Source organism: Cannabis sativa, chromosome 5 (assembly GCF_029168945.1).
Source record: "Cannabis sativa cultivar Pink pepper isolate KNU-18-1 chromosome 5, ASM2916894v1, whole genome shotgun sequence".
Classification (NCBI taxonomy): Eukaryota; Viridiplantae; Streptophyta; class Magnoliopsida; order Rosales; family Cannabaceae; genus Cannabis; species Cannabis sativa.
This window is the reverse complement of record NC_083605.1, coordinates 18,377,135-18,449,223: the sequence shown is the minus strand read 5'-3', so window position 1 is coordinate 18,449,223 and position 72,089 is coordinate 18,377,135. Positions and strand designations below refer to the sequence as shown.

The following is a 72,089-nucleotide window of genomic DNA, read 5'->3' as shown; positions in this document are numbered from 1 at the left end:
ATCTGTGAGCATTTCCTCTAATACAATTTCACTTTTCGGTTTGTTGTCTTTCATATAGTTATCTTCAAGGAAAGTAGCATTTGTAGAAACAAACACTTTGTTATCCTTGTGACTATAGAACAATCCACCCCTAGTGTCTTTAGAATTTCCGACAAACATGCAAACTTCAGTTCGCGATTCCAGTTTTCCTTCTTTCTTTCTTAAGACGTGAGCAGGGCACCCCCAAATCCTATAATGTCGCAAACTAGGTGTGCGACCTTTCCATAGTTCAACGGGTGTCTTAGGGACTGCTTTAGATGGAAAAACATTTAAAATGTCGTTTGCCATTTGAATCGCATATCCCCAGAAGGACGTAGACAGAGTTGAATAACTCAGCATAGACCTAACCATTTCTAAGAGAGTGCGATTTCTTCTTTCTGCAACTCCATTCTGCTGTGGAGTGCTTGGGGCAGTATATTGGGATTCAATTCCAAGTTCAATTAAATGATCTTTGAACTGCATATCCATATATTCTCCACCCCCATCAGTTCGCAAGATCTTTAATGTTTTACCTAATTGGTTTTGAGCCAAAGCATGAAATTCCTGAAACTTTTCAAATGTTTCAGATTTCTTTTGCATTAGGTAAAGAAAACTATATCTAGAGAAATCGTCAATGAAAGTGGAGAAATACTCATAACCTCCTCTGGCTTTTACATTCAGCGGTCCGCAAACATCTGAATGTACTAACCCTAGGGGTTCTTTGGCACGCTCTCCCTTCGCAGAGAAAGAACGTTTGGTCATTTTTCCTTCTAGGCAAGACTTGCAGACTGGCAGTTCTCCTAAGACGACATTTTTCAATGGACCGTCTTTGGTTAGCCTATTGATTATATCAAAACCTATATGACCTAAACGTAAATGCCATAGATAAGTTTGATCATCATTATCAATCTCTTTTCACTGAAGGCTTCTAGGTTTAGCTATATTGAAAAGTTCAGTATTTAGTGAGATTTGAGTATCAGGTCTTAAAACATAAAGCCCTCGTTCCATGTTTGCAACACATATATAAATTCCATTACGAGAAATTGAACAATTTGAACTCGAAAAATTCAATATATAAAATTGTGTCTGTAAACATGAAACGCTAATCAAGTTTCTACTAAAATTGGGAATATATAAAACATTCTCTAAAAGTAAAAACTTCTTAGAATTAAACTTGATTCGGGCTGTTCCTCTTGCTTTAACTGATACCAACTCGCCATTTCCAACTTTAAGCTTTAACTCATCTGGGTGAAGATTCTCCCAAGTTTCAAGCAGCTGCAATGAAGAACATACATGGTTAGTAGATCCAGAATCAACAATCCAGGAGAATTTGTCGTTCTCTAAAACACATGATTCAAATACAAAAGCATCACCTTCTTTTGAATTGTCTAGAAGCCTGGGACATTATTCTTCTTTATGTCCCTTTCCATTACAAGTCGCACATAGAAAATGATGTCTGATAATTGTACTTGAAGAAGCAGCTTTGTTAGAGCCCTCATGCTTAATCTTCTTCCTCTGATTAAAGCTTGCAATACCAGGAGGTCTCATTGCAATCAGATTCCGCTCATGGGCCCTTAACTCAGTCTCGAGTTTGTCCATGTTGAAAGAGTTAGGATTGTTCAATAAGTAATATAGAACAAAACTGTTATACTCCTGAGGAAGACTATAAAGTATGAGTTTTACCCATTGTTCCTTTGATAAATCAATTCCTAGTAGATTTGCCTTTTGGAATTTCAGATTCATCAACAATAGGTGCGAGTTAATGCAACTACTAGGATGCATTTTCACACTATTGAGTTCTTTTGCAAAGATACTAACTAGGAGTGGATCGGGATGAGGGTTATTCATATTGGCACTACAACATATCAATAAACAGAAGTAAGGTTTTTGGTTCTATAAATTCATACACAGGTTCAGAAAACAAACAATCACATATGTTATAAAAATACTAAATCTAACATAGTTTATTTTCCAAGGTTTCCAACGAACTGATACAGTGTCCCGTTTAGGCGAGAGTCAAAGCATCATCCATTGAATAGAGTTGTCAATTCATCTAAAATGTCAAACATTCTAGCAACCTTTTATTCGATCAAGATTGGAATTCAGCGTTGTCCCGTTTAGGCGAGAGTCAAGGCAATTCTATCTTATGAGCTTCTACCATTGTTTCGCATTCTTGTAAGTCTTATATAGTCGCCACCATTAGGGTGGTCATGAACCATATAAAAAAAACTTATGAGAATACTTATCTTTCGAGATTAAACGGCGCTAACTTGCTAATGAACGTTCCTCCATTAGGGAGGATTACTCACTAAAACAATAGCTATGTAAAACCAACAATGGAGATCGAATTTCTCTTGATTAAAGCTCATTATTTAACAATGTATTTTGTTTAATCATTTATATTCCATATCTCAATAATGAAATATTACAAATTAAAGTAAAAACTTTAATTAAATTTCAAAAATGGAATAATTTTAAAAAATTTCTTATTTAAGTTGTTTAGAAAAATCTAAATACCCAACTTAAAATATTCTTCAACCAATGACTTAATTAAATATTACCAATTAAGTAGTAACCACTTAATTTAGAAGATATTCCATTTTACGTTCCCATATTTATAAAATATCAACTTAAAAAAAATATCTAAAGAATCTTAATAACCAATTCCCAAAATTCCTCAACTTAATTTATAATAGGAAATTCAAAAATATTCAAATCTAAGTTGATTTGATAGATTTAACTAAATCTCAACTTAAATAGGAATATTTAATGAAATTATAAAATTAAGATTCAGAAAGAATTTATATGGTTATAATTCCATATTTAATTAAAAACAAGAAAAATACATATAGCTTTCCAGAATATAACTATTCAAACTATGTTTTTCTTAAATTAATTTCAAGGAAGAATGAAATTAATTATGTTGCTAATCAATTTTTTATTAGGTCAAACTAATATAATTAACCTAGCACAGTTATCCAAATCAGGCAAATGGGCCTTCACAATTGGGGTTGTTCATGTGAGGGGGGGCTGGGTCCAGTATGTCGTACCCACTTCTAAGGCTCCCAACTCTCACACAAGGCCCAAAAGAGAGGAATTTAACCTTAAAATGAATAACTGTTATAAATTTAATAGGCTCACTACTAAATGAGCCTAAATAAAATCTATTAGTTATGATATTTTATTTAGCAACAACAACCTATATGTATCTATAATAGAAATTAAACATATAGGCTCACACAGGCATACACATTTGGATGGATCCTATCATGTTGCTCGGTCATACACAGATGAAAGAAGTTTGCAAAAATTACCTGTTACAAATTATTTACATGATCTATCATCAATTGAACCTTTGGTTAAAAATTAGATCATGGGATCTATCATCAAGTTAACCAAGGCAATTTAGATCAAGCAATAATAGGTTTTAGAAAACTTACAAACAATCTAAAACACATACTCCTGCAACAAGGTTAGATTTGGATAGTTGGATGTAGGATTTATTTAATTTTAAACATTTATTTCGAAAATAAAATTAAAATTAAACCTACCATTTTGAAAAATTAGGTTTTGGGTAACCTAAATGTCATTTCAAAATTAAATTGCTAACTTTCCTTTTAAATTTCATGTTATTTAATAAATTAAATAATAAAATAGAAAATGGTAAATACATACCCTTTTCTTGTTTTACAATTTAATTTAATTAAAAAATGACAAAATTTAAAAGTTAACAAAAATACCTTATTTCCTCTTTTAAAATTATCATGATTATTTTGATCTTATTTTAATTAAGGTCAAGTTACCAAAAAAAAATTAATATCTGACCTTAAAAAAAATAAAATAATCAAATTTTAAAGGAAATAAGAAAAAAGGTAAGCAAAACTTGATTTTTCCTATTTTTAAAATCAAATTACACTAATATCTAAAATTAATTTAAAAAAATAAAATTAATTTATTTCTGATAATTAGATTTGAAATTTGAAAAACAAAAATCAACATACAAAACTATACAAAAAATCGGAATTTAATTCCATGAAATAGCATGAAAAATCAAAAAAATTGAAAAAATGGATGAACTGTACGGATGGCATGCCATGCATGCCCATCCGCGCGCGTTTCTGGGGTGAGTGGCCGAGAAAACACGGCGCAGGAAGGCTGCAGGCAGCCATTCCGCGCGCGTGATGAGGTTGCTCGTCACCCCGATTTTTCCAATTTTCAAAAATTCATAACTAATTCAAATTAAATCGAAATCGAGTTCTGTAAAAAAGTAAATTGCTTAGAATTTTCCAAACTATCCAACAAAAATAATTACAGAATCAGAACAGTAACCGTTTTTCCCAGAATTCACAAACAACAATCCAACATCAATATGACACTCAAAGCAACATGATACCATCCAAAAAAACAAGCAAATTATTTTAAGTCCAAATTTCTTGTAAGCAAATCAATTACCATGGCTCTGGTGCCAGTTGTTGGAAGTTATTTTACCAGGATCTTAGATCTACTCACAAGTATGTTGATTTAACAACCTAAATATGAACTTCTAAAACGATAGGAAATTAAACACATAAGAGTATCAGAAATCTTACAGTGATTGCAGCGGAATATATGTCTCCTCCCACTTAGATCTCTAACCCTTGATTCCTTTCTGTAGCAGAGTATAATCAAGATCTGAGCCCGATAGTCCTTCTTTGTTGTTTCTGAATTCTACACAGCCTTCCTCACTATGATTGAGGTATTACTTGATGTGTGTGGGCACTACTCTAGCACTTATACTTTTCGAAACAGTGAAGGAAGAGAGAGAGAGGGTGGCGGCTCAGAGAGAATTTTCTGAGAGAAAATTCTTTCAGAATAATGTTGTGAAAAGGTTGTACAGTTGTGTTCAACTCTGAAGCCTTTGCCTTCTATTTATAGAAGACCACCCAGGACTATGATTGACATTTGGAATTGAAAAAATCAAAGAGAAAAGGAAGCTAAGTGGCCGGTCTAGGCATTGTGGAAACAAGGCTTGCCACTTTTCTAACTTTCCTTTTCCTACACTGATAGTTTCCTGTTTTGTCAAAAACTGCCAATTCCTTTGTTCAACCACATAAATGTCAAATCTAATTATTTAATAATTAAAATTAATTATCAAATAATATATTGTCATTTATTTTATTAATAATGAAACTAATTAAAGTTTCCTAATTAATAAATATGCCCTTGAAAATCTCTATTTACTATTTTGCCCTTAATAAGTGATAAATTCTCAAATAGACAAGTCTATCTTGAGATTTTTTTAATTGATTAATTAAAATCAATTAAATGAGTCTTACAAGTAATATCATCTCAACTAGTGAGGGGACCATGGGTCTATATATCCGAGCTTCCAATAAGCAGATCTAGAATTTACCACTTAAATTCACCGACTTATTAATTCTTCGTTGAATCTACACATAGAACTCAGAATTGCACTCTCAGTATATAGAATGCTCTATATGTTCCACCATATAGACACATTATTAGTTATCCATTGTTATAATCCTAATGTGATCAATGATCCTCTATATGGATGATTTACACTGTAAAGGGACTAAATTACCGTAACACCCTACAATGTATTTTATCCTTAAAACACTTAACCCTGTATAAATGATATTTCAACTAAGTGAAATGAGTACTCAATCATTAATCTCGTTTGGTTAAGCTCGAAGGAAATCACCCTTTGCTTACTATTCGCCAGATAGAAGCTATAGATTCCATATTTATGTTAGCGCTCCCACTCAATCGCACTACTGTGTTCCCAAAATGTATGTATTGCCCAGACTAAAGATTAGGCTTAACTAACAAATCCAAGAACACGAATAATACTCTTGAAATTAAGCCTAACCATATCAGGATTTCGATCATGTGATCTAGGATCAACTTATGATATTGAATTGAATAGATGTTTACGGTAAGTTTCAAAATCTAATTCAAAGTTCAATATCGGTCCATTCCAATGCATACTCCATGCATCCAACCTGAGCTTTACTTTAACCTATGTTCTGGAAAGAACATAACATTTCTCCAAATGTAAGTAAACTCTGTTGTAGATTATCATATCAGTAAAACCCAGTGTTCTGATAAATCTAGGAATACTTTATTCACATGGTCATGTTCATTTTCCACTGTGTTGACAACACAATAAACATGATCAAGTATGTGAAAAGGGGTTTGGATGAATTTATAAATCAAATAGACAAGCAATTGATTAAGTGAACCAAAACATACACAAGTGAATGAAAAATTACTTCAGTTACTTTATTGATATTGAATAATCTGGATTACATTGAAATAGAGTTTTATTTAGGGCATAAAACCCAACACTATATCCAATGAAAGTAGTTCATCTCATTCGCAGATGGATGTACATTCAGGGGTGGATATGAGTTTTTAGTTGTATTCTTAAAACGATCACTCTAGATATTACCTTATGCAAAGAAATTTGAAATGTTTGAAAAATTTCATAAATTTCTAGCAATGGTTAAAACCATTAAGGTAAGTGGTTAAAGATCTTGTGAACTGATAGGGGTGGAGAAATAGTTAATAGATATGCAGCTCAAAGATCATTAAATTGATTTTTGAATTATATCCAAACTTACCTCCCCAGAAATTTCGATTTGCATATTGATGATTAGTTACTAGTCGTTGCCTAAATCCTTCTATGGTAATACAATTTCAGAATGATGTAATGGTTGTATACTTAATGTAAATCATTACTAGATTCATGGATGACCTAATCAAAATCTTAAGAAAAGCTAGAACTGTTAACCATGGTTTGTTAGCTATTCTAAGTGATTAGGGGTGGACCATCCCATAGTCAATAGATAAGAAAGTGTTTGTTCAAACAAATACTACTTTTCTAAGATAATGACTAAGTCTGAAAATAAAGTAGCAAATAAAGGGGATATTTATTTCTTGATTCCAAAAGTGTTCTATCATCTTATTTGACATATGATGATCCCACTGCCTCTGTTGTCTTGTCACAACCAAAGAGATCAATACCATTTAGTTTTTTTGTTTTTTTTTTGTTTTTTAGACATAATTCACGGTACCTTGTCGTAGTGGGAGAGTTTCTAAAAAACTCACCTTCTTATAACTTGGGAGACACTAGTGATTAAAATCCATTGTGAGTTTAAACAAGTAATGGATTGTCAAAATAAGAAACTAAGAAGAAAAGCCAATAGAACTATGGCTTAATCCATTTACATGGAATAACCTAAAGTTTTCTATTACAAGGACATAAAAGGAAGTTCGTGTATAAGTCTATCCAATGGACTTAACAAAACTTCCTGTTCCTAGTATTATAGGTTTGAGTTTATCTAAACCTATGGCTTGTGGTATACCTGGTAATTACTTACTCTAATGCAAGCAACTTACTTTAGTTAGATGCTGAAGCATTTTATTTCTAATGGCAATCTATAGAAGCTTCACAACTTCTTAGACATAAATTTTATTTATCTAAGGAAAAGTCTCAACTATTCCAGAAAAGATAAAGCCATGAAAGAATTTCTTAAATCAACAGTGAGAGGTCTTAGATATGCTTTTGTATGCCTTAGACCAGACACCTTCTGTTGAGTGGGAGTAATGAGTAGGTATCAGATTAATCCAGGAGAAGAACATTGGAAGACAATCAAGTAAATCTTAAGATTAAGAAGAGGAACTATATGTTAGTCTATAAGGGTGTGTTTAAAACTCCTAGACTACACCACATCAGATTTCGAAATTTGCCTTTGTGCTAGAAAATCTTTCTGATAAGATGGTGATTACTCTGGGGGTGGAATAGTGATTTTGGAGAAGTGTAAAAACCTATCTGAAGTCTCTGGGTCTACCAGAAAGGGATTGAATGTTAAAATTGCAGGAAAGATACTTATTCAGTCTAAGGAAAGTTCTATACACCTTTGGCACCATTCCAAAATGCCTTAACTACTAGTGTTAATTTCCTGATTAACCAAAAGTAGTTGCCAAAGGTATAGAATCCAGTATCCCAAGAAGAGTAGACATATAGAGATGAATTTCACATTATTAATGATTATGTGATTAAGGAAGAGTAATGGTGGAGAAAAGGTTGTGTTTAATTCAACCTTTCAGATCCTAGTACGAGGAGTTTACTACTACTACACTTGATTAGTATATCAAGGTGTTGAGATTATTTGAAATGCACTTTTTTGTTTTATATTAGTGCAAGTGGGAGTTTGTTGGGTTTTATGCCCTAAATAAAACTCATTTCAATATAATCAGATTTACTTATTAATATAGATCAGAAATAACATTTAATGTTGCATGGTTCACATGATTTTTTTCATGATTATATGTACATAATGTATGAATTCATCTGAAACCCTTTTCACATACTTGATCCTGTTTATTGTGCTGTCAACACATTGAAAAGTAAACATGACTATGTGAATAAAGTTTCCTAGATTTATCAGACATAGGGTTTTACTGATATGATAATCTACAACAGAGTTTACTTGCATTTGGAGAAATGCTATGTTCATTCCAGAGCATTGGTTAAAGTAAAGCTCAGGTTGGATGCATGGAGTATGCATCAGAAGGGACCGATATTGAACTTTGACTTAGATTTATTAAACTTACCGTAATATCTATTCAAGTCAATATTGCCTAGTTGATCCTAGATCATATGATCTTAATCCTGATATGATTAGGCTCAATCTCAGGAGGCTATTCGTGTTCTTTGATTTGTTAGTTAAGCCTACTTTTAGGTCAGGGTGATACGTACATTTTGGGAACACGGTAGTGCAATTGAGTGGGAGCGCTAACATAAACATGAAATCTATAGCTTCTATCTGACGAATAGTAAGTAAAGGATGATCTCCTTCGAGCTTGACAAAACGAAAATAAATGGTGGAGATCTCATTTCACATAAGCTGAAATATCATTTATACGGGGTTAAGTATTTTAAGGATAAAATACATTGTAGGGTGTAACGGTAATCTAATCCCTTTACAATGTAGATTATTCATATAGAGGATCATTGATCAAATTAGGATTATAACAATGGATAACTAATGATGTGTCTATATGGTGGAACATATAGAGCATTCTATATACTGAGAGTGAAATTCTAAGTTCTATGGGTGGATTCAACGAAGAATTAATAAGTCAGCGAATTTAGGTTATAAATTCTTGATCTGCTTATTGCTAGCTCGATTATATAGACCCATGGTCCCCCCACTAGTTGAGACAATATTACTAGTAAGACTCATGTAATTGGTTTTGATTAATCAATTATAATTCTCAAATTAGACTATGTCTATTTGTGAATTTTTCACTAAGTAAGGGCGAAATTGTAAAGAAAGAGTTTTAGGGGCATATTTGTTAATTATGATACTTTGTATGGTTGAATTAATAAATATGATAAATGACAATATTATTTAATAATTATTTATAGTTATTAAATAGTTAGAATTGGCATTTAAATGGTTGAATTAGAAAATTGGCGTTTTTGAGAAAATCAGATGCAGAAAAGATAAAACTACAAAATTGCAAAAAGTGAGGCCAAAATCCATACGGAATAGGGCCGGCCACTTTTGTAGGGTTTTCCCTCTGATATTTTCATTATTTTAATGCCAAATAATTCAAACCTAACCCTAGTGGAATGCTATAAATAGATAGTGAAGGCTTCACGAAATTTACACAAAATTTCTACACACTTTTCTTCTGACTTTTCATTCAGAAAAAACTGAGCCTCTCTCTCTCCCTATCTTTGGCCGACCACTCCCTCTCTCTCTTCTTCCTTGAATTTCGAAATTCTTAGTGTTAGAGTAGTGCCCACACACAGCAAGTGATACCTCAATCATAGTGAGGAAGATTGTGAAGAAAGACTTTCAGCAAGAAGGAGTTTTAGCACTAAAGAATCAGAGAAAGAGAACCAGGTTCAGATATTGATAATGCTCTGCTACAGAAAGGAATCAAGGGCTAGATATCTGAACGGAAGGAGTCATTATATTCTGCTGCAACCATGGCTCTGAGGCCAGTTGTTGGAAATTATTTTACCAGGATCTTAGATCTACTCACAAGTATGTTGATTAACACCCTAAATATGAACTTCTAAAACGATTATAAATTAAACACATATAAAGTATGAGAAACCTTACATTGGGTGCAGCGGAATAAAATGTCTCATTCCATTCAGATCTCTAACCCTTGTATCCTTTCTATCGCAGAGTATTATCAAGATCTGAACCTGGATCTCTTTCTCTCCTTTCTTTAGTGTTGAATCTCCTTCTTGTTGAATGTCTTTCTTCACGATCTTCCTCACTATGATTGAGGTATCACTTGCTGTGTGTGGGTACTACTCTATCACTAAGAGGTTCGAAATTATTCAAGGAAGAAGAAGAGGGTATAGGTGGCGGCTAGGTTAGAGAGAGAAGGCTCAGGTTTTTCTCTGAAGGAAACAAGATGTGAAAGTGTATTATTAAGTATAAATTTCTTGAAGCCTTCAAGTCTCTTTATAGCATTCCACACAGGGTTAGGTTTGAATTATTTGGCATTAAAATAATGAAAATATCAGATGATAAAGCCTATAAAAGTAGCTGGCCATGGATATATGGATTTGGGCCTCAATTTTTGCAATTTTGCAGTTTTATCATTTCTGCATCTCATTTTCCCAAAAACGCCAATTTTCAAATTCAACCATTTAAATGCCAATTCTAACTATTGAATAACTATAAATAATTATTAAATAATATTTTCATTTATCATATTTATTAATTGAACCATACAAAGTATCTTAATTAACAAATATGCCCTAAAAACTCTTTCTTTACAATTTCGCCCTTACTTAGTGAAAAATTCACAAATAAACATAGTCTAATTTGAGAATTATAATTGATTAATCAAAACCAATTAAATGAGTCTTACTAGTAATATTGTCTCAACTAGTGGGGGGACCATGGGTCTATATAACCGAGCTGTCAATAAGCAGATCAAGAATTTATAACCTAAATTCGCTGACTTATTAATTCTTCGTTGAATCCACGCATAGAACTTAGAATTGCACTCTCAGTATATAGAACGCTCTATATGTTCCACCATATAGACACGTCATTAGTTATTCATTGTCATAATCCTAATTTGATCAATGATCCTCTATATGAATGATCTACACTGTAATGGGATTAGATGACCGTAACACCCTACAATGTATTTTATCCTTAAAACACTTAACCCCGCATAAATGATATTTCAGCTATGTGAAATGAGTACTCCACCATTTATTTTCGTTTGGTCAAGCTCGAAGGAAATCATCCTTTACTTTCTATTTGCCAGATAGAAGCTATAGATTCCATATTTATGTTAGCGCTCCCACTCAGTTGCACTACCGTGTTACCAAAATGTACGTATCACCCTGACCCAAAAGTAGGCTTAACTAACAAATCAAAGAACACGAATAACACTCTTGAGATTGAGCCTAATCATATCAAGATTAAGATCATTTGATCTAGGATAAACTAGGCGATATTGACTTGAATAGATATTACGGTAAGTTTGATAAATCTATGTCAAAGCTCAATATCGGTCCCTTCCGATGCATACTCCATGCACCCAACCTGAGCTTTACTTTAACCAATGCTCTGGAAAGAACATAGCATTATACCAAATGCAAGTAAACTCTGTTGTAGATTATCATATCAGTAAAACCCTGTGTCTGATAAATCTAGGAATCTTTATTCACATAGTCATGTTTACTTTCCAATGTGTTGACAACACAATAAACAGGATCAAGTATGTGAAAATGGTTTGAAATGAATTTATAAATCAAATAGACAAGCAATTGATAACATGAACCAAAACATACACAAATGAATGAAAAATACTTCTGTTTCTTTATTGATGTTGAATAAAATGGATTACATTGAAATGGAGTTTTATTTAGGGTATAAAACCCAACATCAACACAGTGAAATATAATCATGATTCTATGTTCAAAAAGTTTAATTCCCTGATTTGTTAGTTCACTGGATTTAGACTGGCATGATAATCAGCGATAGGTATACTTACACCTTGGATAAGTGTTATGTCCTTTCCAGGGCATTGACAAAGTTTACCAGTATTAGATGTATGGAGTATACATTGGAAGGGACCAATATTGAACTTGGATTAGATATGATAAATTTACCGTAATATCTATTCAATTCAATATCACCTAGTTGATCCTAGATCAAATGATCTTAATCCTGACATAGATTAGGTTCGATCTCAAGAGTGTTATTCATGTTCTTTGATTTGTTAAATATGCCTACTTTTTGGTCAGGGTGATATGTACATTTTGGGAACATGATAGTACAATTGAGTGGGAGCGCTAAACATAGATATGGAATTTATAGCTTCTACAGGTATTTAGAAGTGAAACGATGATTTCATTTGAGCTTGGCTGAATAGAGATAAATGATTGAGATCTCATTTTAGTGGTTATATTAGTTCACTAAAATATCATTTATAGGTGGACAAGTGTTTTAAGGATAAAATACATTGAAATGGTGTAACGGTAATTTAATCCCTATGCAATGTAGATCATCTATAGAGGATCATTGATTATTGGGATTATAACAATGGATAATTAATAGCGTATCTATATCGTGGAACATATAGAGCGTTCTATGTAACTAAGAGTACAATTCCAAGTTCTATGGTGGATGCAATGAGGAATTAATAAGTTAGTGAATTTACTTGGTAAATTATAGATCTGCTTATTGGAAGCTCGGTTATATAGGCCCATTGTCCCCATACTAGTTGAGACAAACTGCTTGTAAGACTCAGTTAATTGATTTTAATTAATCAATTATAATTCTAAAATTAGACTATGTCTAGTCTATGGATTTTTTCACTAAGATATGGCTTGATTGTGAAGAAATAGTGTTTTAGGGTTTATTTGTTAATTAAGAGACTTTATGGAGTCTAATTAATAAATATTATAAATGACAATTTTATTTGATAGTTATTTTAATTATTAAATAAATAGTTTTGACATTTATAGGGTTGAAACTGTAAAAAGTGGTATTTATGAAAAATAGGTAAAATAGTTGGGAAAAATGACGAAGCCCAAACTTGAGTGGGGCCCATTAAGTGGTTGAACATCAAGTGTAATTTTGACCCTATTTTATTAATTTTTTTATTCCTAATAATTCAACCCAAATCCTAAGAGAAGTAGTATATAAGGATAGCTAATGTCTCTTCATCAACCTAATGCCTCAAAAGCGAAAAACCTAGCTTTCTGATGAGACCTCTTCCTTCTTCTTCGTCCTCTTGAATTTTCGAAACACTAAGCCTTTCTTCACAAAATATTATTCAGCCATTAGTGATTGAGTAAGTGCCCACACACATCAAGTTGGTCCTCAACCATAGCATGTAAGACTGTGAAGAATCCAAACACAAGGAAGGAGAATCGGGCTCAGATCTTCGTGATACTCTGCTACATAAAGGATACAAGGGTTAGAGATCTGAGTGGAAGGAGTCATCTAATTCCGCTGCACCCACTGTAAGGTTTCTCATAACTTTTATGTGTTTAAATTACATTGTTTTAGAAATTCATATTAGGATGTTAAAAACATACATGGTAGTAAATCTAGATCCTGGTAAAATAAATTCTAACAAATTCTTCTCATGTGATTTCAATTGTCGAGAAGCATAGGCAACCACCTTGCCATTTTGCATGAGGACACCTCCTAAGCCAGTACTTAAAGCATTAATGAATACCACATATGGTTCCTCACTATTAGGAACAGTGAGAACATGAGCCGAAGTTAATCTTTATTTCAATTCTCTAAAATCTTCTTCACAACTATCATCCCACACAAACTTTACTTCCTTTCTTGTTAACTTTGTAAAAGGCATAACAATCCGAGAGAAATTCTCCACAAAGGGACGATAGTAGCTTGCTAACCCATGAAAACTTTGAACATTAGTGACATTCTTTGGTCTTTCCCACTGTAGAATAGAGTATATCTGTTGGAAATTATTTTACCAGGATCTAGATTTACTAACAAGTATGTTGGATTAACAACCTAATATGAATTCTAAAACAATGAAAATAAACACATATAAAGTTAGAAAACCTTACAGTGGGTGCAGCGGAATAATATGACTCCTTCCGTTCAGATCTCTAGCCCTTGATTCCTTTCTGTAGCAGAGCATCACCAAGATCTGAACCTGGATCTTCTTTTCTCCTTCTTTGATGCAGAAATTCCATAGTCTTCCATACTATGATTGAGGTACCACTTGATGTGTGTGAGCACTACTCATCTCACAAGGATTTCGAATTTTTCTCTCTTTTTCTCTCTTGAATTTCGTGGCTTATGGCTTACAAGAGAAGAGAACAAAGGTTGCTTTATATAGGGAGAAGGGAGAGCACAACTTTCCAAATAATGCAGTTTCCTTAATTACTATGTAATCAATTAACTGCCTTATTTAGTGTGATCAACCACTTTCCTATTTTTGCTAGGCTTTGATTAGCAATTACATGGCAATTAAAATTGAAAATAATAATTGGGAAACACACAAAGAGGTGTCGGCCATAGGGTGATATGGGCCTCACTTGGATTTTGCAGTTTCCTCAATTTTATTTCAATTTCTCCAAAAATGTCATTTTTCCAATTCTAATCATTTAAATGCCAAAACTAATTATTTAATAACTAAAATAGATTATTAAATAATATTGTCATTTAAAATAATTATTAATTAGACATACAAAGTCTCTTAATTAATAATTAAACCTAGAAACCCTTTTTCTTTACGATTTCATCCTTAAACTGTGAGAATTCATAAAGTAGACATAGTCTAACTTTTAGAATTATAATTGATTAATTAAAATCAATTAACTGAGTCTTACAAGCAGTATGGTCTCAACTAGTATGGGGACCATGGGTCTATATAACCGAGCTTCCAATAAGTCGAACCGAATTTACCAAGTAAATTCCCTAACTTATTAATTCCTCATTGAATCTACACTTAGAACTTGGAATTGCACTCTCGGTCATATAGAAACGCTCTATATGTTCCACGATATAGACACGTCATTAGTTATCCATTGTTATAACCCTAATGTGATCAATGATCCTCTATATAGATGATTTACACTGTACAGGGATTAAATTACCGTAACACCCTACAATGTATTTTATCCTTAAAACACTTAACCCTGTATAAATGATACTTGACCTAAGTGAAATGAGATCTCCACCATTTATTTTCGTTTGGTTAAGCTCGAAGGAAATCATCCTTTACTTCTATTTGCCAAATAGAAGCTATAGATTCCATATTTATGTTAGTGCTCCCACTCAATTGCACTACCGTGTTCCCAAAATGTATGTATTGCCCTGACCATAAATTAGGCTTAACTAACAAATCAAAGAACACGAATAACACTCTTGAGATTGAGCTTAACCATATCAGGATTTCGATCATGTGATCTAGGATCAACATGTGATATTGAATTGAATAGATATTACGGTAAATTTCAACATATCTAATCAAAGTTCAATATCGGTCCCTTCCGATGTATACTCCATACATCCGATACTGGTAAACTTTGCCAATGCCCTGGAAAGGACATAACACTTTTCCAAGGTGTAAGAATACCTATCGCTGATTATACCATGTCAGTCTAAATCTAGTGTTCTGACAAATCAGGGAATCAACTTTTGAACATATAATTTAAGATTATATTCCACTGTGCTGACAACACTATAATCTTTAACCAGCTCATATGTTCTGGACTTAAAAAGAATTCATACATTATATACATATAATCATGAAATAAATCATGTGAACCATGCAACATAAAATGTTATTTCTGATCTTTATTAATAAGTAAATCTGATTATATGAAATGAGTTTTATTTAGGGCATAAAACCCAACAAACTCCCACTTGCACTAATATAAAACAAGAAGTGCATTTCAAATAATCATTAACACCTTCATATACCAATCAAGTGTAATAGTAGTAAACTCCTCGTAATGGGATCTGACAGGTTGAATTAAACACAACCTCTTCTCCACCATTACTCTTCCTTAATCACAAAATCCTTGATAATGTGAAATTCCTCTCTATATGTCTATTTTCTTGGGATACTGGATTCTATACTTTTGAGCAACTACTCTTTGGTTATTCAGGAAGTAACCCTAGTAGTTAAGGCAAGTTGGAACAGTGCCACAGATGTATAGAACTTTCCTTAGACTGAATAAGTATCTTTCCTGCAACTTTTAACATTCAGTCTCTCTCTGGTAGACCAAGAGATTTCATATAGGTTTTTACACTTCTCCAAAATCGCTACTCCACCCCCAAAGTAATCACCATCTCATCAGCAGACTTTCTAGCACAAAAGCAAGTCTTGAAATCTGATGTGGTGTAGTCTAAGAGTTTTAAACAAACACCCTTATTGACTAACATATAGTTCCTCCTCTTAATCTTAAGATTTGCTTGATTGTCTTCCAATGTTCCTCTCCTGGATTAATCTGATACTTACTCATTACTCCCACTCAACAGCAGGTGTCTGGTCTAAGGCATTCAAAAGCATATCTGAGACCTCTCACTGTTGATTTAAGAAATTCTTCCATGGCTTTATCTTCTCTGGAGTAGTTGAGACTTTTCCTTAGATAAATAAAATCTATATCTAAGAAGTTGTGAAGCTTCTATAGATTGCCATTGGAAAGAAAATGCTTCAGCATCTTACTAAAGTAAGTTGCTTGCATTAGAGTAAGTAATTACCAGGTATACCACAAGCCATAGGTTTAGATAAACTCAAACCTACAATACTAGGAACAGGAAGTTTTGTTAAGTCCATTGAATAGACTTATTAACGAAAATTTCCTTTCATGTCCTTGTAATAGAAAACTTTAGGTTACTCCATGTGAATGGATCAAACCATAGTTCTATTGGCTTTCTTCTTAGTTTCTTATCTTCACAATCCATTACTTGTTTAAACTCACAATGGATTTTAATCACTAGTGTCTTCCAAGTTATAAGAAGCTGAGTTCCTAGAAACTCTCCCACTACAACAAGGTACCGCGAACTATGTCAAAGAAAACTAAATGGTATAGACCTCTTCAGTTGTGTTAAGACTACAGAGGCAGTGGGATCATCTTGTAAAATAAGATGATAGAAAACTTTTGGAATCAAGAAAAAAAAATATCTCCTTTATTTGCTACTTTATTTTCAGACTTAGTCATTTTCTTAGAAAAGCAGTATTTGTTTAAACAAACACTTTCTTATCTAATGACTGCGAGATGCTCCACCCCTAATCACTTAGAATAGCTAACAAACATACAAACCAGGGTTAACAGTTCTAGCTTTTCTTAAGATTTCGATTAGGTCATCCATGAATCTAGTAATGATTTACATTAAGTATACAACTATTGCATCATTCTGAAATTTTATTTCCATAGAAGGATTTAGGCAACGACTAGTAACTAATCATCAATATGCAACTCAAATTTCTGGGGAGGTAAGTTTGGATATTATTCAAAATCAAATTAATGATCTTTGAACTGCATATCTACTAACTTTTTCTCCACCCCTATCAGTTCGCAAGATCTTTAACCACTTACCTTCACCATTGCTAGAAATTCATGAAATTTTTCAAACATTTCAAATTTCCTTTGCATAAGGTAAAATCTAGAGTGATCGTTTTAAGAATACAACGAAAACTCATATCCACCCCTGAATGTACATCCATTTGCGAATGATATGAAATTACTTTCAGTGGATATAGGCATATTAACTCTTTGCAGAGAATGATCTTGTCAAAACCACTATGAACAAGATACAAATGCCTTAGATTTATAAAATATGTGGTTGTATCTTTTGATGACTTAAGTTTAGTTACATCAAAGAGTTCTTAGAATAGTGCAAGTGGATTCTGATCACAGAATACTAAACTCATACAGTTTGAATCCATTGAAAGAAAATGGTTATGAAACACTTGTGAAAGTGTAACTGTATAATTAGTCATTCTTTCTTGGACCACCACTACTAATCTAACTCTATGATTTGCCTATACAAGTAGGAGATATCTAAGATTGAGGATTTATATCATTTTGGGATAGAATTCCGGGAATATAATCATATGCGTCATCTAATTTCTTAAGAGAAAATAAGACTTTATATGATTTATAGACCATTCATCCAATGATATGCCATTAAACTAATTCGAAATGAATAAGCTAAGAGGAATTAGGATAATTTCGTTTTAAATAAGAATCCAACGATGCTCCGATTAGCGAGAGTCAAAGTAATCTTATTTATACAATCTTCTTGTTTCATATTGTAAAACACTAGTCTAAGGTGTCATCAATTGATGAACAGCTAGATGTTGCATATACAATATTTATCTTTCGAGATCTAACACTATTATGTTAGTCTAATGGTGAAAATCCATTAGGGATTTATCTCATTAGAAAAACAAATCAAGTTAGACCAACAATGAAGATTCGAAATTAAACTACAATTTAATAACAGAAAATAACATGGTTCAATACAAATTCATACACAATTCAGAAATTATGAAGCACATAGCAAGTAGGAATGACAAGTGAAAATACTAAAACATACAATCCTAAATAATTTCCAAGGTTTTCAACAAACTGATATCAGTGTCCCGTTTAGGCGAGAGTCAAAGCTATCATTCATTGAATAGAGTTGTCAGCTCATCTAAAATGTGAAACATTCTAGCAACCCTTTATTCGATCAAGATGTGAATCCGCGTTGTCCCGTTTAGGCGAGAGTCAAGACTATTCTATCTTATGAGCTTCCACCATTGTTTCATATTCTTGCAAGTCTTATACAGTCGCCACCATTAGGGTGAGCATAAACTATATAAAAAAAACTTACAAGATTACTTATCTTTCGAGATTAAACGGTGCTAACTTGCTAATGAACGTTCCTCCATTAGGGAGGATTACTCACTAAAACAATAGCTATGTAAAACCAACAATGGAGATCAAATATCCTTATAATAATAAAGCTCATTATTTAATGAAGGGTTGTATTTTCTTCTAATATTTATTTTAATCCATTTATTTTAAGTATATATTTATTTAATTAAAATTTCCAATTTAGAATGAAAAATTTCAAATATAAATTTTAATTTAATATTTATAAATTATACTTAGATAGATAAATAAGGTGAATTATTTCCATCTTAGTAATAATTTCCATAAATATTTAGAAAATTATTCAATTTAATTTGTTTCAAAATTAATTTGAATTAATTTACAACTCAAATTTAATTTTCTATAAATATATATTGCATTTTCGAAAATGCTTTAAAATAAAATAAAATAAATCCTTGAAAATTACTCTAATTTTATGTTGGCCCAAAATTAATTAATAAAAATTAATTTTCAACAAAAAATATAATTTTCCTATTTAATTGAATATCTAAGAAAAATTTCAAATATTTAAGTATCATGATTAAAAAATCAACTTAAATATTAATTTTCTATTTAATTAAATACTCTAGAAAAATACTTCAAGCAAAACAGATAATAACTATCTAGACTTTTCATAGACTAATTAATTCAATTTCTAATTATTATATATTTTAGTTCATTTATTTTAATTAACCATCAAATGAAAAAGTCACTGATTTAAGTTGGTCCAAAATTAAATAAATAATTTTCAACTTTAATCTATTTTTCAAATAAAATTAGAAATTTCTACAATAAAGAAATGTAATTTCGAAATTTTGGGAAATGATTAATAAAATAAAATAAAATATATTCTGAAAATTATTCAAACTTAAGTTATTCTGAAATAAGATTCCAAACTTAAAATAATTTTTAACTTTAATTAAATAACATGAAAATAACAATATTAAAGTATCATGATGAAAATCAACTTAGATATTGAAATTTTCAATTTAATTAAATGTATTAAATTCAAGAAATAAATAATTAAGTAAAGAGGAAACTTAATTATTAATTCTAGTTTAATACTAGGAAAATATACTAAACTTAGATTGTACCAAAATTAATTAGGAAACAATTAATTTCACAATCTATGATATTTTCCTATTTAATATTAGAAATAATAACTAGTACTAGAAATAACTATCTAGAATATATCATTAACTAAGTGTTTTTCTAAAATTAACTTTAAAATATTACATGAAAAATAAATTTCATATATTTTAACAGTTAATTATGTTGCTAATTCAATTTTAATTAGGTTAGACTAATATAATTAACCTAATACAATTATTTAAATAAGGCAAATGGGCCTTCACAATTGGGGTAGTTCATGTGAGGGGGAGCTGGGTTCAGTATGTCGTACCCACTTCTATGGCCCCCAACTCTCACACAAGGCCCAAAAGAGAGGAATTTAACCTTAAAATAAACAATTGTTATTCATTGAATAAGCCCATATCTAATTGGACCTAAATAAATTTCCTTATGTCAAAATTTATTTTAGCAACCTAGTCCATTTACTTAGTAAAAACTTAAATGGGCTTCCTACATGCATCTAAGCCCAAAAGCAAACATATAGGCTCACACAGGTCGAATGATTTGGATGGACCCTATCATGTTACTAGGTTTACACAGATGAAAGAAGTACAAAATTTACCTGTTACAAATTATTTATAAGATCTATCGTCAATTGGACTATGATTAAAATCAGATCATTGGATCATGATCTGTCAACAAGTTAATCATAGCAATTTAGATCAGATAAATAATAGGTTTGTTAAAAAGTTTTGAATAAACAATATAAATAAACAAACATTGTCCATGTAACAGATGTGAATTAAGATATTAATATAATTAAATTATTATTCTTAAACTAACCAAATAAAGGAAACTAATTTTAAAATATCTAGGTTTATTTGAATCAAATTAAATTAAATATCTAATAAGATCAATGATTTGAAAGGAAAGAATCTTCAATATCACTTTCAGATCTTATAATTGAATAAAATAAACCAATTTTAAAATAGATTTGGTTAGATAATTATTATTTTAGGAATAAAATAATAAATGAATAATAATTACCATAATTATATGTCAAAATATCTCAAATTAAGCAATATTCAAATCTCTACAAAAATATCTATGTAATTTAAATATTTAAGATATGATTTATAAATTTCTAATAAGGAAAAAATGATATATATAGAAAAAATATAATTTTTATACTTATAATTTATAAATAATTAAATATTTAACAAAATAACAAATTTTTGAATTTGAAAAACATTATGGTAAGTATATCTATAAAAATATCTATGTTAATTTCCAATTTATTAATTATTTAATTTGTCATATAAGATAATTTTAATATAATATTTTAAATAAAAAGACAAAGTTATCTTTTAATTTAAAATATCTTAAATATCAAAATATCTAATCTTATAATTAAATAATAAATAAATATTAAAGAAGTTAATAAATTTTTAAATCTGACCATAATAGGAAATATTTAAAAATTGGAAACATTCCAAAATAGAAATATTTAAAAATTGGAAAAATTCCAAATTGAAAATATTTAAAATTGGAAACATTTCAATTTAGAAATATTTAAAATTGGAAAAATGAATTTTGGGAAACAATCCCATGAAAAAATTGGATTTTTGGGGAAAAAACCCACAAAATTCGCAATTTGTAGGGGTTTGCCAGGATAGGCTGCATGCAGCATCCATGATTTCCAATCTTCCAAAATTCATATCTTTTTCAATTTTTATCGGAATCAAGTTCCGTAAAAAACAAATTTGCTTAATTTTTCACAAGGAATCCAAATAAAATATTTTCAAAAATTGAAAAAATATATTTCATGGAAAAATTTCGTACAACACTAACATTCATCACATAAGCACATAAACCAACATGAAACCATCCAAATCAACACAGAAACATGCAATCATCGTTTTAATTCATATTACATGAAAGTAAATCATTACCATGGCTCTGATACCAGTTGTTGGAAATTATTTTACCAGGATCTAGATTTACTAACAAGTATGTTGGATTAACAACCTAATATGAATTCTAAAACAATGAAAATAAACACATATAAAGTTAGAAAACCTTACAGTGGGTGCAGCGGAATAATATGACTCCTTCCGTTCAGATCTCTAGCCCTTGATTCCTTTCTGTAACAGAGCATCACCAAGATCTGAACCTGGATCTTCTTTTCTCCTTCTTTCATGCAGAAATTCCATAGTCTTCCATACTATGATTGAGGTACCACTTGATGTGTGTGAGCACTACTCATCTCATAAGGATTTCGAATTTTTCTCTCTTTTTCTCTCTTGAATTTCGTGGCTTATGGCTTACAAGAGAAGAGAACAAAGGTTGCTTTATATAGGGAGAAGGGAGAGCACAACTTTCCAAATAAAACAGTTTCCTTAATTACTGTGTAATCAATTAACTGCCTTATTTAGTGTGATCAACCACTTTCCTATTTTTGCTAGGATTTGATTAGAAATTACATGGCAATTAAAATTGAAAATAATAATTGGGAAACACACAAAGAGGTGCCGACCATAGGGTGATATGGGCCTCACTTGGATTTTGCAGTTTCCTCAATTTTATTTCAATTTCTCCAAAAATGCCATTTTTCCAATTCTAATCATTTAAATGCCAAAACTAATTATTTAATAACTAAAATAGATTATTAAATAATATTGTCATTTAAAATAATTATTAATTAGACATACAAAATCTCTTAATTAATAATTAAACCTGGAAACCCTTTTTCTTTACGATTTCATCCTTAAACTGTGAGAATTCATAAAGTAGACATAGTCTAACTTTTAGAATTATAATTGATTAATTAAAATCAATTAACTAAGTCTTACAAGCAGTATGGTCTCAACTAGTATGGGGACCATGGGTCTATATAACCGAGCTTCCAATAAGTCGAACCGAATTTACCAAGTAAATTCCCTAACTTATTAATTCCTCATTGAATCCACACTTAGAACTTGGAATTGCACTCTCGGTCATATAGAAACGCTCTATATGTTCCACGATATAGACACGTCATTAGTTATCCATTGTTATAACCCTAATGTGATCAATGATCCTCTATATAGATGATTTACACTGTACAGGGATTAAATTACCGTAACACCCTACAATGTATTTTATCCTTAAAACACTTAACCCTGTATAAATGATATTTGACCTAAGTGAAATGAGATCTCCACCATTTATTTTCGTTTGGTTAAGCTCGAAGGAAATCATCCTTTACTTCTATTTGCCAAATAGAAGCTATAGATTCCATATTTATGTTAGTGCTCCCACTCAATTGCACTACCGTGTTCCCAAAATGTATGTATTGCCCTGACCATAAATTAGGCTTAACTAACAAATGAAAGAACACGAATAACACTCTTGAGATTGAGCCTGACCATATCAGGACTTCGATCATGTGATCTAGGATCAACATGTGATATTGAATTGAATAGATATTACGGTAAATTTCAACATATCTAATCAAAGTTCAATATCGGTCCCTTCCGATGTATACTCCATACATCCGATACTGGTAAACTTTGCCAATGCCCTGGAAAGGACATAACACTTTTCCAAGGTGTAAGAATACCTATCGCTGATTATACCATGTCAGTCTAAATCCAGTGTTCTGACAAATCAGTGAATCAACTTTTGAACATATAATTTAAGATTATATTCCATTGTACTGACAACACTATAATCATTAACCAACTCATATGTTCTGGACTTAAAAAGAATTCATACATTATATACATATAATCATGAAATAAATCATGTGAACCATGCAACATAAAATGTTATTTCTGATCTTTATTAATAAGTAAATCTGATTATATGAAATGAGTTTTATTTAGGGCATAAAACCCAACAATATCTTCACAGGATCAATAGTGATACCATCCTAAGAAATTACATGGCCCAAGAATTTGACTTCAGTCATCTAGAAGTCACACTTCTCTTTCTTAGCATATAATCGATGATCTCTCAACGTCTGTAATACTGTTGTCAAGTGTTCAGTATGATCCTCACATGTTTTAGAATATACCAAGATTTCATCAATGAATACCACTACAAACTTATCCAAGAAAGATCTAAAGACTCTACTCATGAGATCCATAAATGCAGCAGGTGCATTCGTTAAGCCAAATGGCATCACCAAAATCTCAAAGTTTCCATAACGTGTCCTGAAAGAAGTTTTAGGGATATCTTCTTCCCTAATCCTCAATTGATGGTAGCCTGACATCAAGTCAATCTTTGAAAAGAACTTTGAACCACCAAGTTGATCAAATAATTCATCAATCATCGGTAGAGGATATTTCTTTTTAATTGTCATCTGATTAAACTTTCTCTAGTCGACACAAAGTCGCAAAGTTCCATCAGCTTTCTTGGCAAACAAGATTGGAGCTTCCCATGGAGAAGTACTATGTCTGATGTAACCCTTTTCCATCAATTTCCCTAATTATTTTTGTTGGAAATATTTTACCAGGATCTAGATTTACTAACAAGTATGTTGATTAACATCCTAAATATGAATTCTCTAAAACAATGAAATAAACACATAAGAGTTTAAGGAAACCATACATTGATTGTAGCAGAATATAATGACTCCTTCCGTTCAAGATCTCTAGCCCTTGATTCCTTTATGTAGCAAAGTATTATCAAGATCTGAACTTGGATCTCTTTCTCTCCTTCGGGTTTGGTTACCACTGTCTTACTCACTATGATTGAGTACTTGACTTGCTATGTGTGGCCACATCACTCTTTCACTCAAGGTTCAAATATGGAAGAACAATGAAGGAGGTGAAATCACTAAGGAAGGAACTCTCTCATCTAGGTTGGTTGAATAGTTAAGTTTGACATTTGTTTGACAAAGTGTCAAGTGGATGAGATGAGAGTATCATGTTCCTTTTATAGTATTTCAACTAGGGCTTAGGATTGAATTATATGGATTAAAAAAGTATAGAATATTGGGCGAAAAATAACATATGGGCGTACACTTAATGGGACATCTTTCTAGTTAGATTTTTGCCACTTTATTTCAACCACTTATTCTTCTTTTCAATAATACCACATTTTCCAATTCAACCTTATAAATGCCAAAACTATTTATTTAATAATTATAATTAATTATCAAATAAAATTGTCATTTATGTAATTTATTAATTAGACCATACAAAGTCTCTTAATTAACAAATTGACCCCAAAATTTCTTCTCTTCGCAATTAAGCCCTTGCTTAGTGAAAATTCATAAATAAGACAAAGTCTAATTTTAAAATTATAATTGATTAATTAAAATCAGTTAACTGAGTCTGCAAGCAGTATTATCTCAAATAATGAGGGGACCATGGGCCTATATAACCGAGCTTTCAATAAGTAGATCTAGAATTCATCAAGTAAATTCTCAACTTATTAATTCTGCCTTGCTCCACTATAGATTTGGAATTGAAAATACTCTTAGTTATATAGAACACTCTATATGTACCACGATAGATACATTATGATTATCTATTGTTACAATCCTAATAGTCAAGGATCCTCTATAGATGATCTACATTGAATAGAGATAAATTTACCGTTCTACCCTTCAATGTATTTTATTCTTAAAACACTTAGCAACCTATAAATGATACTTCAGTAAACTAATATAATTACTGAAATGAGGCCTCAATCATTTATCTCTCTTCAGCCAAGCTCGAAGGAGATCATCGTTTTACTTCTATGTCCAGATAGAAGCTATAGATTCCATATCTATGATTAGCGCTCCTACTCAATTGTACTATCATGTTCCCAAAATGTACGTATCACCCAGACCAAAAGGTAGACTTAACTAACAAATAAAAGAACACAAAGAACACTCTTGAGATCGAACCTAGCCATGTCAGGAGTAAGATCCATAGACCTAAGATCAACCATTGATATTGACTTAGAAAGATATAACGATAAGTTTATGATATCTTATCCAAGATCAATATCGGTCCCTTCCAATGTATACTCCATACATCGATACTGGTAAAATTTGCCAATGCCCTAGAAAGGACATAACACTTATCCAAGGTGTAAGTATACCTATCGCAGATTATCATGCCAGTCTAAATCCAGTGAACTGACCAATCGTGAGAATTAAACTTTTGAACATATAATCATGATTATATTCCACTGTGCTGACAAGACTATAATCATGAATAAATACATATGTTCTGGACTTAATAGAATTTATATATTAAATATAATTATGAAATAAATCATGTGAACCATGCAACATAAAATGATTTCTAATCTTTATTAATTAGTAAATCTGATTATATTGAAATGGGTTTTATTTAGGGCACAAAATCCAACAGTTTTTTCAATTCTGCCAGCTCTACATGTGCCATGCGGTAAGGCATAATAGAAAATGGTTGAGCTTCAGGAATAAAATCAATGAAAAACTCGATCTCCCTATCCGGTGGTAATCCTGGTAAATCCTCTAAAAATACATCCGAGAAACCACTAACAACTGATATCCAAGGAAACTGGTCTAAATCCCTAGACTCATCCTCGATCGAAATTAGATTTCCATAACACTCTAAGTTTCTGTTTCCACCTAAGCATTCCCTTTAGATAGTATTTTGTCTCACTGCACTCATGTTGGCTCGGTAAACAATGAAATCACCACAAGGGGTTAAAAGAGTCACTCTTTTGTGTGAACAATCCATAATAGCATGGTATTTAGACAACCAATCCATACCAAGAATAGCGTCGAATTACCCCATAGGCAACACTAATAAGTTTCCAGACAACTTGTGTACCTTAAACACAATACAAACTGACTTACATATGGTGGATACCTCACCGTGTCCTCCTATAGGTACACTCAAATGTAATGCAGGACTAAAAGTTTTACAACTCAAACCCAACATACTAGCAAACATAAATGATACAAAGGAATGAAATGCACCAGTATCAAATAACACATGAGCCCAAGAGTGTTTGATAAGAACCATACCATCAAAAACTCCCTAATCAGAAACACCCTATACATCATCAACCCCAAGAGCGTAGGCTTAAGCGGATGAATTTTGTTTTGCTTTTCCCTTTCCTTGATTAGAATGGCTTGTACTTGCATCAGACCCTCCACCTTGATTGTACCCTCTTTGACCCCCACTAGGAATAGGAGTTTGGAAACCTTGTGAGTACCCCATGTTGAATCTTGAACCTTGTGGCCTGAATTTATGTTGATACTGAGACTGCTGGCCGATTAGGGTGTGAAACTGTTGGAGGAAGACTGAGACTGGTTGGTCCTGGGATGTCCATGAAAAGGAGTAGACTCTACATAGCTCCCTACAGGTCCTTTGTGAGATGCTTGAAATCTTTGTTGTTGTGTGTGTAATCTTTCTTCTTATGACCTTATTGACCACAACTGAAACACTTGTATGGTCCACTACGAGTCTTTCCAAATAAACCACTACTGGTGCTACCCCCATTAAATTGTTGTCTTTGGGACCACTGCCCTTGATTCTTCTTGGTCATCTTTCAGTCATTTCCTTTTCCTCTGCTTGTGTTCTCCTTCTCATTCCCTTCTACATGAGCCTTAATTTGCAAGACTACTGTCACACACTCAGTTAGGTTGTTAAAGGTCAAAGGGGCTATTTGACCACGTATCACAGACCTCAAACGACACATGAATTGTTCAATCACCAAGGGTTGGTCAACAACACCATAATATGCATAAGAGGATAGCTGTACAAACTTCATGTAAAACTCATTCACAGTCATATCCCCTTGTCTTAAAAAATCGAATACTCCAATAAGAGCCCTCATGTGAGATGAACTAAAATATTATTCCTTGAAAACTCTCTAAAAATCTCGCCAAGTCATCCCATCAGTTGATATTGTCCTAGACACGGTCTCCCACCAATCTGCTGCACCACCCTCTAACTTGGACACAACAAAAGTAACTTGGTGTTCCTCAGGTGTTCCTATTGTATTTAAATTTTTCTTTATATGCCTCTACCACCTTTTAGCTACCACGGGATCTTGTCCACCCTCAAACTCAGGCACTTGGATCCGATGAAAGATCTGAAAATGATGACTCTGTCGAGTCGCAGGATCCATCTATTGACCAGGAACTACTCTTAACACTTTGACAAGAGTGTTCATAGGGAATTCAACTTGTGGAGGTTGGACATTAACTAGAGGGGCCTCTTCTCCAACCATTCTCCTTGTCTTCCTTCCTTTTAGAGGCATTTTTTTAGGTCTGAGAACCAAAAGCTAATCAGTTAGTGAGGATTAGATGCTAATAATATAAATATGCTTTATACGTATAAATATCAAGATACTTATTACTATTATTATTTAAAATAATTATAAACTATTTGTTGACACACTTTGAGGTAATTAAATCCAATGCTCTGATACCATTTTTCTATCACGACCCGAGCCCTAGGCCGTGGCAGATATGTAATATCCATAACTTGGATGGTCAAAGGTAACACTTTGACTCTTGTAGAAAGATAATACTTATTAATGATCCCTGAATTTATATCACAAAATACTTATCTAAAAATAATGGATTAACTCTTATATCGATAAAAAATATTAGTAACAAAATTAGGACCACTCATTTATATAAAAGAACAACAATATTCCCACAGTTATGTAGTCACCGAATAGATATATTTAATAGGTCAATAAAATACTAAAATAATATCTAGCATCTATCATTCCTCTTATCCAACTAGTATATAGCTAATTTAAGTCATCCAGAGTATCTATTTTAGCTTAACTACAAAATCAGTTACATTGAAAGTTTACTAAGTAAAGAAAAAACTAATAATGTTTTTCTTACTTATATAAAAAATAATGATTTTCTTCCTCATCGATACCATCCTCATCCACTAGCATCAAATTGAATTTCTGGAAGGTGAGAAAATAGCAGGTGAGCTTATAAAGTCAGTAACAAAATAACTAATATCAAAGGACCCTTGGTTTAATAAAAATTCCTGCATGGTTAGCATTTTTTTAAAAAATAACACATGTCATCACTTTTATCAAAATGTATAAACAAAGTAGAGATGCCACAAATAACCACAAAAAAACAAGCATCAAATTTATATTACACCATCCACTAGACCCCAAGCTCTTAATACCAATAATAGAAAATGACATCCTAAACCGTAGTCGCACCTGATAACCACTATAATATCAGGGCTCAAATTTAATTCACTCTCTGTACAGATTCTAGGTCTTTCACCTATAAGTGAGTGCACACCTGATCTACCTATGAAGACACAGAGACTAGGTCGTGAAGCAACAATATGCACCGAACATGACCAACATAGATCTCATCAGTATAACAAAAATGGGCAAACAATAAGAATAATAAAAGAACATATTCCTTTTTATTTTCTAAAAAATTCAGCAACATAACGTCTTTATTTTGAATAAACCTAAAAATCACATCTGCTTAAATATTTGTATATAAATATATATTTGGCACTCCGTGCCCCAGAACAGTCTAGAAAAATATGCAGATTAAGTTTTCAATTTTTCAAACAATTTGTAAATCATAAAAATTAGAATATGTCTAATGTTATTCAACACATATAAAAATCAAGTCCAATAATCAAGTTGAGTCCCTACCTCTCCCAAGTCGTTAAACTTTGTCCAAAAGACGATCGTAAGCTCTCAAGTCCTGAGCTCCAATTGTTTTGTCAAATCTTAGATATTACTCTTATATATACAATCAAATGGCCAAATAATTATCATCACTGCATTCGACATTAAAAATCGAGTCCAACGACATATAATATGACTATACTTAAAAGTTTAAAGTTCCAAAACCTCACCTAAGCAGTGTAGAGTAACTATTGGTGGAAGTAAAAATTGGTGTACCGGAAACATCACCGAAAATAGGGGTAGTATATATCAAAACGACTACCTTGATGAGTAGATCACACCCATGCCAACCGTTTGTCAAAACATTACACGATATCACCAGAAAGTCGTCAAAAAGGGGCAGAGCTACAAAAACGTCATCAGAAAAAGTAGCAAGTTGGGCAAAATGGTTTAATGTAGGTTGTTCTCCTCGACGAGCTGAGTCTAATGGTTAAGATGACTCGTTAAATGGACACTGGAGGTGGCTGGAAAATCTGTTCAAAGTTTGAACCTCCAAACTTTGACTTGCGATTCTGGGCTAACGGCGGTGAAAGGAGCGGTGCCACTTGGGGGTTTAAATCGCCGACACCTAGGGGTTCGAATGGTCCTACGTGTGGGGCTGGGTGATGGCCGAAGATGGATCGCTGGAGTCATGCCGCCGCTGGGATTTTATGGGTTGTCTTTTGTTGTGGTTTGAGAGAGAGAGAGAGAGAGAGAGAGAGAGAGAGAGAGAGAGAGAGAGAGAGAGAGAGAGAGAGAGAGAGAGAGAGAAAGAGAGAGAGAGAGAGACGAAATGGGGGGGGTCCTCATTTGATTTTTATTATATACATATATTATATTATATAATTATTATTAATTATTACATATATATTTATTTTTCTTCTTTTAACTCAGTCAAATTGAATCTTTACAATATTTTTTTTTTCTCTTTTAGACATATTTTTACAGACTCACTTTTATTTTTTACACTTTTTTCAATTACATTTTTACAGAGTCCCTTATATAACATAAGAATAACATGTAAACGATAACTTATAAATACAAAGCAACAATATGAAAATAACATGCAAACATTATAATATTAATGTTTTGAAAATAACGTAAGAAAACAACAATCTGTATTTTTGTGGGGTTCGCCCTTTTCGAGTTTATTCCTCAAGCTTATCATTTGACGATCAAACTTTTAATTTTTTAATCACTTACGAGTTGGGGTTCCCTAACCCCTGCAAAAAATTCTATATTTTTAAGAACTTTTATCTCTTTTCATGAAGACGGATAAAATATGAGATGGATTTTACATTCTTAAGGCTCATCCAGAGAATAAAGGTCTAATTCCCTTCAATTTCAAAAGAACATCAAAGACTGCAGGATGCGATATTTCTTCTCTGCTGACTTTTGAGCTTTTAACCTTCCATACCTTTACACCGAGTGGCCTAGGTTTGTTAAGTAAACTCCTTCTTTTCTTGCCTTTTCTTTTCATTTGTCTCCGGGAGGAACCTTATCGTTTGTATTTCCTATTTAGTTCCTTTCTTAGGATGAGTCTCACTTAACTCTTCAAGGACCACAAGGCTGTGTTCCGGACTCTTAGCAAAGATGAGCTCAATGTGGGTGACCAACTCACTACAGCTAACTGCCAAAAGACTAGCCTTTTGACATGATAATCAAAGATAAAGTATACTTACACCTTAGATAAGTGTTATGTCCTTTCTAAGGCATTGGCAAAGTATGCTAGTATCGTATGTATGGAGTGTGTATCGAATTAGACCGATATTGAGATTGGATAAGATATCATAAACTTACCATTATATCTTTTTAAGTCAATATCAGTGGTTAATCTTAGATCAATAGATCTTAATCCAAAATTGGTTAGGTTCGATCTCAATTGTATTATTTTGTTTTATTAGAATTATTCGTGAAAGCTAACCAATGGTTCGGGAAAATACTTACATCTTGAGAACATGATTGTATAATTGAGTGGGAGCACTAATCATAGATATGGTATCTATAGCTTCTATAAGTATTTAGAATTGAAACAATGATTTCCTTCGAGCTTGGCTTAATAGAGATAAATGATTGAGATCTCATTTCAGTAATTATATTAGTTTACTGAAATATTATTTATACGTAGCAAAGTGTTTTAAGGATAAAATATATTGAAGGGTAGAACGGTAAATATATCCTTATTCGGTGTAGATCATCTATAGAAGATCTTTGAATATTTGGATTAGAATGATAGATAATTCATAGCGTATCTATATCTTGGTACATATAGAACATTATATATAATTAAGAGTACAATTCTGAATCTATAGTGGCGTAAGGAAGAATTAATAAGTTAGAGAATTTACTTGGTAAATTCTAATTCTACTTATTAGATGCTTGATTATATCGGTCCATGGTCCCCACACTAGATGAGATAATATATACCTCATTATAACTAGCTGACACTCATTGCAATACTCCCACTGAGCATGCAGTAACTTGACATCTTTTACATTCAAATGGGATTTTAAGATTTATCAATTTTGAGGCCTAGTCCAATTTTCCAATGAGAGATCGATATGACAGAACATATTATAGTCTCATCTGATAACTATGTGGTAGAGATTTTAGGATTGCTTAAAGCTAAAAAAATATCTTAGAGCAGTGCCACTATGTGAAAAATAAAGATTATGCAATTTGCTCATTTTTTAGCATTCTCAATGATCTATCAACAGAAATGATCATGTCATGCTAGATTTGTTTAAACAAAACATATGACTCTTACACAGGTAAAGACAACTACTTCAAATGTCATAACCAAATTCATTTAATCTACTATCGATCGATAGGGTAGAAAAGATTGTGTGGTTCATGACATCTAATGTGTTTCTTTCACCATCTAAGCATCTACCTAACAATAAAATCATCAATAGAATGATTAAATTACATGTATAGATCTCAGTAATAATTGTGATTGATACGGAGAAAAGTATTGACATGAATCACAATTTTTAATAATGGACATGTAAGAACTTACGACGAGTAAGCATAAGACATTCAATAAAGAATTTTAATCTCATAATTATCTAATAAGGCCAATTGCGCATTTTGAATATCTAGCAAATTTTATTACCAAAGGTATCAATTAGTTATTGACAAAAAAAATTCATAATAAATGCGCAAATCGTGATCAATGTTTTATTACATATTTTTTGATAATATATGCCCCAAAAGAATTTCATGATAATAATAACAACGAAATTCAAAAAAAAAAAAAAAATTCTTAAAATCACCAAAGGCATATATATAATAAAATTATGGAATGATAATCAAAGAAAAAGGAAATTGAATGAGATTAAATTAATTAATGATAAATTCATCACAATTTTATGATTAGGAAAATTAAAATGCTTAGACTCACAAAAGATGAATACATAAGCACTCAATTACTTATTCACTAACACAATTATGATATGAATACAATTATATTTTCATTCAATAAAAAATATAAAAAGTAAAATTGAGAGAAAAAATATATATTTTATTCAATTTAGTTATGCTATCATGTGTCAATTATTAATTTAAATTGTCCAAACTCAAAATATAATCACACATTTAAATGGAAATATTAAAATAGAGTAAAATGGTGAAATGTTGGTCCAATTTGGGCCTCCCAAGTGCCCTAACACGCCTTAAATGTTTTTTTTGATTTTTTTTTTGTCTGACCGTAGGATATGTCGTTTTTGAAAAATGACATGTCATTCGCCGAAAACGATGCACATCCGTTAACGAAAAACAACACGTCATTTGTCTGAAGGAGAGCCAAAACTACATGTCGTTTGAGGTCATCCCTGACCTTTAGTTGAGCACGTGGGTCAGATCTTGGCCGTGCGATCCGACATCGAACCTGGGTTTCAGACCGATTGAAAACACCACCTCCGGTGCTTTGTTTCTGATGCCGTTTGAGGGGAATTTTACTATTTTTCATACACAATCCATTTCCGATACCCATTTAAGCCAAGAAACTCTAAAAACTCAAAAATATGTTGCATATTTTCATCCCTTTATGGTGTAAAAAAAACAAAAAAATTTCTCTTTTGTCTTTAAATAACATATTAGCCCAAGCCCAATATATGTTTTTAAGAGGGGGGGGGGGGGGGAGTGAATTAAAAATTTAAGCGAATTTTAGTAAATTAAAACTTTTAACACAAAACTATGCAATTAAATACTTAATTAAATAAATACAAGTAATATAGAAAACAATAATGTATAACAAATAATCAAACTTGTAAAGTAAAGAGTTTAAGGGCAAGAAATTGCAAACTCTCAATTTTTACAAGGTGCGGTAGAGCTAAGCCACTTACGCCCTCGGTCTTCAAAGCTATGGACCTAGCTTTGAGTTCCAGTATCGAGCTAAGTTAACAGGCTTGACTAACCCTTACAACTGGAAAATTTTTACCAAGGTGTTTCCAAACCTCATACAATAGTTTTGCACTGCCAATGACTATTAACCTCTTTCTCAGATTTTTGTAGTGACAATTTTACTATAACCAGGTTGTTTACAATACTGGTGCCAACCTCACCTCAATCACAATATAGAAATGTATTTGAAATTACAAGAAATTAACTCTAGAAGTATGATGATACAATAAAAACCTAGAGTGATAAGCAAGCACACTTGAAATATATAAATTTTTTTTAGCTTAAAGTGTGTGGAAAGTGTTTGTTGGATTTTAAACTTTTGAGCTCATTAATCTCACTTAAATACGTTAGGTATATGATATAAATGCTTAGCCAACTTTTATTTTTGAGTGAAAATCGAGTTTATATAGTGTTGGGTGAAAAATAGTCGTTTATAGCCGTTAGACGCGAAAAATGAGACTTCCACTGGGCAAATCGATTCACTAGTTTCCAACCGCTAAACCAGTTTCAGGTGAACTGGTTAACCTTTTTGGAACTGGTTAATTGGATTCCAGGCAGTGGCAAAAAGTTCAATTTTTCGCACTAAAATGACCATAACTCTCTACTCGATTATCCATTTTCAGAAATTCTAATTTTGTTCTCTTAGTTAAATGATATGTGATTTAAAAAGTCAATTTTTTTTCGAAATATTGGGTGAGAAAACTTGTCGCATAAGGTAGTGAGTATGCTAAAATTTGAACTGATAAACTCTAGTGTACTATGTAAATCACTTTAACAAGACTAAAGTAAACTTATACCATTTAATTGTATGTAGTCTTGATGTAGATGAAGTTTTTAGCTTGATTTACATATTTTGTTCCAAAGATGATTTTCCCGAGAGTTGACTTTGTCTTTGACTTTTAGGTTGACTTTTGACTTTGAGCTTTTGAAGTCTTCTTTTGAATAGGATCTTGAATTCTTGATCCCTTGATGAATCTTTTGCTCATATCAAGTATGAAGTAGTTGATATACTTGTTGAATCCAGTTCCGATCACTTTTGAGAATTTTGGTAAATTTACCCTTGGAGTTAATTTTGCCTTAAAAAAAATTTATTTTACCTTTTAATTGTGCTACAAAATCGAAAACTATTAGTACAAATAATAGTTAAATAATTGTTAATCATCAAAACAAGAAGACCTAAAAGTTTGAGTTAACATCACATACCCAAAATACTTGTAATAAAACCAATACAACAATTCAAGAACATCCACAGTTTAAATTTTATATAAAGATAAAGTCCAAAAATTTTGAATATAGTTTTTCACTAAACCAACCGTGAGTTTTGAAAAATATATAGGTAAGAAAATATAAAAGTTAAACTAATAATTTGAGCTTGAAAATTAGATAACCAAGCTTTGATACTAATTGTTAAAAAATAATTGAACATCAAACAAATCAAACATTAACAATAACATTATTTTATTTAAGGCATCAAATGCAATATATATATAATAAAGATTTTACCTTGTAATAATCACAATGATTATCAAACTTCTCTTGTGCTCATCCCATTCTTTCAATCTACATATCAAAAGAAAAGAAAAACAAATGTGCAAGGAGTTTCTATGAACACGACTCTTCTACACTCTTCATCTATCTTAGCCACACACATTCCACACTTATTATCACCAAATAAAAGGGTACATCTCTTTTAATGAGGAATTATGGATCAAGGGGCCTACATGCCCAATGTGAGAGTATTAATTGTTTTGGTCCAATGGGGACATTTTAGAGTGTATTCATAGGCCCGGAGCGTATTAGTACGTTATGTTCATCTCAATATGGCCCGATGGTAATACCATGCATTACCGATTATATAGTTATCATTATACTAATACCGACACTAAGTGAGCAACACTTAATTATGTTAGTCCACATTAAATATTCTAACACTAATAACTTGTTATATTATGTTATAAAAAAATATAGCCATTATAGTTACTTAGTTAGATTATGTATTTAGGCTATCTCCAATGATAAAATTTAAATTTGATGTTAAATGAATACCAAAAAATTATTATCTCAACACTATTTTTTTTTTTTTCAAATCTAATCACAACACTAAAAATTATACTAAATGTTATATTATTCATTATTCTATTATTTTATTAATATAATTAGAATATTTTAATACTAAATATATATAATTATTTAATTTTTTTTCTTAAAAGTATAATTTAATTTTTAAAAACTAAAAAAAAGAATAGTGTAATATACAGTACTGACTAATTAATTTGGTGAGACACTGTAGTCTGTAAACAAAATTATTTATAAGTATAATTTTAGTATTTCATTAAAATAAATATAATGTGAAAATACATTATATTTAATATTTTAAGGACGAATTAAAAATAGCCTTCATATAAAAATTATAGAAATTTTTACATCAAAAATACAAAATAGAATCTTTATTATATAAATACTTACACACGGTTAAAGTAACATTTTTACATTTAATCTTTACTTTATTACACATATACCACATGCACACTCCCCCATGCATGAGACACGTGCATCACCCCTATCACTCATCAATTAACCATCAATCACTTCCATCTTTTTTTTTTCTTCTTTTTCCTATTATTTTTCATTTCTTTTTCAGTTTTTTTTTAAAAAAAAAAATTAGTAACCTCACTTCCATATCCACAATCCCACATCCATTTTTCCTCCTATTTTTGTTCTTTAATTTTTTTTTTCAACTCCCAGTAACCCAATCCCATAACTATTTTTCCTCTTTTCTTTTTGTTTCTCAATCCGTATATAAATATGGTTGTGACCCGTTCTTCATCATCTCCTTCCCCTGTTCAAAAGAAAAGCTCTAAAATGGGTTTGAAATCATTAGCTAATAAGAACAAGGGTAAACGTGCTATTATTGAGGAGGATGATTCTGATTTTGCTCCTCCATTATCTAAGCGTGGGCGAGCTCCTCCTAAGAAGAAATCGAAGGTGGGTGCTCAAGAAAAAATGGCTCAAGATGTTACTGAAAAAACGATAATGTTGGTGGTGGTCTTCGAACTGAGGTTTGTTTACCGTTTCTTTTTGGTTTCCCCCTTTTTTCAGATTTTATTGTATTTTTCATTTTCTCGATTTTGTGTTACTGGTTTGTGCTATTCTAGGTTTTGCATTTTAGCATTTCGTTTGGTTTTGTTTAGAGTTTTAAGGCTACAATTTGTCTTGATCAATTTTATTTGTTCTTTTGTGGGTTTTGCATTTTAGTTTGTTTAGTCTTAATTTTGTTTCATTATGTTTTCTTTCTTGTTCTGTATATGTTTTTTTAATATATTTTTGTCTAGTTGTTTCCTATCTATTTTTATATCATATATGGGTAACAATTTGCTTTATCATGGATGTTGATGTTCAAAGAGTTTTTTCTGTATTTTAGTTTGTTTGCAGTTATTTTGTAGTTTTATTATGGTTTTGCTACTTGCATAATATATAAACTATCATAAAACGATAATGCAACTATAAGGCAACCAAAACAAAAAATAATCAGACTTATATGTAACTTGTTGTCCCTTAATTCAAATTTTCTCTTCTTATTGTGTTTTTTTAAAAAATATATTCCACATTGGAAACCAGTAATGAACCAAAATACAACTGTATATAAAGTAGATCTACTATTCATGAGGTTTTTTTTTTAAATTTTCACATCATACTTTGTTTTGGATTCGGGGGAGCTCCAGATTTGTTTGTTACAGATCTACATTTCATGAATCTGAATTTCGATATTAGGGTGAGTTGTTTTGATCGAATAAAACCGAAAACAATTGTGTAATTTCAGTTTCTTCCCAGTTTTTCTGGTTTTTTTTTTGTAAATTTCTGTTTAGATCATTGCAGGTCTTCTTTTCCAGTTGATTTTTCCGGAATTAATGGTTTTATTTCCTTCGTTTTGGTTTCATTTTGGTTGTTTTGCTGTTTTGTAACGATCGAGGTATGTTCATCTTCATCGTTGGCTCCGTGCAGCTGAAGGTTTAGTGCATGTGGTATTTTTCTAAATATTTGTATGTGGACTGTATAAATGTTTAATGGGCCGGCCCATAGTATTTTTGTAATTTTTTTTTTCCTTTTTTTATTTTTTTGTTTTTTTCCTAAAATTATAATGTACTAAAAACAATTTCCGCTTGAAAATACACTCACAATAAAACTGTTAAGCTCAAGTAATATCATGCATATTCAAATTAATAATCGAGTACATTTCATAAGTGTCATATTATTGGTTAGGGGAATGTTTCGATGGATCTATGTTCATATATCTTACACAACTATTATGATGAACGGTTTCCCATGTGAATATTTATATCATGAGTTGCTTAGGTGGGACATTACTTTTTCTCTTGATGTAGCAGTATTTTAGTTTTCTTTTTTTTTTTTTTTTTTTTGAAGATAACAAGCTGCTAGAGAAAGAAAACAACAAAAACAGCAGCAAAGCAGGGACCGATCAATCCCCACTAGACAGCTTCTCTCAGCCTAAGAGCTTCTTTTGCAAGGCCATGGGCATCCATGTTGAGTTGACGAGGAACGAAATGCAACGAAGCTTCAGGGAAATTGGAGAAAAGCCACCGAAACCGAGACACCAGACCAGAAAGAGCAGAGCGGTCATGCCAATCACTGTTAACTTTAGAAACCAAAACCAAGCAATCAGAGAAAATAAACTTTGGCCGCAACTGGGAATCCAAACACCATAAAAGACTTTGCAAAAGAGCCTGCCCTTCAGCAAAAAGAGGAGAAGAAGCCCCTGGCAATTGTCGATGATGAGAAGCAATAGTATGCTGCCAACCAGACTTGAAAATGAAACCAGTTCCTGTTAAAGCATGCTGATTATCAAGGGCTGCATCCACAAAAAGAGCAGGAGAATCTTCTTGGAAGCCAATTGAGTGCAATCGCTGAATATGCGGAGAGATGGAAGAGGCCTCTGAATTCGGTTGATTTGTCCGATTGCTTTGTTGAGCTTCATTATAATCCTGTAAATAATTAATAACAAACTCTTCCACATTGTTACCAAAACCAGATTTTTGGAATAAAATTGAGTTTCTAGTATTCCAAATATGCCAGATAATAGCAATAAAAATCGGAAAATCCTGTGTAGAGATATGATGAAGAGCCTGAAGATAAAAATCTGCAATGTCAGTTCGATTATAAGCCTGGTAAAACTGTTTGAATCTTGAAGACTTCCAAATGTTCTTTGCTCTAGAACAACCTGTTGTGTTTTATGCCCTAAATAAAACTCATTTCATACAATCAGATTTACTTATTAATAAAGATCATAAATAACATTTTATGTTGCATGGTTCACATGATTTATTTCATGATTATATGTATATAATGTATGAATTCTTTTTAAGTCCAGAACATATGAGTTGGTTAAAGATTATAGTGTTGTCAGCACAGTGGAATATAATCTTAATTATATGTTCAAAAGTTTATTCCGTGATTTGTCAGAACACTGGATTTAGACTGACATGGTATAATCAGCGATAGGTATTCTTACACCTTGGAAAAGCGTTATGTCCTTTCCAGGATATTGGCAAAGTTTACCAGTATCGGATGTATGGAGTATACATCGGAAGGGACCGATATTGAACTTTGATTAGATATATTAAAACTTACCGTAATATCTATTCAATTCAATATCACCTGTTGATCCTAGATCAAATGATCTCAATCCTTATATGGTTAGGCTCAATCTCAAGAGTGTTATTTGTGTTCTTTGATTTGTTAAGTTAAGCCTACTTTTGGGTCAGGGTGATACTAACATTTTGGGAACACGGTAATGCAATTGAGTGGGAGCGCTAACATAAATATGGAATCTATATCTTCTATCTGGCAAATAGAAGTAAAGGATGATTTCCTTCGAGCTTAACCAAACGAAGATAAATGGTGGAGATCTCATTTCACTTAGGTGAAATATCATTTATACAGGGTTAAGTGTTTTAAGGATAAAATACATTGAAGGTGTAGCGGTAACAGTAGTGCATTTTCAATGTAGATCATCTATTAGAGGGTCATTGATCACATTAGGGTTATAACAATGGATAACTAATGACGTGTCTATATAATGGAACATATAGAGCGTTCTATATGACTGAGAGTGCAATTCCAAGTTTTAAGTGTGGATTCAATGAGGAATTAATAAGTTAGGGAATTTACTTAGTAAATTCGGCTCGACTTATTGGAAGCTCGGTTATATAGACCCATGGTCCCCATACTAGTTGAGACCATACTGCTTGTAAGACTCAGTTAATTGATTTTAGTTAATCAATTATAATTCTAAAAGTTAGACTATGTCTACTTTATGAATTCTCACAGTTTAAGGATGAAATTGTAAAGAAAAGGGTTTCTAGGTTTAATTATTAATTGAGAGACTTTGCATGTCTAATTAATAATTATTTTAAATGATAATATTATTTAATAATCTATTTTAGTTATTAAATACTTAGTTTTGGCATTTAAATGATTAGAATTGGAAAAATGACATCTTTGGAGAAATAGAAATAAAATTGAGGAAACTGCAAAATCCAAGTGAAGCCCATTTCACCCTGTGGCCGGCCACATGGTTTGAGTTTCCCAATTATTATTTTCAATTTTTAATTGCCATGTAATTGCTAATCAAAGCCTAGCAATAATAGGAAAGTGGTGGATCACACTAAATAAGGCAGTTAATCAATTACACAGTAAAAGGGGAAACTGTTTATTTGAAAAGTTGTGCTCTCCCTTTTCCCTATATATAGCAGCCCTTGTTCTCTACTCTTGGCATGTCTTTGTATGCACTATAAGCCACGAAATTCAAGAGAGAAAAAGAGAGAAAATTTCGAAATTCTTGTGAGATGAGTAGTGCCCACACACATCAAGTGGTACCTCAATCATAGTATGTAAGACTATGGAATTTCTGCATCAAAGAAGGAGAAAAGAAGATCCAGGTTCAGATCTTGGTGATGCTCTGCTACAGAAAGGAATCAAGGGCTAGAGATCTGAACGGAAGGAGTCATATTATTCCGCTGCACCCACTGTAAGGTTTTCTAACTTTATATGTGTTTATTTTCATTGTTTTAGAATTCATATTAGGTTGTTAATCCAACATACTTGTTAGTAAATCTAGATCCTGGTAAAATTAATTTCCAACAACTGGCACCAGAGCCATGGTAATGATTTACTTTCATGTAATATGAATTAAAACGATGATTGCATGTTTCTGTGTTGATTTGGATGGCTTCATGTTGGTTTATGTGTAGTTTGATGAATGTATGTGTTGTACAAAATTTTTCCATGAAATATATTTTTTCAATTTTTGAAAATATTTTATTTGGATTCCTTGTGAAAAATTGACAAATTTTCGTTTTTACGGAACTCGATTCCGATAAAAATTGAGAAAGATAAGAATTTTGGAAGATTGGAAATCATGGTTGCTGCATGCAGCCTATCCTGGCAGTTCCCCACAAATTTCGAATTTTTGAGGTTTTTTCCTTAAAAATACAATTTTTTCATGGGATTGTTTCCCAAAATTTATTTTCTAATTTTAAATATTTCTAAATTGAAATGTTTCCAATTTTAAATATTTTCAATTTTTTAAATATTTCTATTTTGAAATGTTTCCAATTTTAAATATTTCTTATTATGGTCAGATTTAAAAATTTGTTAACTTTTTTAATATTTATTTATTATTTAATTATAAGATTAGATATTTTGATATTTAAGATATTTTAAATTAAAAGATAACTTTGTATTTTTATTTAAAATATTATATTAAAATTATCTTATATGGCAAATTAAATAATTAATAAATTTGAAATTAACATAGATATTTTTATAGATATACTTACCATAATGTTGTTCAAATTCCAAAATTTGTTATTTTGTTAAATATTTAATTATTTATAAATTATAAGTTTAAAAATGATATTTTTTCTATATCTATATCATTTTTTTTCCTTATTAGAAATTTATAAATCCTATCTTAAATATTTAAATAACATAGATATTTTTGTAAAGATTTGAATATTGCTTAATTTGAGATATTTTGACATATAATTATGATAATTATTATTTTATTCCTAAAATAATAATTATCTAACCAAATCTATTTTAAAATTGGTTTATTTTATTAAATTATAAGATCTGAAAGTGATATTGAAGATTCTTTCCTTTCAAATCATTGATCTTATTAGATATTTAATTTAATTTGATTCAAATAAACCTAGATATTTTAAAATTAGTTTCCATTATTTGGTTAGTTTAAGAATAATAATTTAATTATATTAATATCTTATTTTCACATCTGATACATGGACAATGTTTGTTTATTAATATTGTTTATTCAAAAACCTTTTTTTAACAAACCTATTATTTATCTGATCTAAATTGCTATGATTAACTTGTTGACAGATTCAATGATCTGATTTTAATCATAGTCCAATTGTCAATAGATCTTATAAATAATTTGTGACAGGTAAATTTTGTACTTCTTTCATCTGTGTAAACCTAGTAACATGATAGGGCCCATCCAAATCATTTGACCTGTGTGAGCCTATATGTTTGCTTTTGGGCTTAGATGCATATAGGAAGCCCATTTAAGTTTTTAGTAAGTAAATGGACTAGGTTGCTAAAATAAATTTTGACATAAGGAAATTTCTTTAGGTCCAATTAGATTTGGGCTTATTCAATGAATAACAATTGTTTATTTTAAGGTTAAATTCCTCTCTTTTGGGCCTTGTGTGAGAGTTGGGGGCCATAGAAGTGGGTACGACATACTGAACCCAGCTCCCCCTCACATGAACTACCCCAATTGTGAAGGCCCATTTGCCTTATTTAAATAATTGTATTAGGTTAATTATATTAGTCTAACCTAATTAAAATTGAATTAGTAACATAATTAACTTTTAAAATATATGAAATTTATTTTTCATGAAATATTTTAAAGTTAATTTTAGAAAAATACTTAGTCAATGATATATTCTAAATAGTTATTTCTAGTACTAGTTATTATTTCTAATATTAAATAGGAAAATATCATTGATTGTGAAATTAATTGTCTCATAATTAATTTTGGTACAATCTAAGTTTAGAATATTTTCCTAGTATTAAACTAGAATTAATAATTAAGTTTCCTCTTTACTTAATTATTTGTTTCTTGAATTTAATACATTTAATTAAATTGAAAATTTCAATATCTAAGTTGATTTTCATCATGATACTTTAATATTGTTATTTTCATGTTATTTAATTAAAGTTGAAAATTATTTTAAGTTTGAAATCTTATTTCAGAATAACTTAAGTTTGAATAATTTTCAAAATATATTTTATTTTATTTTATTAATCATTTCCCAAAATTTTGAAATTGCATTTCTTTAATGCAAAAATTTCGAATTTTATTTGAAAAATAGATTAAAGTTGAAAATTATTTATTTAATTTTGGACCAACTTAAATCAATAATTTTTTCATTTAATGATTAATTAAAATAAATGAACTAAAATATATTACAATTAGAAATTGAATTAATTAGTTACTGAAAGTTTAGATAGATATTATCTGTTTTGCTTGAAGTATTTTTCTAGTGTATTTAACTAAATAGAAAATTAATATTTAAGTTGATTTTTTAATCATGATACTTAAATATTTGAAATTTTTCTTAGATATTTAATTAAATAGGGAAATTATATTTTTTTGTTGAAAATTAATTTTTATTAATTTTGGGCCAACATAAAATTAGAGTAATTTTCCAGGATTTATTTTTATTTTATTTTAAAGCATTTTCGAAAATGCAGTATATATTTATAGAAAATTAAATTTGAGTTGTAAATTAATTTAAATTATTTTTGAAACAACTTAAATTGAATAATTTTCTAAATATTTGTGGAAATTATTACGAAGATGGAAATAATTCACGTTATTTATCCATCTAAGTATAATTTATAAATATTACATTAAAATTTATATTTGGAATATTTTATTCTAAATTAGAAATTTTAATTAAATAAATATATATTTAAAATAAATAGATTAAAATAAATATTAGAAGAAAATACAACCCTTCATTAAATAATGAGCTTTATTATTATTAGCATATTCGATCTCCATTGTTGGTTTTACATAGCTATTGTTTTAGTGAGTAATCCTCCCTAATGGAGGAACGTTCATTAGCAAGTTAGCACCGTTTAATCTCGAAAGATAAGTAATCTTGTAAGTTTTTTGTATAGTTTATGCTCACCCTAATGGTGGCGACTGTATAAGACTTGCAAGAATATGAAACAATGGTGGAAGCTCATAAGATAGAATAGCCTTGACTCTCGCCTAAACGGGACAACGCGGATTCACATCTTGATCGAATAAAAGGTTGCTAGAATGTTGATCATTTTAGATGAGCTGACAACTCTATTCAATGAATTGTAGCTTTGACTCTCGCCTAAACGGGACAGTGATATCAGTTTGTTGAAAACCTTGGAAATTATTTAGGATTGTATGTTTTAGTATTTTCACTTGTCATTCCTACTTGCTATGTGCTTCATAATTTCTGAATTGTGTATGAATTTGTATTGAACCATGTTATTTTCGGTTATTAAATTGTAGTTTAATTTCGAATCTTCATTGTTGGTCTAACTTGATTTATTTTTCTAATGAGATAAACCCCTAATGGATTTTCACCATTAGACTAACATAATAGTGTTAGATCTCGAAAGATAACTATTATATATGCAACATCTAGCTGTTCATCAATTGATGACACCTTAAACTAGTGTTTTACAATATGAAACCAGAAGATTGTATAAATAAGATTACTTTGACTCTCGCTAATCGGAGCATCGTTGGATTCTTATTTAAAACGAAATTATTCTAATTCCTCTTAGCTTATTCATTTCGAATTAGCTTAATGACATATCATTGGATGAATGGTCTATAAATCATATAAAGTCATATTTTCTCTTAAAAAATTAGATGACGCATATGATTATATTCACGGAATTCTATCCCTAAATGATATAAATCCTCAATCTTATATATCTCCTACTTGTATAGGCAAATCATAGAGTTAGATTAGTAGTGGTGGTCCAAGAAAGAGTTACTAATTATACAGTTACACTTTCACAAGTGTTTCATATAACCATTTTCTTTCAATGGATTCAAACTGTATGAGTTTAGTATTCTGTGACCAGAATCCACTTGCACTATTCTAAGAACTCTTTGATGTAACTAAAGTAAGTCATCAAAAGATACAACCGCATTTTTTTATAAATCTATGGCATTTGTATCTTGTTCATAGTGGTTTTGACAAGATCATTCTCTGCAAAGAGTTAATATGCCTATATCCACTGAAAGTAATTTCATCTCATTCGTAGATGGATGTACATTCAGGGGTGGATATGAGTTTTCGTTGTATTCTTAAAACGATCACTCTAGATTTTACCTTATGCAAAAGAAATTTGAAATGTTTGAAAAATTTCATGAATTTCTACCAATGGTGAAGGTAAGTGGTTAAAGATCTTGCGAACTGATAGGGGTGGAGAAAAAGTTAGTAGATATTCAGTTCAAAGATCATTAATTTGATTTTGAATAATATCCAAACTTACCTCCCCAGAAATTCTAGTTGCATATTGATGATTAGTTACTAGTCGTTGCCTAAATCCTTCTATGGTAATATAATTTCAGAATGATGCAATGGTTGTATACTTAATGTAAATCATTACTAGATTCATGGATGACCTAATCGAAATTTTAAGAAAAGCTAGAATTGCTAACCTTGGTTTGCATGTTTGTTAGCTATTCTAAGTGATTAGGGGTGGAGCATCCCATAGTCATTAGATAAGAAAGTGTTTGTTAAAACAAATACCACTTTTTCTAAGAAAATGACTAAGTCTGAAAATAAAGTAGCAAATAAAGGAGATATTTTTTCTTGATTCCAAAAGTGTTCTATCATCTTATTTTACAAGATGATCCCACTGCCTCTGTTTTCTTAATACAACTGAAGAGGTCTATACCATTTAGTTTTCTTAGACATAGTTCACGGTACCTTGTTGTAGTGGGAGAGTTTCTAGGAACTCACCTTCTTATAACTTGGAAGACACTAGTGATTAAAATCCATTGTGAGTTTAAACAAGTAATGGATTGTCAAGATAAGAAACTAAGAAGAAAGCCAAGAGAACTATGGTTTGATCCATTCACATGGAGTAACCTAAAGTTTTCTATTACAAGGACATGAAAGGAAATTTTCGTTCATAAGTCTATTCAACGGACTTAACAAAACTTCCTATTCCTAGAATTGTAGGTTTGAGTTATCTAAACTTATGGCTTGTGGTATACCTGGTAATTACTTACTCTAATGCAAGCAACTTACTTTAGTAAGATGCTGAAGCATTTTCTTTCCAATGGCAATCTATAGAAGCTTCACAACTTCTTAGATATAGATTTTATTTATCTAAGGAAAAGTCTCAACTATTCCAGAGAAGATAAAGCCATGGAAGAATTTCTTAAATCAACAGTGAGAGGTCTCAAATATGCTTTTGTATGCCTTAGACCAGACACCTGCTGTTGAGTGGGAGTAATGAGTAGGTATCAGATTAATCCAGGAGAAGAACATTGGAAGACAATCAAGTAAATCTTAAGATTAAGAAGAGGAACTATATGTTAGTCAATAAGGGTGTTTGTTTAAAACTCTTAGACTACACCACATCAGATCTCGAGACTTGCCTTTGTGCTAGAAAGTCTGCTGATGAGATGGTGATTACTCTAGGGGTGGAGTAGTGATTTTGGAGAAGTATAAAAACCTATCTGAAATCACTTGGTCTACCAGAAAGAGACTGAATGTTAAAAGTTGCAGGAAAGATACTTATTCAGTCTAAGGAAAGTTCTATACTTTTGTGGCACCGTTCCAACTTGCCTTAACTATTAGGGTTACTTCCTGAATAACAAAAGAGTAGTTGCCAAAAAATATAGAATCCAGTATCCCAAGAGAGTAGACATATAGAGAGGAATTTCACATTATCAAGGATTTTGTGATTAAGGAAGAGTAATGGTGGAGAAGAGGTTGTGTTTAATTCAACCTATCAGATCCTATTACGAGGAGTATACTACTATTACACTTGATTTGTGTATCAAGGTGTTAATGATTATTTGAAATGCACTTTTTGTTTTATATTAGTGCAAGTGGGAGTTTGTTGGGTTTTATGCCTTAAATAAAACTCATTTCATATAATCAGATTTACTTATTAATAAAGATCAGAAATAACATTTTATGTTGCATGGTTCACATGATTTATTTCATGATTATATGTGTATAATGTATGAATTCTTTTTAAGTCCAGAACATATGAGTTGGTTAAAGATTATAGTGTTGTCAGCACAGTGGAATATAATCTTAATTATATGTTCAAAAGTTTATTCCCTGATTTGTCAGAACATTGGATTTAGACTGACATGGTATAATCAGCGATAGGTATTCTTACACCTTGGAAAAGTGTTATGTCCTTTCCAGGACATTGGCAAAGTTTACCAGTATCGAATGTATGGAGTATACATCGGAAGGGACCGATATTGAACTTTGATTAGATATATTAAAACTTACCGTAATATCTATTCAATTCAATATCACCTGTTGATCCTAGATCAAATGATCTTAATCCTTATATGGTTAGGCTCAATCTCAAGAGTGTTATTTGTGTTCTTTGATTTGTTAAGTTAAGCCTACTTTTGGGTCAGGGTGATACTAACATTTTGGGAACACGGTAATGCAATTGAGTGGGAGCGCTAACATAAATATGGAATCTATAGCTTCTATCTGGCAAATAGAAGTAAAGGATGATTTCCTTCGAGCTTAACCAAACGAAGATAAATGGTGGAGATCTCATTTCACTTAGGTGAAATATCATTTATACAGGGTTAAGTGTTTTAAGCATAAAATACATTGAAGGTGTAGCGGTAACAGTAGTGCCTTTTCAATGTAGATCATCTATATAGAGGATCATTGATCACATTAGGGTTATAACAATGGATAACTAATGACGTGTCTATATCATGGAACATATAGAGCGTTCTATATGACTGAGAGTGCAATTCCAAGTTCTAAGTGTGGATTCAATGAGGAATTAATAAGTTAGGGAATTTACTTGGTAAATTCGGTTCGACTTATTGGAAGCTCGGTTATATAGACCCATGGTCCCCATACTAGTTGAGACCATACTGCTTGTAAGACTCAATTAATTGATTTTAATTAAACAATTATAATTCTAAAAGTTAGACTATGTCTACTTTATGAATTCTCACAGTTTAAGGATGAAATTGTAAAGAAAAGGGTTTCTAGGTTTAATTATTAATTGAGAGACTTTGCATGTCTAATTAATAATTATTTTAAATGACAATATTATTTAATAATCTATTTTAGTTATTAAATAATTAGTTTTGGCATTTAAATGATTAGAATTGGAAAAATGGCATTTTTGGAGAAATAGAAATAAAAATGAGGAAACTGCAAAATCCAAGTGAGGCCCATTTCACCCTATGGCCGGCCACATGGTTTGAGTTTCCCAATTATTATTTTCAATTTTTAATTTCCATGTAATTGCTAATCAAAGCCTAGCAATAATAGGAAAGTGTTGGATCACACTAAATAAGACAGTTAATCAATTACACAGTAAAAGAGGAAACTGTTTATTTGGAAAGTTGTGCTCTCCCTTTTCCCTATATATAGCAGCCCTTGTTCTCTACTCTTGGCATGTCTTTGTATGCACTATAAGCCACGAAATTCAAGAGAGAAAAAGAGAGAAAATTTCGAAATCCTTATGAGATGAGTAGTGCCCACACACATCAAGTGATACCTCAATCATAGTATGTAAGACTATGGAGTTTCTGCATCAAAGAAGGAGAAAAGAAGATCCAGATTCAGATCTTGGTTGTAATAACCAAAATATTCAGTTATTCTTTATTTATTTTTTTTATGCTAGTCTAGAAATCTCGATGTGGAAATAGTAATTAGGTAGAATAAGTTACTTATTACAAAAAATTAATATTTTTTTTTTATTTCTAATAGCACTTATCATGAAGATTATGTTATTCTTATTAATTGGACTTTATTACGGACTTGAAGATTTACTGGATTAAGAGAGCGATTTATCAATATTATTATTGTCATCGGTATTATTTTTCCATTTAGGAAGTGATATGCATTGTAGTAAGATACTATTTTATAGTAATATTTATAGTAGTAGTAGTAGCCAAGGTGGTATTAAATATAAAATTAGTGGTACAATATGGGTGGCACATGTGCATGTGTTAGTATCATCAAATAACCTTATTCAAAATTTGAATTATAATTTAGATTAAAAGATAGGTACACGTGCATGTAGCTCTCAACAATAATTTGAGCTTGATATGGTAAGAAAATTCTCACCTTTGTCAAACTAGTTGACCGAATCATAAGGTGAAGTTATAGATTTTAGTTATTCATTTGAATAATTCAAAAAAAAAAAAGCCACGACATAGGGTTAGTAGGAGGGGTTGAGTTAGTGTTGGACTATATAAATTCAAGTTATTACTCTCACATTTATTCACTCTCAAAAACCAAAACTAGATATCATTCTCTCTCTCTCACTCAAACAACATTCTGCCGAAGTCACTTCTCTCTAAATCCCTTATTTCAAAATTCTCTTTGTTTCATTAAGGGCCAACACCATTACTGCCAAGATCATATATATATTCTCTTTCCCTTAATGCTATCCTATAGTCATCTTCTTCAAGTTTACTAGTTATTTCAAGGACCAAAAGTATTATCTCATATATATAGATATCTTTCATCTTATCGACGTCACCACCTCTATTTTCACAATCAAATTTTAGTGCTCTGCCAGATTTCCTTTTCAATTTAAGGTATTTTTATAATTTTAGATTTGTAGATTTAAGATTAAAAATTATATATTTATGTAGTACATATATATATATATACCATTATGATAAATCCTAATCATTAAGTATGAAATTTAGGTTTTTCGTAAGACCATTATTTCTCAAGGATCACTCTCATTACAATCAAGGCTAGAACTCCACATTCGAGGTAAGGAAATTAAGTAGAAAAATAAGTTTTCTGTATGTAATAACATTCATAGGAAGAGTGAGAATAGTAAAAGAGAAGTTAACTAAGGTCTTCTGCCTGACTCTTTATTGTTTGTTATTTAATGTACTGTATAATATATATTTAAATAATATGTTTATAAGATTCATGTTATTTATGTATGTTTACAGTATTAGAGCATGGCCATTGCTAAAAGTATATATTTAAATAATATGTTTATAAGATTCATGTTATTTAAGTATGTATGTAAATAGTGTGTTTATAAGATTCACATTATTTAAACTAGTTATGTTGTTTGGATAATGGACGGTACAATGGATTCGCATTATTTAAACAATGATATGATTATGGTATGATTATGATATAGTTATGATATGATTATTATGTAGTTATGATATGGTTCTGATATGATTATGACTTATTTATGATAGGATTTATGATATGCTATTTAAATAATGTATAGTAGTTTGACATTATTTAAATTAGATAGATTATAGTTTATGTGACATGGTTTGACCGAGAAGATAATGGTTAAATACTTGATTCTTGGGTCTATATGGTAGATAGGGGGCCAGTTAGTAGTGGGTACGATTTTACTGAACCCAGCCCTCCGCCATTTAGTCCAATAGCTCGGGTTTATTTGCCAAAGTCGGATTCGGGCGTAATCATTTTATGTGATTTAGCTTAGAACCTAGTTATTAGCTACTAGTGATATGATTAAGTTTATGTTTTGCTAGTTGTCTATATATGAGCATGTGCATGTTTAGTTAAGTTTTATTTTTATTTATGTGACTACCTGACACACATTTCCTTACTGAGTTTAGTAGCTCACCCTTATTAAATTACCATGTGCAGACCAAAGTAACTAAAAGTCTAGAATGCCGGTGGCGAGTGGAACTTTGGACGCTTGTGTGTGAACTCGCTGAGGACCATATAACTGAGGGCGGTCTAGGGCGCTCTATTTATTTATTTACGCTATTAAGTTTATGTCGAAATTATTTTAGTTATTATTTATTATGTCTTTTGTACGAAAACTGGCCAGTTGTGAACATTTTCAAGTATTAAATAAAAATGCGACATTACGATTTTCCGCGTTTAACGCTTGTAAATAAAATAAATATTTTTATAAAAGTACGGGCGTTACATTGGTGATGCTCTGCTACAGAAAGGAATCAAGTGCTAGAGATCTGAACGGAAGGAGTCATATTATTCCGCTGCACCCACTGTAAGGTTTTCTAACTTTATATGTGTTTATTTTCATTGTTTTAGAATTCATATTAGGTTGTTAATTCAACATACTTGTTAGTAAATCTAGATCCTGGTAAAATTAATTTCCAACACAACCGAGGATGGCATGAGTGACAGATTCAAAGCTGTTACCACAAACAGGACAACTAGAATGGGGAATAATCCTTTTAGCATTCAAAAGATCAGTATGTTTAAAATAACGAGCTTTGAGGATAGAATGGATGAGAGAGTCTGGATTAGTCCACACTCTCCAAGCTTGCTTGGCCAGCAGAGCTTGATTATGACAGGTCAAGGTACGAAAGCCCAAGCCACCAAAGAACTTGGAAACAGAAATGGCAGACCAATTTTTCCAGTGGACTTTGCTAATACCCTGAGATCCCCACCAAAACTTTGCTATATCACTCTGGATTTTTAGACAAGTGGATTTAGGCACCTTAAAACATGACATAGCAAAAGAAGGGATTGCTTGAACAACAGCCTTGATAAGAGTTTCTTTCCCAGCTCTCGAAAAAGATCGGTCATTCCAAGAATTCAGACGGGAAGAAACACTTTGGAGGAGATAATGAAAAACGGAATTGGTGACCCTGCCTACACAATGGGGAACACCAAGGTATTTACTGATGAAACCCTCCCCAGTGAGATTTAAAAATTGTCGAAATTGTTGCTGGGAATCAACAGAAGTGTTTGTAGAAAAAAGAATAGAGGACTTGTCCCTGTTAACCAGCTGACCCGTGGCACGATTATAAAGATGCAGAATGGCATTGAGGGCATCACTAGAACGGGGAGTGACTGTGGAGAACAACATGCTATCATCAGCAAACAAGAGGTGTGAAAGGTGAGGAGCTCCTCGACAAATTTGGATGCCAAACATTATTTGTATATACTTTTAAAAGAGAGAATTGCTAAAAAAAGTATCATTAGTGCTTAATTAACAAGGTGTCGTACCTTCATATAACTTAATCGTTATATAACTTAAGAAAATAATGTTTAAAACATATTACTAATCAATTATAAGATATTACTTATAAAAATTGTTAAGTACTAATGATATTTAATAGTAATATTTTTTTTAAAAAAAATTTCAAATACTTTACAGCATTAAAAGTAAAATTTAAAATAATTTATAACACGAACGTAAAACAAAACAAATACGTGTTCCAATTTAATATTTAAATTTTATTTTCTAACAAAAATAAAAAAAAATATATATAATTTACACCATCATATAACAAATTAATTAATTTATAATTTTAGCTATATATAAAAAAACAAGAAATGGCCTTCAAACTATACTACCACCAAATCATTTTCCAATGTATATTTATTAAACATGTGAAAGTAATATTACACATACGAAGTAGTGAATGGTGTCAACCATTGAAATGAGTGAGGCCGCATCTGTCAGTAGATGAAAAATCAGTGGCCGACCTGTTTGTTCGGATGAGTGCATGCATGTCTCGCTTCTTCTTCCTCAATATATATTTTAATTAATTAAAGAAAAAGAAGAAAAAAAAAAGATAACAGTTTATTTAGTTATTTTTTTAAAAATAAATAGCTTCTTTTTTTATTTCTTCTGTTTAAATTATGTAGGAAAATTTATCTAAAATTTTATACGTGTTCCAAAACACACAATAATTAATATTAATTGAAAGTGTTTGGAAAAGTAAACTTAACTGGACCAGGTTCTAACTGCAACCCTTCGATGGTGCTGCTAGGCCCTATATTACTCACAAGTAATAGCCCATGTTTCAAGCAATGATACACATCAATTATATATATGATTTGCTTCATGCAACCTGATTTATTGCTTTAAGTAATATTTTTTTTACTATTATTATTATAACATTTTTCTATTTTAGTTAGTTTAATTAGCTAGGTTACCGTGAAAGAAAAAGGAGAGATAGCAAGTAAAAGCAAAGAAACAAAAAAAAAAGGTGATGATTGTATTTATGGAGGAGTAAAAAAAGTTACTGGTGGGCTGGGATCTGGTAGGAAAGTTTGTGATTGTCAAGATAATTACCTTTGTCCCTTCTTGATTGCTCTCCTTCATAAAAAATAACAGATAGTATTTTATGCATGTAATATTAGGGGTACCATGGTCGACTAATAATTATTTTACCCTTCGAAAAAAATAATAATTGTTTACTTAGGGAAAAAAAAAAACTAATAATTATTTGGTTAATGGTAAGGAATGTTGATTAAAAGTTAATTAATCAATTATTTTGATTTGATTATTATAATTTTTTTTTTATTATTTTGCAAGCAATTAACGAAGTATCATTATTTGCTCGGTAAAGTCAAACATAATTAAAGAAGTAGAATCAACAAGTATATCAATCATTTCAACTTTCATAAGTGCAAAAATTTCATCAAGAGTTCAAGAATTCAAGACCCAATCCAAAAGAAGACTTCAGGAGGTCAATATCAAAAATCAAACCGAAAGTTAAAGTCAACTTTTATGAAAAATTTAACTTTGGATCAAAACATGCAAATTAAGGTAATCTACATCAAGACTACACTCAATCAAATAATATAAGTTTCTTTAGTCTTGTTAAAGTGATTCGCATAACACATTCGAGGTTTATAACATTAAAGTTTGGCTCACTAACTTGTGCGATAAGTTAATTTTCAAAAATGACATATAATTTTTTGAAATTATATTTTAAGATTTATCATATCTTAACTAAGAGAACACAATAAAATTTTTTAAAAAATGATAAACGAGCTAAGAGTTATGTGCATTTTAAGATCAAAAAATGGCCATGTCCTCTCTGCCCTTAAATCGAAATTCTGATTTTCACAGTTTCAGACTACCAATTCCCAACCAAACTTCTAGTTACAGGCTGGATTTCTTGAAAATATGCCTAACAACACTAAACAGCTAGTTCTCACTTGAGACCTATAAATAACAATTTTTTCTACTTTCAAATGAGTTGGCTGAGTTAGTACTGATCATATTACATCTCTAAAAGTGATCTAAACTTACTTTGCATCATTCATTCATAAACACACCAACCACACAAACTTGAGCAAAACTTGTTCTTATCTTCTCTAGTGTGTTTGCAATTCTCTCTAGGATTTTACATTGTATTTGATCTTATTAGAGAGTGTTTACCTTGTATGTTAAAAGCTTTATTTCTATCGTATTGAGGTGAGGTTGGCACCAATATTTAAATAACCTGATTGGTGGTGAGGTTCATACAAGTATTGTAAATAACTCAGTTAGAATGAAATTGTCACTACAATAATTTGAAGAGGTTGATGGTCCTTTGAAAAACTATTAGTTGAGGTAAAGTTGGCATCAGTGGAAAGGCAACTCGTAGTGAGATTGTCACTTCAACAATTCGGTGAGGTTAATAGTCGTTGGAAGAAAACTAATGGGCCAGGTTTTGGAAAAACCTTGGTGAAAATTCCTTGATTGTAAAGTTTAGTCAAGCCCGCTAACTAGACTTGATAATTGAAATCAAAGCTAGGTCCGTAGCTTTGAAGACTAATGACGTAATTGGCTTAGTTCTATTGAACCTTGTAAAAATTAAGATTTACAATTTCTATCCCTAAACTCTTCACATTTCTTGTTTTCTATTTTTTTATACCTATGTTTATCAATGTGTTTGCTTTCAATTTGAATATTTGTATAAATTGTCTTTGGGGTTTTTAAATTTCTAAAATTAGTTTAAATTTTTAATTCACCTCCCTCTTGGAAACCTATCTTGGGATAACAATTGGGGTCTTTTTTTAGGGTAGATTTCACAATCTAAGAGTATGGCGTTTCCAAGCAATTCACACAATAGTATGCTAGAAGGTTTAACATTAGAATGGAAAAGTACCTTCAATCTATTGATTATGATTTGTGGCATATTGTATGTTATGGTTCTTACATTCATATGCATATTATAGATTGTGTACATTTTTTTTATGAAATATGATGCACATTATGAAAATGATAAAAAGATATTATCTAAAAATTTAAGCATGTGGATTAGATAGAGATATATTTAAAAATATTGAGCAAGTCTCCTTGGCTCATGATATATGCAGAATTCTTGAAGTAACTCACCAAGGACGTAGCTCTATGAAATAACTAAAACTCAACTTTTAGTTTCTCAATATGAAAACTTCAAGACGAGACAACATGAAACTATTGCTAACATTTACACTCATTTTGATACAATTAATAATGGTTTTAATTCTCTTGGCAAGGTAGTTACACAAAAAGACATGAAGACCAAAATTTTGAGAAGTCTCATCAAATCTTATCAAAGCAAGGTGGTTGCTATTTAAGAAGCCAATGATCTCTCAACACCTCCATTGGAATTGCTCATGGATTCTCTCATGAACTAGGAAATTTTCATGAACTCTCAAGAAGAAGGAGAAGTTAATAAAAAGAAGATGAATATCATATTAAAATTCACTTCACATGATGATATTGAAGATAGTAAGGATGATGATAGTATTGACCTCAAAAAGTGGCCAACCAACATCGAGGTTGTATTAATTTGATGTTTTTCGCGTGTTATAAAATTAGAACTCAAAAGTGAAGAACACAAGGATTTTTATAGAGGTTTGACCCCCTTAGTTAGCGGCTAATGACCTACTCCCCTTTTAGTTGTATTGATACCGAGAAATAACACTATTCAGATCCCTATAGGTGGGATCTGATATAGGTCTCTTAAGGTTATAAATTAGGAATCAAAGATGGCAAGTCTCAAGTGTTGAGAGATGCTTATGTGGACGTGTGAATGGGAGAGAGAGAGAGAAAGCTATCAGACTTAGAGCTTGACGGCTTGAATGAGACTTAATGACTTAGGTTTAGCCTTAGACTTAGGTTTATTAGGGTTGAGTTAAGGCTTTTTATATAGGAGAGATTAAATCCTAATTTACAAATAAAATAAGTAGATATTTACATATTAAATTGATTAAATAAAAAAGACTAAAATGCCCTTTAAACATGGATATTTTTTTTATCTACTTTATTGGGTTGTTAGGGCCTAATTTGTAGTCCAACTTGTAGTCCACATGTAAGGTTGTGCACCAGAATCCTACCAGGTCCAATTCTGATCGGCCAGGCATCTGTAGGGAGTAGGCTGACCAGCCTTGTGATGTCCAGAGACTGGTTGGCCTTAGAAGAGGAGTCATCTGAATCACTAGTGGCTTCCTTGCCCTTGCTTCTAGATGTAGGTGAGGGGTGAGTGGGCCTGACAAAACTCTGGCCTCCAGGCCTGATCAGTAGAGTGGCGTCCCCAATAGTGCCCCCGCGAGCCAAGCACTGGCAAAGGGCCCTTTCTCTCTTCTCTAAATTCCTGACTATCTGGGATAAAAGAACATATCGTGATCCATATCGAGAGTATGCCCGCCTCCTGAGTTAGCCTCCTCAACAGCTGGGGCTCCATTTAAAACACCTGATAGGCCCTCAACCTCCATAACTCCATAATCGGGGGGATACAGGCCGTATCTCCGAAAGTTGGCGACACTAACCAACCTCTGTATATTACTCCTCTCTACTGGGAGGGACAAAATGTGGTTTGCCTTATCCCTCATTTGAAGGGTAGGAATGGAGCATTTGTATGTGGGCACTCTTTGAAAATGGCAGTGTCAAACTTCTTGGATATCCCAGGCAATGAAATAGTTCTGGGCATATCCCCCCACCATCGACAAAGGCATACTATTATTGTCAGCCAACCACTGATAGCCAACCTAGCTAAAGTAGAAGTAGCTTGTCTGATTCTGCTTCAGAGCAGACTTCAAGTCAAAATAGTATCCAATCTTATAAGGAGTAGGCTGAGGCCAGCATAGCTCTACATAAAGAACAAACATCACTGAAATGTACTTGATACTTTCTGGGGTGATTTGTGTTGGTCACATTCCAAAGTATGTTTTGTTGTCTCCAAAGTAGGGGTGTAAAGGTAGTACTGCCCCTGCTCAATGTGGCGCTCTGACCATGCCATCTAGTTGAAAGCCAACCGGTGCGCTCGTTGGTCCCTCGACGACACCTCAATTTTGAAGCCTCTCACCAGTCCACTCATTCTTATCTTATCAAGAGTCTTGGCATTGATAACAGATGGAGGAGAGACCCAACAGTCTCCCTGCACCCAGAATCGAGAACCTAAGGCTTAGAAGCCTGTATCAGAATATGGTCTACATCGATCACTAAAGGCTGACAAGGCCTATTCAAAGGCTCCCTGTCACCATCATATGAGCCCAGAGGGCTCTTGGAGAAAACAAAATAGGTTCTATACTGTCTCCCCCTAACAGGGACAACCTCCTCAACTTCAATTTCACTGTTTGAGCTCTACACATTATGATCGGCCACATGCGCGTTTGCATGGCCAACCTCTTGCTCTCTACTGTTTAGAGGCTGTGTGGCCTCCTCCACTATACCAACCCTACCCATTGTTGCAGCCTAGCCATGTGAGGGTCAGAAGGTGGTGCTCTACGGTAAGACTACATGGTTCTGGACATAATGAATCAGTATCAACCCTGAGATCACTCAGAAAACTGCTAAAGAATAGACTGGATGCTAGTCCACAAAGGCAAGATTGACTGAACCTAAGACAATACGATTGTCACCTCCCTAGACCAATACTCAAAATCACTTGCATAGAAGAGACAAGGGGAGGTGAGCAACCTGGCAAAGCTACAAGGTGTTGGGGATTATTTTACCAGGATTAAGATTTACTACCATGTATGTTGTTTAACATCCTAAATATGAATTTTTTAAAACAATGGAATTTAAGCACATATAAAGTTAAGAAACCTTACATTGATTGTAGCAATATTATATGTCTCCTTCCACTCAGATCTCTAATCCTTGTTCATTTCTGTCGCAAAGTATTATCAAGATCTGAGCTTGATTCTCCTTCAAGTATTGGATTCTTTACAGTCTTACACACTATGATTGAGTACTTGACTTGCTATGGGTGTGCATGTACTCTTTCACTATAAGGCTTGGAAATATGAAGAGAAAGAGAGAGAGAGAGAGAGAGAGAGAGAGAGAGAGAGAGAGAGAGAGAGAGAGAGAGAGAGAGAGAGAGAGAGAGAAGGCTCTATCTTAATCTGACAAATTTGACTAAATGGCTTATCTTATGCTTGCCAAGTTTAGAGCCTATCTGTTGGGTGTTATGCCCTAAATAAAACTCATTTCAATATAATCAGATTTACTTATTAATATAGATCAGAAATAACATTTAATGTTGCATGGTTCACATGATTTATTTCATGATTATATGTACATAATGTATAAATTCATCTGAAACCCTTTTCACATACTTGATCCTGTTTATTGTGCTGTCAACACATTGGAAAGTAAACATGACTATGTGAATAAAGTTTCCTAGATTTATCAGACACAGGGTTTTACTGATATGATAATCTACAACAGAGTTTACTTGCATTTGGAGAAATGCTATGTTCTTTCCAGAGCATTGGTTAAAGTAAAGCTCAGGTTGGATGCATGGAGTATGCATCGGAAGGGACCGATATTGAACTTTGACTTAGATTTATTAAACTTGCCGTCATATCTATTCAAGTCAATATCGCCTAGTTGATCCTAGATCAAATGTTCTTAATCCTGTTATGATTAGGCTCAATCTTGAAAGGCTATTCGTGTTCTTTGATTTGTTAGTTAAGCCTACTTTTAGGTCAGGGTGATACGTACATTTTGGGAACACGGTAGTGCAATTGAGTGGGAGCGCTAGCATAAACATGGAATCTATAGCTTCTATCTGGCGAATAGTAAGCAAAGGATGATCTCCTTCGAGCTTGACCAAACGAACATAAATGGTGGAGTAATCATTTCACATAAGCTGAAATATCATTTATACGGGGTCAAGTGTTTTAAGGAATAAATACATTGTAGGGTGTAACGGTAATTTAATCCCTTTACAGTGTAGATCATTCATATAGAGGATCATTGATCAAATTAGGATTATAACAATGGATAACTAATGATGTGTCTATATGGTGGAACATATAGAGCATTCTATATACTGAGAGTGCAACTCTAAGTTCTATGCGTGGATTCAACGAAGAATTAATAAGTTAGTGAATTTTAGTGCTAAATTCTTGATCTACTTATTGGAGGCTCTTTTATATAGACCCATGGTCCCCGCATTAGTTGAGATAATATTGCTTGTAAGACTCATATAATTGGTTTTGATTAATCAATTATAATTCTCAAATTACACTATGTCTATTTGTGAATTTTTCACTAAGTAAGGGCGAAATTGTAAAGAAAGAGTTAATAAGGGCATATTTGTTAATTATGATACTTTGTATGGTTCAATTAATAAATATGATAAATGACAATATTATTTAATAATTATTTATAGTTATTAAATAGTTAGAATTGGCATTTAAATGGTTGAATTAGAAAATTGGCGTTTTTGAGAAAATCAGATGCAGAAAAGGTAAAACTGTAAAATTGTAAAAAGTGAGGCCCAAATCCACTAGTATAGGGCCAGCCACTTTTGTAGGAAATTTAAACTGATATTTTCATTATTTTAATGCCAAATAATTCAAACCTAACCCTAGGGGAATGCTATAAATAGATAGTGAAGGCTTCAGGAAAATTACACACTTAAATTTCTACACTTCTGATTCAGAAAAAACTGAGCCTTCTCTCTCCCTATCTTTGGCTGACCCTTCTCTATCTCCTTCCCTCTTCAATTTCGAAAATCTTAGTGTGAGAGTAGTGCCCACACACAGCAAGTGATACCTCAATCATAGTGAGGAAGATCTTGAAGAAAGACTTTCAGCAAGAAGGAGTTTCAGCATCAAAGATTCAGAGAAAGAGATCCAGGTTCAGATATTGATAATGCTCTGCTACAGAAAGGAATCAAGGGCTAGATATCTGAACGGAAGGAGTCATTATATTCCGCTGCAACCAATGTAAGGTTTCCTAAACTTTATATGTGTTTATTTCATCGTTTTAGAAAGTTCATATTTAGGGTGTTAATCAACATACTTGTCTTACTAGCAGTATTGTCTCAACTAGTGTGGGGACATGGGCCTATATAACCAAGCTTCCAATAAGAAGATCTAGAATTTACCAAGTAAATTCTCTAACTTATTAATTCCTCCTTGCGCCATTATAGATTTAGAATTGCACTCTTAATTATATAGAGCGCTCTATATGTTCCATGATATAGATACGCTATGAAATTATCCATCGTTCTAATCCCAATAATCAAAGATCCTCTATAGATGATTTAGATTAAGCAGGGATAAATTTACCGTTCCACCCCTCAACATATTTTATCCTTAAAACGCTTAGCTTCCTATAAATGATATTTTAGTAAACTAATATAATTACTGAAATAAGAGCTCTTCCATTTATCTCTATTAAGACAAGCTCGCGCGAAAGAAATTATTATTTCACTTCTATGTCTAGATAGAAGCTATATGTTCTGTATCTATGATTAGCGTTCCCACTCAATTGTATTATCATGTTCCCAAGATGTATGTGTGATGCGAACCAATTGGTAGGCTTTAACGAACAACTCTAAAAACATAAATAACATTCTTGAGATCAAACCTAACCATATCAGGATTAAGATCTTTTGATCTATGATCAACTAGTGATATTGACTTAGAAAGATAAAAGGTAAGATTATAATATCTTTACCAAGATCAATATCGGTCCCAGTCCAATGTATACTCCATACATCCAATACTAGCATACTTTCCCAATATCTTGGAAAGAACATAACACTTATCCAAGGTGTAAGTAAACTTTATCGCTGACTATCACATCAATGTAAATCTAATGCACTGATGAATCATGGGACATAAACTTTTGAAGCATATAATCACAATTACCTTCCATTGTGTTGACATCATTGTAATTGTGAATAACTATATATTCTAGATTTAACAGAAATTGTATATTAAACATTAAACATGAATGATACATGTAAACATAGATAATTTCTAATCTTTTATAAATAACAAATAAGATTGTTATCCCAAATTTTGCACTCTGACGTGGCATCACGGAAATAGTGACACGTGGAGTCCACTTGGAACATCTGCTCGGGAAGATAGGCCGAGCAAGATGCCTCCCTGGCATGTCTAGAGTAAGATATTCAACGATCCGCGCAGAGCAATCAACAATTAGCGAATTCAGCTTTCGCATCATGAGTCATCAGCTCAATCCCTATAACTCAGGGATCAATTTACATGGATACGACATACACACGATCCCAATATCAGTGTCTTCAGCCTCAATCCCACGATCCTTGCATTCAGCATTGATCCCACGATCTTTCTGTTTATACGCATTGTAACGAGAGAGGGAACTTTTCCTCCTCAAGTTTCCTAGCCCTATAAATAGTGATGTATATTCACTAGGGAGGGGATCGGTCGAAAAGCAGCTAAGCTAAGACTATACTATTATCTAAGAATTACATATTCAGAGATACTGTTGTAAGAGCTATAAGAAAAGGAATCTTCTTCCTTGATCTTAAGTCAATACAAATAACGAGAATTAGGCTATTACCGAACTGCTCGGGGCTGAACCTCTATAAAATTTCGGTGTCTTATTATTGCTTTATCATATATCTGTTACTACAGATCGTTTATCGCTTATAAAATAGACTCATTGTGGTTGGCTAAAAGGGAAGTCAACATTTTGGTGCTTTCATTGAGAGAAGGATCACAAATCGCTCTTTATTCGACATCCAACCGCCAACATGATGGTGCAAACTCGTAGAGGTCAGTCTGTCCTAGCAAATTCACAGACGCTGGATCCTACATCACAGGACCCAGGGAGTTCAAGGGTTCTGACTGCTGTTAATCCCGGACAGACTGGAAGCGTGGGAAAAGGTGAAATAGTTCCTATTACTGGAATTGCGTCTGGTGTGCAAGAGACTGGGAATAACAGTTCCGCACCCAACCAGGGCATTCATAATACGACTCTTCCGCCTGGAACCAACGCCCAGACGACCATCGGAGACGCCACCGAATTGCAAAATCTCTGTGACGCGCTCGGACTCATGCAGGGTCATAACAACACTCTACATCATGATCAGGACGAACTGCGTGCTGCAATAAATCTCGCGTTTGAAAAACAAATTCGTACGTTCGATGAATGGAGAGATAAAGAGATGAAGGCATTAAGGGTTCACCATGCAGAGATCGAAGATCGTAGTCGGCAAGCCACCGTGCTGATACGAAGAGCCTACCGAACTGTAGGACAGCAATCGCCGAACGTCATTCCCCTGGGAAAAACGGAAGAGGACCCAACGATGAATACTTCCTAGACTACTAATGGTCAGCCACCAAATCCCCGGTTACGAGTTCCGCTCGTGGGCCCAGCGGTAGGCGAGCAGACCTTGTTCGGTAATTCATCAGGAGGAGTCATACCTGACGGTTCCAACCAGACTAATGGTGCCATTCCACCCGTCAACCAATAAAATCAATCGCTAAGGCAACCAGGCTCTTCTGTGTTCGAAAGGTTGGGAGCAACCCATGACCTAAGGAACGATCTAAACAGAAGAAGGGGAACAGACTAACAGAATACTACAACGATCGTGCAGCTTGGAGCCCGTACTCAAATACCCGCTCAAAAAGACGCTGACGTAATCCAAATCGACCAGAATGCCGAGCAGGTCAGCCCAGCCGTACAGGCCCAGCTTGACGAATTGAAAAATATGTTTCATGGCATGGCTGGACAGCGTAATAATGATCTTGAGTTAGACCGAGCACGCGAAACTCCCTTCTCACCAGCGATCAATCTCCTGCCACTGCCTCACAAGTTCAAAATGCCAACGTGGAAGATGTATACTGGGAGAGAAGATCCTCTTTCCCATGTCAAGGACTTTGAGATGCAAATGGATTTACAAGGAGTACGGGGGGATGTATGCTGCAAAATCTTCCCTGCCACTTTGTCGGAAGCCGCACATCAATGGTATTTCAAGTTGGCTCCTAGAAAGTTTAGTTCATGTAAAACCTTCTCTTCAGAATTCTATGCACAATTCTCCTCCTCGTGCCAGCTCCCATTGCATTTGGGAGATTCGGTCGAAGTAAAGCAACGACCAGGTGAGCCACTCCGGGCATACATCAACAGATTCATGACGGAAGCGACCAAAGTTTTGCGGGTAACCGAGGATGGAAAGTTATCCGCGATACTGGGGGAACTGAAGTCCTCGGTGAACTTTGGAAAGATATAAGGAAGAACGGGCCAGTAGACTCAATGAGTGATTTCCTTGACCGAGCCGAAGGCTTCATCAAGCTCGAAGAAGCCATTCAACGAGCAGAAGGTGAACAGAAGCCGGGCAAGTCCAAGGCTCCTTCCACTGGGACATCCGCCCAACTCCTCAACTGTTCCAATAATTCATGCTCAAGTGGCAAGCGTTCAAGCAACAACCACAAGCAAGGAAACGGGAAGAAAGGAAAGTTCACTGATAAATCTGGACAGACTCCCCGAGAGAATCATGCCAAATACACTGCATTCACTATTCTGACTGAAGATATAGAAAGTGTATATATGGCAACTCAGTCGTTAATCTCGTACAAGAAGCCCGGCCGATGAAGGAAGATACCAACAAAAGGGACATGGCGAAGTTTTGTCAGTTCCACGAAGACTATGGCCACGACACTAATGAATGTTACAATCTGAAGCGGGAAATTGAATTTCTAATAAAGAAAAACAATCCACACTTGCAGAAGTATGTCAAGACCAACCAAGGTCAGAACAACCAAGATTTGCTACCTCCACCAGTAGATGGACACTTACAAGTCATTATTGGAGGCCCGCACATTGCTAGAGATTCGGGCAAAGCTCGCGAGAGGTATGCCCGGACAGCACAGCACGAGCAAGAAGAAGTCATCCTGGCCGTGGAAGAAAGGAAGCGCAAAGTTCCACGAGCAGGAGAGCAAACGATAACTTTCAACGATGAAGGCGCTGTCAAAATTAGATTTCCGCACAATGACCCGCTGGTCGTGGAAGTCCAGATAGCCAATAAAATGGTGGCCAGAACCATGATCGACAATGGAGCTTCTTCAAACATTTTGTTCAAGACTGCTTACGAAAAGATGGGACTCCAACTCAAGGATCTAACTCTATGCCTCCAGCCTGTCTATGGTTTCACCGGTCAAGGAGTTGCACCTCTAGGACAAATTCAGCTACCCCTCACTGTTGGACAAGCTTTGACGAGCATAACTATCATGGCACAGTTCCTAATATTGGATGTTCGTTCAGCTTTTAACGTAATACTTGGTCGACCAGCCCTGCATGACTTAAAAGCTGTCACATCAATATTTCACTCGTTCCTGAAGTTCCCAACAAAAAATGGGGTAGGGTGTCTTAGAGGGAACCAGCTGTCTGCTCAGGAATGTTACAACCTTGTAGTGGCCAAGGCTAAGAAGGAAGTATCCTCCAGCTAGAACCCAGACAAGGGAAAAAACATTTCCAAGTAGGAAACTTCCCAAGGCGAGGATGAAGATGTGGATCCTCGACTTGGGGACCCAAGCAGCAATGTTGGACCTGTGGAAGAATTAGAAGAGATCGAGATCAATCCAGCTATCCCGACTAGAAAGCTGAAAATTGGAAATGGTTTGTTGCTCGATGTAAAATCAGAGTTGATAAAATTTCTGAGAGCAAACCTAGATGTTTTTGCCTGGTCACATACGGATATGGTCAGAATCGACCCTTCTATTATTTCACATGTTCTAAATATCGATCCTAACATCCGGCCAGTTCAACAAAAACGAAGGCTGTTGGATAAAGAACGAGCAGTAGCTCTGAAAGATGAAGTTGAAAAGCTGCGCAACAACAACTTCATAATTGAAGCTTTTTACCCGGCTTGGGTCGCGAATCCCGTACTCGTGCCCAAGCCGAACAAGAAATGGCGAGTCGGTATTGATTTCACAGACCTCAACAAAGCATGCCCTAAAGACTGTTTTCCACTTCCAAGAATCGATCAGCTCGTAGACGCAACAGCAGGGCACGAAATTTTAAGCTTCATGGTCGCTTATTCAGGCTACAATCAAATCAAAATGCATCCACCAGACCAAGAACATACAAGTTTCCAAACAGATATGGGTCTTTATTACTACAAAGTCATGCCGTTTGGTCTAAAAAACGTTGGAGCTACGTACCAAAGATTGGTAAACAAAATGTTTGAAGACTAGATCGGGCGAAATATTGAAGTGTACGTTGATGACATGCTCGTCAAATCCAGAAAGGCTGGGGGCACATAGACGACCTGGACGAATGCTTCAAAGTCCTCAGAAAATACAACATGAAACTAAATCCCTTAAAGTGCTTCTTTAGAGTCAGATCGGGAAAGTTTCTAGGCTTCATCGTGAATGCTCGAGGAATTGAAGCCAATTTAGAAAAAATTCAAGCCCTCCTGGATATGAACTCGCCAACAAAAACCAAAGAAGTGCAAAGCTTAACTAGTCGAATCGCCGCACTCAGCAGATTCGTGTAAAAATCAACAGACAAATGTGTTCCACTCTTCAACATCCTGCGAGGAAACAAAAAGTTCGAGTGGACAGAAGAATGTGAAAGAGCTTTTCAAGAGCTAAAGGCACAACTTGGAAAACCTCCCGTACTTTCTAAACCTCTCGACGGTGAGGAGGTGGGAATATACCTAGCTGTCACGGAACATGCCGTGAGTGCCGTGCTGATCAGAGAAGAGAACAGCGTACAACACCCAATCTATTACATTAGCAAGAGACTCATCGAGGCCGAGGGCCGATATCCGTTGATAGAAAAACTCGCCTACTGCCTCATTCTAGCAACAAGGAAGTTGAGGCCTTATTTCCAAGCTCATCCTATTCGGGTATATAGCGACCAACCGCTATGACAAATACTGCGAAAGCCTGATGCTTCTGGACTATTACTCAAGTGGGTGGTAGAATTGGGTCAGTACGAAATCAACTTCAAACCCCGAACAGCAATCAAAGGCCAGGCCTTGGCTGACTTTGTGGTAGAATGCACAGGAAAAAAAGAAAGCATACCAGAAAGCAACCCCGAGCCAGCACCTCAGCCAAGTAACAATGAAGACAAACTGACCTGGAAACTACATGTGGATGGGTCGGCTACAGAGCAACTATCTGGCGCAGGGATTGCCCTCGTCATGCCTAGGGGGCAACACCTGCACGCTGTGGTCAAGTTTGGATTCAAGGCATCTAACAACGAATCCGAGTATGAAGCTCTAATCGCTGGACTAAAACTAGCCTGGGAAATGAATGTCGAACACATTCAAATCTGTAGTGATTCACAACTGGTGGTAAATCATGTATCCGGCGAATACGAGGCTTGAGGAGAAAAGATGATAGCATATCTGAGCAAAATACACGACCTACTCGCACAATTCAAAAGCTACTATCTCAGACAAATTCCAAGAGAAGAAAATACAACTGCAGACGCGTTAGCTCGATTGGCAAGCAGTAATGTAAGTGACAAGGCAAACTTGGTCCCTATCCAGTTCCTTGAAGAGCCTAGCATCACTGGCACGGAAGAAATCGAAATGATTGACACGTCCCCAAACTGGATGACACCAATAGCAGCCTACCTCAACTCTAGGGAACTCCCAGATAACCGAAATGAAGCTCAGAAAATGAGAAGGAAGGCAGCACGATATATCATAGTAGAAGGGGTCATGTACAGAAGATGATTCTCGATGCCATTACTCAGATGTGTCACTCAAAACGAAGCTGCACGAATCCTATCTGAAGTTCACGACGAATTTTGTGGAAATCACACCACCGGACAGAGCTTATCCAAGAAAATTCTAAGGCAAGGTTACTTCTGGCCAATGATGATTGAATATTCGAGAGCCTATGTTAACAAGTGCGATAAATGCCAGAGATTTTCAAAGATACCAAGAACTTCGCCCAACGAGCTGACACAAATGCAAAGTCCATGGCCCTTTGCCATTTGGGGAATTGACCTGATCTGGAAATTACCTCAAGGTAAAGGCGGAGTACAGTACGCAGTGGTAGCAGTCGACTACTTTACTAAGTGGACTGAAGCAGAACCACTGGCAACCATTACATCAAAGAAAGTTCAAGACTTTATAGTGAAGAACATCATATGCAGATTCGGACTACCGTACAAAATAGTCTCAGACAATGGCAAACAGTTCGACAGCCAATCCTTCACTGATTTCCGTGTGAACCATGGTATCATCAAAAGTTTCTCCGCAGTGGCACATCCTCAAGCAAATGGTCAAGTTGAAACAGTCAACAAAACCTTGAAGGATATACTAAAGAAGAAACTCAAAGATGTCAAAGGAAACTGGCCAGAAGAACTTCCCGAAGTTCTATGGTCATACCGTACAATGGAAAAAATAGCAACCGGTCAGACACCATTTGCGATGGGGTACGGTTATGAAGCTATGCTGCCCGTCAAACTCGAGCCACCTTCCCACACAAGATTGACGTACAATCAAGGTACAAATCACATACTCCTTGCAGAATCACTTGATGGAATCGAAGAAAGAAGAGCAACTGTAAACTTAAAGTTGATGGCCCATCAACAAAAAGTACATCGGTATTTCAACAAAAAAGTGAAAGCTCGGAAATTCTTCGTGTGAGATATGGTCCTAAGAAGGGCATTCCTAAACACCAAAGATAGCACGAGAGGTGTACTAGGGCCTAACTGGGAAGGACCATATCAAGTGGTCAAAGTTCTCGACTCCGGAGCATACAAATTAGGTAAGTATGGCGAAAAAATGCAACTCATTCTAGTACCACGGTACTGGAACGGTACTGGAATGGAGAACATTTAAGGAAATACTACCAATAAAGTACCAGGTCGGGTGACCACTTTAAGTACAAAATGAACATTTGCTTTTAAGTGAATGGCCTTCTGGGCGGACTATGCCCAAAGGTTTCGATAAAAGAAACAAAGTACTTAGGTTGGGTGACCACGTTAAATTACAGTTTCTTATGTCTGCAATTTGTTTTATTTCATGTTAACCTAAAAGATAAGATTAGATCAAATAGCTCTGATGTAAGTTACTACGGTAACAAATACACTTTTCGATCAATGAATGAATAAAGATAGTATTTCAAAATTCAATTGAGTCAAAAAAATAAGCATGTTTATAATTTACCATACAATGCGTACAAAAGGTTTGGTCTAACCCAATACACCGAACAGATAAGCAATATATTTGTAAAAGACAAGTGACCAAGAGTCATACGTCTGCTCGGTCACTTGGGGGCCACCTATACCTGTACAAAGTATTTGGTAAAAATAAAACAATCACAATTACATGACAATTATAAATAGAGAATGAAATTCATTAAGGATGACAAAAGCACGTAAAACCAGGATTAAAAGCTACCTGGTCAGTGCGTTGTCCAAAAAATGAAAAATAATTCCAAGTTTAAAGAACGCTCTGCCGGTCGTGATGTCTTAGAAAAGGCCCTGAGGCTAAATAAGATATGTATAAAAAAAGGAGATAAAAAGAAGTGTTTAAACAGCTGGAGTCCCAGGCTCTTGGTTCGGTTCTTCTGGGCCAACTGGAGCAGGAGGATCTGTTGTTTGAACGGGAGGAGCATCAACAGCCTGACCAGAGGTTGAAGCAATCGCCTTGGTTCCACCATAAGCCACTTGGGCCGCACAGTACTCAAGGTACATGTCCTTAGCGTCACCCAAGTAGTCAAAGTTGGCCTGGGGATTAGCCTTCCAAAAATCAAAGAAGAGCTCGAGACCGGCTGTCTCTAAGGCATTCACCTTCTCCTTCAACATGTCCACCTCGGCCGAAAGCTCCCCCTCCTTGGCATCCTTCTCCTCCTTCATCTGATGAAGAACTGCTCGCTGAGAAGTCCTCTCATCTTGAAGACTGTTTACCTCAGCATATAAGATCTCGATGGTCTCCTCGAGATCCTTAGTCAGCACGGTGATTTTCTTCTCAACAGAAAATAGCTTCTTGTTGGCTTCGCCCAACTCCAACCGAACATCTCCAGCTTCTGCCCTAGCTTTTTCAGCTTCCTTCTTGGCCAAGTCCGCCTCGGCTTTCAAGGTGTCGGACAGAGCCGCGTTCTTAGAAGCAGCAGACTTAGCCCGGGAGTAAGTGTACGCCAACTTCAGACCGGCCTGCACAAAGGAAAAACTTTAGCATATTGAGCTATGTGTGGAAAATTAAAGAGAAGTATCAAAAAAGACTTACCCTTGTGAACTCCTTCAAGACTCCGCCCACCAGCACATCCAAAGACGAGTCATTGTCAACACCAGCCAGTTGCTCACTGACCTCAGGAACCAGCCGGTTCATGTAGTGGGCCATCATCTCCTTGCCCTTTTTGGCCTCTGGAAGCACGAGCAAAGGTGGAGTTTGTGACTGCACCCGTTCAGGATCACTCCTGACCAGTTCAGACCTAGCCGTTGGTGGTCCAGACTCCTTGGAGTTGGCAGATTTGGGGGTATAGGGTTTTGTAGCAGTCAGGTCCTCAGAAAGATCAATAACCTCCCTGGTAGGTCTCTTTTCCTTTTAAGAGGACCCCTCACCGCCCTTAGACTTCTTGGCGGGAGGAGAGGCAGTAGAGATTCCGCCCACTCTCTTCCTCTGAGCGTCGAGCATCTGCCGAGACATGTTTGCACAGAACAAAAACATTATGGTTAGAAGACAGCCATCAGAAACACAAGGCATGAAAATCAAGAAGCTCAAGAACAAAATAAAGTAAAATGCAAGGTGACCGCCCGCACAAGACTCAGAAGTCCATCATCACCTGACAGTGATCTTATCTCAGACATGACAGCTTTCCCTTTTCTGAACACGGGAGGAGATGGCCGAGCAGGTGAAATGGGCTCCCTTATGCGAATTGCATGTTCAACAGGCCTGGGCGAGGCCGGGAGTTTCTTCTTCCACTTCAATGGAGTCACCTGCTCTTCCTCAGCTTAATCTTCAGAATTCAAAGGCTCCTGAGCATATTGCTTGGCCCTGGCACCACCCTTCAACTTAGCTTCACGCTTCAGTTGAATCAACTCATTCTCCGGGTGAGCTCGTTCGGCCTGGCCAGCATAAAATTTCCTCTTCTTCTCTACCACGGACTTAGGAGTAAAGTCCTCAGGATAAAGCCCATACCTCACAAGATTATCATCGGAGGTCAACTGGATAATATTTTGGCCTTCCCTCGGTAACTGAGCAAGTTTTTGAGCTCTATCCCTAAGAGCAAGAGTGAGGGGAGGACGATGATATGTCGAAATATGTTGAAAATGAGTCCGGGTAATGCTCGCATCCTTCACCATGAAGTACTTATCAACAAAACGCCCTATTTTGCTGATGGCCTTGTCATCCTTGCCGGTCAACCACTTGAAGCATGGCTGATAGAAATAGAAGTATCCCAACCTGCCTTGTTTGGGGGTGCACTTCAAATCGAAGAACCAGGCAACCTCGTGAGGAGAAGGAGTACCCCACCCTTGGGAAGCGTAGAGGACGAAGAGGGAAGACAAATACTTAGTGCCCTTAGGAGTTAATTGGGCCTGGCAGAGACCGAAGAAGTTCGCCACATCCTTGAAGTACTTATGCAAGGGCATCAACGCTTCTTGCTGACCATGGGATCCCGACTAGGCGCACATCCCCTTGTTAGGGTTTGTGGCACGATTATTGTGGGTAGGAATGTAGCAGTCCAACTCGCCCAGGTACCCGCCCTGGTCAAGAGTTCGAAGGCGCGCCTCCGTAATCTTGGACGGAGGACTTACCTATCTGGTGCCCAAGGCACCCTACCTTTTATGAGGAACCGCTGCGGCAAGCTCCTCACTGACGTAGTCCACGCCCTTGACCAGGACGTCTCTGTCAGCATCGACTGGCTCCCCAGCCTCATTGTACCCCCTGTAATTTAGGGGTTCAACCTCTTGGACCTCAGCGTCCCCGTCACGATCCTCCTCCGTCTGGACAGCCGAATCCTGTTCAGCTCTGGGCAGAGTGGCAAGCCGAGCCACTTGAGGATCAGTGGCGTCAGCTAGATGCGTGGTTTTCTTTGTATGAGCCATCATCTTATGGCTGGGTACAGGGTCAGAGGAATGTCCTTCACTAGAAGAAGGAGGACTAGAACGAAGACGAGGGGTGATCCTCGTGTAGAAGTTGAAGCAAATTCTGGTCGATCCGATGTTAGAGTTCCAAAGACTCACCTGAGTTCATCTACAAAAGACAACACACGAGATGAGTGTTGGTCGGAATATCAAACAATAAGCAAGATGAAAGACGGATGCTATGCAGTTCAAAAACAAGCATTATGGATGTAAACCCACATGAAGACATGATAAAGAAGAATCGCAGAAGTTTCTAACCCTAGGGTTTCCTAAGCATTTTTCTACAGCACAGTGGAAGTTGCATTCGAAATGTAAACATGCAACGATAAGCATAAAGGAAATCAGAAACTTACTCAAGATTTGAGTGTCTGGGTTCGAGCAACGTCTATCCAGCCATCAGTTGTATGAAGGCACTTCGGCGACTTTGAAGCCAAGAAATTTTTTTTCGCTCTGGAGCTTACTTAGCAAAGAAGGGTGATAAAATGAGTTTATGTGCCAATGCTGTGGATATTTATAGGCAAGTCACGAAAAGAGGAAATTGTCTCAAAGAAACCTCAGACGCCTCAGCTTCCCGCCTTAAAAACGAACATGGGAAATCAAAAGTAATCGAGCACAACCATCAGCCGTGGAAAGAGAAAATCGGATTTTGAAATATTAATTGTCAGAGCATTTATTAGCCGAAAACTGAAGGGACGCCCAGTTAGCTTCA

The 72,089-nt window shown here is 33.8% G+C and overlaps 2 protein-coding genes and 1 long non-coding RNA gene across 3 annotated transcripts; 1 reads left to right on the top strand and 2 right to left on the bottom strand.

Moving 5' to 3' along the window:
* Positions 1-38,544: 38,544 nt before the first annotated feature.
* Positions 38,545-39,325, bottom strand: LOC133038193 (uncharacterized). The gene is made up of 2 exons (XM_061116277.1): positions 39,322-39,325; positions 38,545-39,212 (listed from the first exon to the last, which is right to left on the bottom strand). The coding sequence occupies exons 1-2, from the start codon at positions 39,323-39,325 to the stop codon at positions 38,545-38,547; spliced, it is 672 nt and encodes a 223-aa protein (XP_060972260.1).
* A 9,844-nt stretch (positions 39,326-49,169) lies between these two features.
* On the top strand, positions 49,170-51,232 carry LOC133038554 (uncharacterized). Its single transcript, XR_009688066.1, has 3 exons — positions 49,170-49,943; positions 50,058-50,127; positions 51,001-51,232. It is a non-coding gene; the product is annotated as an uncharacterized LOC133038554 (long non-coding RNA).
* A 240-nt stretch (positions 51,233-51,472) lies between these two features.
* LOC115717880 (uncharacterized) lies at positions 51,473-52,264 on the bottom strand. The gene has a single exon (XM_030646850.2). The coding sequence runs from the start codon at positions 52,262-52,264 to the stop codon at positions 51,473-51,475; it is 792 nt and encodes a 263-aa protein (XP_030502710.2).
* Positions 52,265-72,089: the final 19,825 nt, after the last annotated feature.

Bases quoted from the DNA above. Each gene is read 5' to 3' on its own strand.
- LOC115717880 (XM_030646850.2), bottom strand. From the start codon at position 52,264: ATGTTTGGCATCCAAATTTGTCGAGGAGCTCCTCACCTTTCACACCTC.